This window comes from Schistocerca americana, chromosome 8 (assembly GCF_021461395.2).
Source record: "Schistocerca americana isolate TAMUIC-IGC-003095 chromosome 8, iqSchAmer2.1, whole genome shotgun sequence".
Classification (NCBI taxonomy): Eukaryota; Metazoa; Arthropoda; class Insecta; order Orthoptera; family Acrididae; genus Schistocerca; species Schistocerca americana.
The window spans coordinates 285,841,754-285,913,842 of NC_060126.1; the positions used below are offsets into that span (position 1 = coordinate 285,841,754).

Below are 72,089 nucleotides of genomic sequence, written 5' to 3' on the forward strand. Positions count from 1 at the left end.
CCTGTTAATTGGCATAATCTGGGTGTGTCTAAAGTAGAGTGATGAATAAATATACGAAAAAAGTTAATTAAGCCCAAAAAACTGCGTAATTGCTTCTTCGTCGTAGGAATAGTAATGTCACGTAGAGCTTGAAGTTTTTCCGGATCAGGTGCAATGCCTTCTGCTGAAATTACGTGTCCAAGAAATTTTATAGAAGTTTTGCCAAAGTGCGATTTACTAAGGTTAACTGTAAGTCCTTGTGCATGAAAAGTTTGCAACAGTTGTTCTAAAATCATATTGTGTTCAGACCAGTTAGCTTCTGCGATAAGAATGTCGTCTACATACGTCGTAATTCTGTCCTTAAGTTCTGTCGGAAGTATAGTGTTCAAACCGCGAATAAAAGCTGCAGAAGAAATAGTTAAGCCGAACGGTAATTTGCGAAATTGATAACAGTCGCCAAAACAGAGAAAAGCTGTATATTTTCTGCAATTCGGATGAAGTTGAATTTGCCAAAATCCCGATTTCAAATCTAATGTAGAATAAATAGCAGTACCATGAAATTTCTGTAGAAGTTCCTCTAATGTCTGTGGTCGATCAGTTTCATTAATAATAATGTCATTAATGTGACGTGAATCAAGTACAAGGCGAAGTGAGCCATCTTTTTTCTTAACAACATGTAGCGGGTTTATGTACGGACTAACTGCTGGTTCTGTAATTCCTTGGTCGAGCATATCCTGCAATTCTTTTTTAACTTGTTCTCTATGAATATACGGAATAGGATAATGCTTAGCTTTAAATGTATCGTGCTGTTTGACTTGAAATTCATACATAAATCCGGACATAGTACCAGGAATGTTGTCAAAAACTGGAGCTTGCTGTAAAAGAATCTTGTGTAATTGCGTTCGTTCGTCGTCTGTAGTTGCACTGCTCTCTTTAACCTTATCAGAAATCAATTGCATTACGTCGTAGTCAGTTTCGTCTGGAGTATTATAGTTGTGTACGTACGTATTCGTGAACAATGTGGGATTACAGTCTATGTCACGTGTTGCGGAAATGACCTTTGTGCGGTTAATTGTTTGCTCTTCCGAAGATAGTGAGTGCTGAAATTGTAAAGCAAGTTGTACATTTTCATCCTTTAACATTAAATAAGAATTCTGAAAATCAATGACTGCGTCTTGTTGTACCAGGAAATTCGTACCTAAAATAACGTCTGTTGTCAATAAAGGAACAATCCAAAAATTAGAGTGGAAAGTATGACCTCCAATACAAAATGATAAATGCGTCTGTAATTTAACGTCTACTCCTTTACTCGGTACTGCTCCTTTCACTTTCATTTTGCCTAAAGGTAATGTCGGATAAGTATCCTCTTTGTTGCACTCGTTGAAAGTCTCCTCATTTATTACTGATATGGGTGATCCGGAATCAATTACTGCTGAAAATTTCGATGAACCAATTTTAATTTCGATAACAGGATGTGAAGTAGTTTTCTGAACAAATGGTCTTTCCTGCAAGAGAGTGTCTCTGATATCGTCAAAAGTAATTACATTTTCGTGAACAACATTTTGCGTGTCTAAAGTAGTGCTTGTATTATTGGAAGATGCGATCTGTACATTATCTAGTCAGATTCTATCTGACGTGTTATTATTATTAGGAGGATTCTGTGACATTTCGACTATTTGAACTGTCCTATTACTTCTTCCAGACGTATTACGTTCTGGATGGTACCTGCTGTCGGGTTCATTCATGAGAATATGTTCTTGTTGATCACTTTGTCGCTGGTAAGACCGACTGTTATTATATGTACGCTGATAATTGTGCTCATCGTTTTTACGTCTGTCGTAATAGTCATTCCTATACGGTGTATTGCGATGGGAATTGAAATACTGTCTTCTTTGTACGTAGTTATTTCTTTGCTGCCATGCGTTACTATTTGTTGGAGCTGGGACTATACGTGCACGCGGCGAAACATTAAAGTTTGGTTGACCTTGTAGACTGCATTGTTGGTTAGGTATGCTAAGCGGTTGACTTTCATGCTGTTGCGGTGAAAAACGTCTATTGTTACAAAAAAATTCGTTTGCTGTTAATTTTACACATACTGATGATTACGATTTTATCTGTAATTAAAATTACGGCGGTTCTGGAGTGCCTAATGAAAATTGTCACATTCGGTAAAAATTTGTCACATCGGGTTTTCTTTGTCATTTTTTTAAATTCTAGGTAGAGCAATAGTTAAAGAGCAGTTTTGATAGATATAAAGGATAGTAGAAGAAAAGGCAGCAGTGCAGAAAACTAAAGATGAAACAGCACTACTACAGCTCGGGGCCCTATGCTCGCTACGGCACATATTCATTAAAGCGTAATGAATCCCCTGAGGTCATTTACGCACTGCAAATAATTTTTAGCTTTTGTGTTATAGGCAATGGCGGTAAAATTTCAAAAGTAAATCGCTGTATTCTTGCTAATTCCAGTTTCTGCATAATACGTAATGCTGATGAAAATACAATAGCAAATTGTCGCATTAGGTTCAAAGCTAGCTTCCGCATTACACGCAATAGCGGTGAAGGTACAAAAATAAATTGTCGTCTATAGCTCAAAGCGTGTACCTGTGTTCTGTCATTATTAAATTCTTTACATTTTCTTACAAATACAAATTGCTTATTATCAACGTTATCGTCACTGAATTTGAGAACACGTTCGGGTTTGTGTGAGAATTTGTTTGTCTGTGTCATTTCGTACTTCAAGTTACGTAGCTTTTCAGCTTTTAAGTCGCGTGGCTTTTCGGATTTTAAGTCGCGTAGTTGCTGTAAATTGCTCACATTATACACGCTGCGTGAGTCAGACAAATGTTCGCAAAGTGGCGGGTTCTGTGACGTATTGGTGACTGGAATAGTTTTCAACTCTGTTACTGTAACACTTTCGTCAATTTGGTTTATCTGTCGTGCAAATTTCTCGTCAACTTCCGTATTCGGAGTGTGTGAAACTTCCACTGACTCTAAATTAATCTCGTCGCGAATCTGTACTGCGTTTTTAAGGCATTGTTCAGTGACTGCATTAATTTCGTGTATCTGTGTTTCGTTCGCTGAACATTGTTCAGTGACTGCATTAATCTTGTCTTTATGTGATTCTGTTGTGCCTACACGTGTGCTACTTAATTCTTGTGCAACAGTGCCAACTTCTTCATTACTGTTATTAGCACAAGTCTTAGTATCGACACGTAATTGTCCTTTACTGTCCTGACATTGCACGGTAACAACTGTAATCTGCTCACTAACTTGTTTGTTCCGTTCTTTAAGGTCGTCTTGTTTTTCGTTTGTGAGCTCGAAACTTTTATCAATTGCTTCGCTAAGTTGTTTGGAATGGTTGTCGAAACTTTCATCAAGTTGTTGTTTGAGTTTTTCGTCATCTTGTTTGTTATCTACACTCTGTTGTTCGACCTGTTCATTAATTTGTCTGAAATTTTCATCAATTTTATTAAATTTTTTGTCCTGTTCACTAAGTTGTTGTTTGAGATCCGCATTATTATTGTCTTGTTTTTTATCTAGTTGTTTGATAATTGCACTAAGTTCGTTCTTAAACTGTAGCATTATTGCCCTAAATTGATCCAAACTTAAAGTAGCTGTTGCATTCACAGTACTCTGTGATGGAGTACATGCAATTGTCACGTTTTGTGTGACCATTTGGTCATTCTTTGGTTCACAAAAAGCTTTCCCTGTCAAATGTACACTCTCATTCACTATTTCGGAATTAAAGAACTCCGGCGTACTTTGTGCACCTTGTTCATTTTCATTAACAGAATTTGTCTGTACGTTACTTGAGTTTTCCGAATCGGGTGTGTTAAGCTGGGCACCGCTAATTACATTAGACCGCTCCGCGTCATCAATTGTCGTCAAATTAACAGACGAGACAATTGAGTTCGTTTGTTCATTATCAGGGTAAAAGTCATCACTAGTGGTTGGAATGCACTGATTGTTAGTGAACGCAGGATTGTCATCATTACACTGCGTGTCACATGTCCTATCGGTAAAGTTGTTTAAATCGGTAGTTTCGTTCGTAATACCTCGCGATACACTATTCACAGTCTCTCGCGGCATTTTTACAGTAGTCACAATTATTCAAAAACAAATAAGCACAAATGCAAAAGCAACACACAAATACAATAGAGCAAAGAATTGCCGTTGACCTGTAGAAAGAAAGTCACAAGTTAATAAAAGCGTTGCGCCAAACCCTAATTATATCTAAGCAAATAAGAGCAGATATCTGACTGTTGTTCAAAAGACTCTCATCGAAATACGATCCTGGACTGGGTGTCGCCAAGTGTAACCTCCCCACAAAAATTTTAAATGAAAAGACAATACTTAATAGAAATGGACATTGCGCTAAGTGTAACCTCTCCACTGAAATTTTAAAGACAGAAATAATAAATGAATAGGAGCCAAGAAGCAATATCGTCCCCACAGAAATATTTAAATAAAAAATATAATAATAAATGGGACCCAAGAATAACCTCCCTGCAATGAAATGTACTGACAAAGGCAACAAAAATGTGAAATTCGCAATCTGACTCTGGTGTAAGCTTCCACAAAATTAATGAAAAACAATTCAGTGATAATGAAACTTCAGTGACAATGAAAATTCAATTAAACCGAAATATCGGTCTTTGGCCCTGTGCAAAAATCAGAATTAAATTCTTACCTCATTGTAACTGCTAGTCAAATTTCTGCTCTTATTCTTGCGCACGGCTCGGAGGAACTGCATTGCAAATAATAATATTCTTTTTTTTTTTGTAATTTAACTGAAACTTTTGTTTAAGGGAAGTGGAACGAAATCGTTAGTTCAATTAAATAAATTTTTTTTTGTAAAATTGCTTTTGAAATCAAAATTATTATTGGGGCACTTGTTGGAAATTAATTACAATAAATGAACTTTACATTATCTGATGATTACCTTAATTAACAGTATACCTCATTCAGCATCTTGACCAGTGTTGCCGACAGACTACATCACACAACCGCATTGGGCTGCTACTACTGACCGACTGCTCTGCATGACGACTACTAGCGAACTCCACGACGACTACTACTGTACTGAGCTACTGCTCGCGACGACTACTGACAGAGTACAGCTCGTAACACTCGCGCGGTCAAGCGCATACTAACCACGATAATAGGCTCTCTGGTCAAAGATTTTAACGTGCCTCACCATCGCTGCTACGTTACATACGTGTTTCACACTATCAACTTTTCTATTCGAATAACAGCCACAGTCTCAAACCATGACATCATTTGACAAAACTGCATTTTGAGAATATATTATCAAGTTAGTGGCTGGTATCCGTTATAAAAGTCGTGTTACGTAGTCTCTCATTGAACACCGAAACATTTCAACGGAACCATTTTCTGCAAACCACAGCCTTAAGTTTTGGGGTCACCAAGAAAGCCAATTAGGAGAGCTTGATGCACTCGACAAACACGTAACGGTCAGTTTTCTTACAGGAGCTTGTATCGTCCACTGTAGTGCTCAAATATTAAAGAATGCTTTGTTTTATTTTCATTCTTCTTCGATTTCCGTGGGTTGATTACATGTCATCTAGATGTATGAAAGACTACAGACTGGCCAACTTATCTTTACTTGATTGTTGTTAATTTATTAGAGCCTCCCTACATTATGTGGTGCAAAAATTCTGAGTAACAGTAGAACATTCACTGTTTTGTATTAGTCATGAAGAAAAATTTTCTAATTACAATTTTATGGTAGGCCCTGGACTGCCATTCCCACCTACTATTTAGTAACGTACGTGTGGTGTACCCAGGTCACCAGCTGAAATCGCCGTCTTGCAGCAAGACGTTCTGTACGATTGTTTCAAAGAAGTAAATACGACTTTGCGTCTCCAAATACGAGACCCGTACCTACATCGGTATTCTGTAAGATAAATCAATAAAAGGCCTAGCAGTGCTTTTTTACAAGACACTGTTCTTAATTTTATAAAATGCAGGTATCTTCCGGAACTTTTGAGCTGTCCTCAAACAGCGTTCCTCTACTTCCTTTTTTGCAGTCATCGCCCGGATATGGTGACTCCTACGTAGATTTCCCGCATACTTTGTTACTCACTTCTCTAGCGGTAAACAGGCAGGCGATGTTAGTCAACAACGAAACAGATTGTACGTTCGCATTGAGTTTTGGGAGTTGCTATACTGGTTGTTTCTTCAGTAGAGACTTGTGCTGTCGGGTTTTTGTTACCATAATCGATCAATTCTTAGAATTAACTTCTGAAAGCAGTTTACTGTGTAGCGGAAGCTTCGTATAGTTAGCTATCCCAAACACAAGGGCAATAAAAAGTGAAGCCATTACAAACAAGTTTCCTGAACAGCGCCTTGGAGATGCCTAGAGCGGTCCATACGTGCATACTGGTGAGTGGGGAGGCGATGCCCTCCGAAGGACTTATATAATACGGCGCGTGTATCGAAGGGCACTAGTCCTCCAGAAGCATCCAGAGGAAATGGTCGTCACCAGGGTGAGTCACCGAGATACTGGCTGGTTCTCTTGTGGTGGCCTTCATTACGTTAAAGTCTGTTCGCTACTGTTACTGTCACAGGTGTCGTAGAGCAGGCCTGTCGTCTTGCATTTCAGTAGACTTGTAGATACTGAACACCATTTACGCGTTCACTTAGCAAATTATTACAAGTAAGTACATCATAGTAGGTCAACTTGGTTTTAAACTTCTTTTTTGTGACATATCCAAGACATTTTACTGAATGAATTGCACAATCTTGCTTGAAACGCTATTTCAGGTTCATTATGTAACTAGCAAATTGTTCACGCTTTAGTTAACGAAAAGAATAAAATGGTTTGTGCTACACACGTAGAAAAGGGACTCTCTTCTGATTGGAGACACACATTAAAGGATTTCCATGACTTTCAGTATTAAGTCTGCTATCGTACATAATATACGTAAAAACTCGTTTAACCCACTGATTAGATGTCTTTTATTTGTAATAGCATCGGTGGTTTCATCTGGAAGACACTGGTACTTCAAATTTAAAAAATTAATAATCATTAAATCTTGGTTTGAGATAGAAATCACTGGTATGATTATGACTTTTTTAAATTTGAAGTACCAGTGCTTTCCAGATGAAACCACCGATGCTATTACAAATCGAAGACTTCGAGTCATACACAGAGGCCCTTCTTCGAAAGTGGTACATCGTAGCCGTCATTAACAGCGTTAGAGCAACGGTCGGTTCTGACGTAATGCAACGCGATTGTAGGGGATTGTGACGTGCAGATTTTTTCAGTGGTGGTCATACTGAGGAGATCATTGACAGTGAAAGTAAATAAATTCAAAGTTGTTGTAACACAAATTTAAGTTTTTCACACCACTTTCAAGAGTAGTTTCGAAATTAAATCACTGGCGTAATGTGTATGTTTGATGTTGTTGTTGAGGTCTTCAGTCCTCAGACTGGTTCGATGAAGCTCTCCATGCGTATGTTTGATACAAATTTATTAAATTTTAGGCCCTTTTTGCTTGCTGTTTACGGCTATAATTTGGTTTAGGCGGTATGAGTTCAAGGCAGTTTCGAGATGTGGGACTGTCTAGGAGAAACACGAAATTGTTTTCAAATATATAACATGAAATGACGGGTGCTTAAACTATCTCCCAGTGGTTCCAAAATGAAACCACCTCCTTAAAACAACAGATTTACTTTTGTCAATTTCTTCTCTTACTTGTTGCATACTATGATGATAAAGTTTAATTCTGTTAAATATTTATATTTTTTTCCATTGTTCTGACTCAAAGGGTTAATACACAACAAGCTGCATTAATACATTTTGCAGGCGAATGTTATAATCAATACCAGAATACGAACATAAGCAGAAGAAACTATAAATAATATCTGCAAACGGTATGTTCACTGACATCCTGAACATTATTTGTCTGTTACTAAAAGTAGCAGCTTAGTCCTCACATTAGAGGCTACAGTACCAATGATATTTCATGGGTAACAGGTAATAACGACAAAACAGTATTTTGTTTCTAGGTTTTGGAGAGAATTATTCTAGTTTAAAAAAAAAAACATATTTGATAAATTCTTAAAAGTTTCTCTTATCTCTCCTTATTTTACGAATTTGGAAGTCGTGGACTGCAACACGTCTATTTACTCAATCCTTTGCTTTGTGTCATTAGAAGTTGAGGAGAGAAACTTACACCCCTCATTTTTGCGTTAGATAGTGTCCTATAGAATCGTATTTTCGGGTAACGTACTTTTCGTTGCAAGAAATTGCAGCGAGGGTAATATCCGATGATCACCCACGATCATGTTTCATAACAATGTTATTTAAGCAGCTCATTATAATAGATATATCCTCACTAGAATGTTGTTATAAACAATTCATTACAACTTAATTTAATATAGATATACGTGGATAATACTCTTGTAAAACCTTCGATGGCTTACCTGTTAATAAGCAAATTTTTTTACATCATAGCAGATTTTTTTTAAACTTATAGGATCGCTATTATTAATTAACACAGTACTGAATTAAAGATACTGGTTCAAGCAATATATTATCAGTATGTCGGAGTTAACCTGTAGGAGCGAGGTGGCGCAGTGGTTAGCACACTGGACTCGCATTCCGGAGGACGACGGTTCAATCCCGTCTCCGGCCATCCTGATTTAGGTTTTCCGTGCTTTTCCTAAAATCGTTTCAGGCAAATGCCGGGATGGTTCCATTGAAAGGGCATGGCCGATTTCCTTCCCACTCCTTCCCTAACCCGAGCTTGCGCTCCGTCTCTAATGACCTCGTTGTCGACGGGACGTTAAACACTAACCACCACCACCAGTTAACCTGTAGGTGTTCCCAACGACTGCCCTATGTAATGGCCAACAGAGAGAAGGATTCACTTTTAGTTCACTCAAGCTCTTCCAAGTTCATTTTGAAGTAACACCGAAGAACGCAATAAAAACCGGTATAACGTAGACATATACTTAACTTTTCACATAATATCTACGTCATCTGATTTATTCCCGTATTTACCTATCTTCTGAGTGCAGTCTCTTTGTACATTATGAGTCTGCCTACAGCAAGGTTCATGAAGAAGAATTATTGGTATCGGTATTCGTGTTACAACAGGACGTCGCTGGTGCGCAAATGTCTGTTGTGTTCACATCAATGGACAAGTAGTTTAACGTCATTGGACAAATGTCGCGGATTCAACTTTTGTCCATCACAGGAAATTTTCTGCTGCTTACCTTTGACAGTGATTTCTAATTGTGATGGACTTACCGTAGTTCGGAGTCCACGTTAAACTGTACGTTTCTCTGTAATTGGCCGACAGGTCGATCCAAAGGTTGGAAGAAGGCAAGGCCAGACCATCTCCAGTAGTACGATGCCTAGTACTCTGGTGCTCGAACAAACATCCTTAATTATGATCATTTTACTTTACTGTTCACTAAAGTATACACGTAGTTCTGCTTTGTAATTTGACTCAATTTTAATAACTGAGCAGTAGTGGCACGTAATTAAAACTCTTATTCATTGTGTGATCAAAAGTATGGAGATACCTATTAGTGGGTGTGTCCAGCCTTCGCCTTTTGACGCCTTCAACTCTACTGGGGACTCATTCTGTAAAATGTTGGAATGCCTGCAGAAGAATGGCAGTCCATTATTTTTCCTCGAGGACCAAACTAGAGAAGGTAGTGATGTCGGAAGCTGAGGTGTGAAGCGAATTAAACGTGTTATTTCCACAAAGGTTTTCCATTGGGTTCAGGTTGGGACTCCTGGCAGTCCACTCAGTTTCAGATATGTTACTGTCCACAGACCATTTCCTCACAGATTATGTCTCATGACAGGGTGCAGTGTCATGCTGAAACAAACAGTCAACGTCTCCGAACTGTGCCTGCATTGTATTCAGTACACGATACTGTGAAATGTGTTCATGTTCTTCTGCATTTAACGTTTTCTTAAGCGCAATAATGGGACCACGCGCTGACAACGAAAATGTCCTGCGGACGGCAGGAAAAAACTAACAGCCAGGTATGAACACACTATATTATAATTTGAAAAAATGCCTTCTTGGCAGGCACTAATTGTCAAAGCCAAGAAAATGAAAAGCCCACAACTCTTGTGGTGGCAAAACCAAATAAGGAAACTAGATAACGAAAGAAAATAATGACCAAAATCATCTCTACGAATTACAATGAACAGCGTGTTACTGAATGTTATGGCCAGTGTACACTATGCTAGATCCGTCGTAAGTACTGGCTAGAGCTGTCCCTAGAGGTAGGTAAACACTGCCAGTCTGACTATCCGGGTGTGCTTATAAGGCCGAGTCGGCGGAGTGCTCCGTGAGCCACGATTGTTGGAACACTGTCACATGTCTGGCGATGTAGTTCCATGTTTATTCGGAAAGCCTGTTGATGTTTATATCTACTGACGATGTTTCACTCTGCGCTCTTGAAAGGAGGTCGTCAGCCCATCTTGCTTATCGCTTGTGCGGGCCCTCTAACTGCTATGGGGCCGCAATTGCAGAAACACCCTAATACCATAACAAAACCTCCTCTGTACTTCACTGTTGGTATTATGGCAGTTAGTGACATCCAGGAATTTGCCAAATCCAAACCTTTCCGTTGGATTACCACAGCTACAGCGTGATTCATCATTCTAAATCACTCACTTGTAGTCATCGGTTGTTCTGTGACGTCGGTATTAGCTCCAGCTTATCCATCGCTTAGCCTTAACTACAGATATTGTGGCTTATAAGGAATTATTAAAGCTATCTATTATTTTCAACTGCTTACCCATACTCGTTGTGCTAGCTGGATTACTGGTAGCTCGTTGGAAATGATGACTGATTCATTCCGCTGATTTCTTGCAGTTCTTCACAGCCATAACTACCTTCTACATTGCTCTACGGTCCGTTTCCGCCATTACATGAGGTCTGGCTGCTGTCATTTTTTTGTGGTTGCTCCTTTGCGTTGCCCCTGCGTAATTAAATCACCAACATTCCACTTGGCAGCTTCAGAAAGAGTGAAATATCGCTGACAGGTATCTACTTAGGTTCATTCCAATCACTAGCCCACTTTGGAAGTCACTAAGCTTTCCAGACCAGACCCATTCTGCTATTACTGCTTCTCTACTGACCACACAATACCTGACCGCCTCCTCAAACATTGTTGGCTCTGCCTCTCGTGACACCTAGTGGTCGGTTACACAGTACGTTGGGATGTCAAGATGCTTTTGATCAGAACATCTATGACAGTTTTATTTCATGTGCACTCAAATTTTGTCACACTTTTTGGGTGGCTACTGATCTGTAGTTGATTGTCGTCCAGCTGCTATACAAGTACTGCAAATAGCGATTGAGTGTGTGTGCTGTGATGGGTATTCCCTGTGATGCATTGGGGGGGGGGGGGGGGGGGAGGAGAGACATTTATGTTCATGTCCACCATTGTCAGCTCGTATGTTGTCTCCCTCGACGAAAGATCCTGAGATCCTCTAAGGCGTCTTTAAGCAAATCCCTCCGTTTTAGTCGGTATGTATTTTTTGCTTACTACAAGGGTAACATGGGCCTCTCCAGAAAGCGGGAAACATTTTGTAGATTGCAATGGACAGCATTGGAATCTGTGATGTTCTTCCACCGTTGAAGCTGCAGCTCACCAAGCTTTTTCTGTCTGGGTTCTCCTTCTTTAGACAGTGTTTGTTCAGCCTAGGTACCTGATTTCCGTGGTGCTCTACAGTTCTGGAATACATCCGTACCTGCCTGTAAACGTAGCGCCCAATGAAGATCTAACAGCCTCACAAGCGATTATTATAATTGTAAATACTATTATTTTTATACAGTGCAAAAAATCATACAACTAACCACAATAAATATCAAAATTTTACTTATAGTGTGTGTACAGTATAGGTAAGAAGAACACGTGATTATAGCTGTAGGTGATATGGGGGTATATAGGCTGCAAAGTTTATTACGCAGCGTTATCACACCTATCAGCAGAAACGGGTCTAAACCGGTAGGCTATCGTGTCGAAATGAGATTTGATGACAAATACGGGTCCCCTCCATGCACCTCACCCATAGAGGATGATGACTGGGGATGTGGCAAATGCTCGACAACCCATGACCAGATGTTTCCAAAGGTTGAGAGATGTAGAGAACGTGACAACCAGATTAACAGTCTAACTCACTCTGTAGTGATGGGTCTGAACAACTTGAGCAACAAGTAATCTTGCATTGTCTTGTCGAAAGAAGTCTGCCGGCCTTAACAAGTTTGTAGTGTACTGCATGCCGTGAAAATCACCGGCTATGCAAACCAGAGATAATATACTCTCACGCCTAGGTTGTTGCTCCCGATGGCAATGATGGATGCAATCTGCCGTTGTCCTGAGCACTTATGTGATGCTGGACGCCGAACCGGAATGTCTGATAAGATTGCGTGATGCTATCCTTGTGTTCATTGTTTCACCACTGCCATCGTGCCTCTCCAAGCCGTCACGTCACGTGGAGCCGCAACAGTGATCGCCAAGCTAACAGTAGTGCTTCGTGGTCCAAACATCGTCGCACTCTCCAAGTGAATACTTCTTTAACCGGAGACAGTCCGTATCGTCACAAAAATTACGTGACTGGGCTGTGTGTACCTGACCTCTTATGTCCCAATCACGTGGGGCGTAGGAGATCTTGAGAGGCGTTGAGTGTGGTCCTCTTGAACTCAGCGAGTCCATACTCTTATGACAGTTGTGGGATCCAGCACAAAGTGAGCAGCTACATCAGGAAAACATAAACACAAACTTGTTAATTTTTTTTAATAAAAGAGTCTACATCGATTAATACATTTATAATGTCATTTTGGGTAGTGCTATCATCAGATCAAAACTTGGAACTCACAAAATAAAGTCTAAGTGTCAGTATCAATAACTCCTACACCTAATCGGGCCTTCAATTCACTAAATTCCAGCATGTGGTGCAGGTTTTGTTTTATACTGAAACTGATCTTGTTTTACAGGATCTAAGTTTTGATATGGTGATGACAGTAGCCGAAACGGCGTTATAAATAGAGACATTTATTTAGTGATCTAATCATTTACTTCACAAAAATATTCACCATGGTCGTTGAGTCTTACAGGAAATTTTTCCTTTATTAATAAGGTATATCAATAATCCATAAGCCTGCTGTCGTGTTCCGACATCTGTTAGGCGTTTGTCCTTCTTACATGAGCGTATCACAAACAAACAACGTACAAATGCGATTTCTAAGCTGCGTAAAATGTCCTTATACCCAAAATATAGTTGGCGTCCCTCTTAGTTCCTTTGTATAGTAGCGATGAAATAGTAGTAATTTGTGGACCCAGACATGAGCACATTTTAATTTAGAAAACATCACTAGAGATATCAGTTTAGAAATTAATTATAGCAGTCTACATACCAAGGCACCTTTATTGGACTGTGACCCGTTTAGATTATCACACAATCGTCTTCAGATCTCATATTGATGGACAATGACATTGCCTGGAGCATGAGACGACGAATGGTGATAGTCAACTGCATAAGGTTCAATGTAATAAGGCTTGACCTGGTTTCAATACCATTAGGTGTATCTTCTTGTGACACCTCCGATTTATGTATCTCGACCCGATCCAGATCTGAATAGCAGCCCAAATAAATATTAATTAATGTGACCGTGTACCTAATGGGGCTGGCAATCGGATTTGACTGCTACGGAGTTGTTGCATTCCATTTTGTCCTTCTCAAATGCTGTAATAATGAAATGTCCGGTGACAAGAAGAAACGCCAACACAGCTTCACTAATGAAGGACCTATATTCGTCTCAAAAATACAAAAGGAAGGAGACAGCCACTGCCTTCGTCATACATAATTAATTACGGCTAATCTCAGCACAGGCTTCCTCGCTATTCATTATTGTCACACGCAAATTCAATCACTGCAATCCAACACTGCAATCCAAATGATGCCGGCGCGGTAGACGCGAAACCAAAAATATCGGCACAGAAATATCACTGATCACTATCGTAATTATACTTCTTCACTTTCCCGTATTATTCTAACACAAAGGGGTTAAACCGCGGCGATGGCCACTCCCTTTGTCGGTAAACCCTTGCATTACAGCAACAGGCCTCCACACGGCTCGGCCCGCAACCTGGGAACTGACTCCAACTCACACTCGCTCTCGCAACACGACACACTATCGATTGTTTGCCCTATCGACCTGTGCCGAGTGCAAACTTATGGTAAGGGCCTACGGACCCCTTACATTCTCCAGAAAGAATAAAGTCATAGCTTCCATTACGTTAAAATTAAAAACACACATTATGAGATAAAATGGTACTTGAGCGTCTCCGCTCATAATGTATGCTTATGATTTTGATGTAATGTAAGTCAAGTGACTTCATTTCTTCGGAAGAAGATACCCCGAGTGGTCCAGAAACCCGGTTAAGGCTTATAAAATTAAAAATCATGTAACCATTCGGCAGTTTGTATCATTTATTGCAAGCCTCCGAATGATTTATGTGAAATCTTATAGCTTTATAAATAAAGCAATCACTATTAATATTCTCCACCTTTATTCTTCATATCCACATACACGCAACACCAAAAAGTAATATAGAGTAATGGAATTCCGGGAATACATTTGTCTAGATAACATATTTAACGGATTAACATTGCAACATCACAAGATAATGTAAACGTGTAATAAGCCATAGAAGATGTGAAATGCTTGTACATTAATAACTGGCGTAACCGCGTGAATGTTGAATGCAAACATGCAAACACGCATGCATTGTGTTCTTCTAGTAGTTGATTCCATAACTCTCTCTCAACCGTTAGGTGCTGTTAAGGTCTGTCGTTGTCGTAGTCGGCGTGTCACTGTGACTTAACACTGCGTGTTGATACTGCTCTAATACAAATATTCCTTTCTTCTCTCTCATCTGGATGGCTGAATTAAAGACAAAATCTGAGAGAAAAATACGTACTAGTGTTAAGAAAAGTGACAGTTGTTACGAAAAAAGCGCTGCTCCAAAACACATGCCACTGCGATACTTGTATCCACTGACTCTTTAAGCAGAGAACGACGCCTCTATCGAACGCCACGAGAACGCCATGTAGCGGTATAAATCAACATCGTTTATTAACATAGATGAGAAATTTTAAATGGGCCCAGAAGGTATCCGAAACTGAAGAATCACTTTCACGGCCGATGACGCGGGTGCAACGTGTGAACCTATAATGTGTCACAATGTCGTTAACTTTGTGCCATATTGAGCAACAGCATTGTTTCGTCCTTGCTCAGCAATATGGTTAGCGACTTGTTGCGCTGGTACCGCGAGAGGGAAACCCGCACACACCAGTAACGGAAGAGGTGTTGTGGCCATGGCGAAAGGAGCTGTAGAGCCAGTTGGTGGACATTCAAGAACAGGAGCCCTCCCTAAAGCTCGCAAACCAGTGAGCCGCACATGGCACCTCACGAATGGTCAGCACAGGGCCATTTTATGGACACAAAGAACCCAATATACTAAAATGTAAACTTTCACGGCCGGAAATATCATGTCCATTATAATTATCCGGGCTGTTATGCCGTGGTCGGTTGATGAATTCTGTGGTGATTCCCAACGTTTCGTCTCCGTCTCAGTAGCGAGCCAGTGTGTGTGTGTTGGACCTTCCATCAAGCTACGGGCCCCCTTGAAGATGTCTCCCGCAGTCGGAGACGAAACGTTGGGAATCACCTCAGAATTCATCAACCGACCACGGCATAACAGCCCGGATAATTATAAAGGACACAAAGAACCCATTGATGTAGTCGGTGTCTTTTCCTGGGCGAGAGGGTAGGATTTAGCTGGAGAAGCACACAAGGGTTCCATGTTAACTGTGTTTTAGTGCCAGACAACAGTAATTAGACCAGTCGAGTGATGGGACACAATGTAAAGTCAATTGTACAGCCTTTGCATTAAGTGTATCGGTGAACAGCAGTAATTAACCGACGAAGAGCAACAGGCTCCAGCCCACAAACTGTAGCCCTAAAGACATTCTTGACTGTCATAAAATCCCTACTTACAATTTCAAAGATAATACATGCCCCCGACCGTAACAGCGTGTATTTAATGTAAACCTGATTTGCATCCTTATAGTGCACTACTAGCGCCATTCTTATACGACTGGCGCAAAATTTCAATAGACATCATCTTTCGGATGTAGAAACACTTGTAGCCACTTTAGTTTATGTCGCACTTCCCCTTGGTGTCGCGCTTGCTTTCCGTTAGTGTATTTCAACTTTCCGCAGCTAGAGGCCTCCAAACTGTAGCGTGTAACGTGGCAGTGTATAACGTAATTGTGTCTATGAGTGAAGAACAACGTGCTGGAATCGAGGTTCGAATTCGTCCACATATGGAGCACACACGAGCGTTGCGACATCTGCAACAGTTCGATGCCTTGTGTTCGCTGTCATCGTTCATCCTCCATACAGTCATGACTTGGGCCGATTTCCATCTGTTTCGAAAACTTGAAGAAAACCTTCGAGTACTTCACTTTAATAGTGACGAAGCGGTGCAACGAGAGGTGACGTTATAAAACCGTCAGCAGACATTGTCAGTGACGATATCACCAAATTGGTCTCTCGTTGGGAGAAATGTATTCATCGCCTGGATGACTATGTAAATATGTAGACATAAAGAATTACGTTGTCGAATGTTACAAAACAACGGTTTTCGATTTAAAAAGATTTAGATGTTGCACTTTAAAAGGCCTTATTTTTCAGCATGTACTCTTAATAACAAGATCATCTTCTGTGCAATGGCACATACAAAATAGTCACCCTTAAAGGATGCAGACAAGAAAATCCATATCGTCGTCGCTTGTAAAGAAAACCATTGTATGCCCTACGGTACTGATGGTTCTTTCGTGTGAAATACTGCTGTTCACCAATACACTTAATTCAGAGCCTATACAATTCACTATACACTGTCTTCCCTCACTCGACTGGTCTACTTACTGCTGTCGGGTACTAAAACACACAGTTAATAGGGAACCCTTGTGTGCATCTCCAGTTGAATCCCGTCCTCTAGCCCACAGACACCGACTACATCAATGGGTTCTCTGTGTCCACGCAACGGCCCTGTGCTGACCATTAGTGAGGTCCCAAGGGCGGCTCTTTGGCGTGTGAGTTGTAGGGAGGTTCCTGTTCTTGGATATCCACCAGCTGGCTGTGCTTATCCACAGCCCCTTCCGCCATGGTCCCAACACCTCTCAGTCATGTGCGCGGAAAACACTTCGTCTTGCGGCACCAGCGCAACAAGTCGCTAAGCGTAATGCTGAGTGAGGACGGAAAACTGTGTTGCTGAACATGGCACAAACTTAACTAAACTGTGATATATTAAAGGTTCACAAGTTTTACTCGCGTCATGGGCCCTGGAAGTGATTCTTCAGTTTCGGATACCTTCTGGGCCTATTTAAAATATCTGATCTACATTACTAAAAGCTGTTGATTAATACTACTACGCGGTACTCTCATGCCGTCCGATTGAGGCGTCGTTCTCTGCTTAAAGAGTCAGTGGATATAAATACTGCTGTGACATATGTTTTGAGCACCGCTTTTTACGTAACTGTTGTCACTTTTCGTAACACGAGCACTTATTTTTCTCTCAGATTTTGTCTTTGTTTCAGCCATCTAGATGAGCGAGACGAAAGCAATATTTGTATTAGATGATTTTGAACACGCAATGTTGATTATTTTCATCATGGCAGCGACAACAGAAACTGTTACTAAACTGTCTCGAATGAAAAAGGGCCACAATTGCACTAAATTGTGTTTATTTTAAACCTTGACCATGGTTTCTGCTATAATAATATAGCCTTCTTGAGAAGTCTTACACACTGGTAAATGAGAAATGTCCTAGCCCAGTGGCTGCGTCAAGACCAATAAAATATCTTCAACAGACATAAACCTGTTTCGAACATAAGTAAAATTACATATGGAACCGTATGTGAGTATAACAGAGGTAGTGACGGAAGACATACGGTGCCATATGTAATTTTACTTATGTTCGAAACAGGCTTATGGCTGTTGAAGTTATTTTAATGGTCTTGACGCAGCCGCTGGGCTAAGACATTTTTCATTTATCAGTGTGTAAGACTTCTCAAGAAGGCTACATTATTATAGCAGAAACCATGGTCAAGGTTTAAAATAAACATAATTTAGTGCAACTGTGGGCTGTTTTTCATTCGAGACGCACTGTTGAGACACAGTGGCAAACCGACTACGACACAAACAGATCCTAATAGCACTTCCATGAACATCTGCAGGTGAGAGAGTAATGGTATCAACTACCTGTAAATGTCGGAAGATTACCTCTGCTTTAAAAGGATGATGAGGGAACAGAAGCACTTAACTTTGGTTTCATATAAGAAAACTCTCCATTACTCGGTACATCACTTCGTACAGTGAAATCGCGAATTGTTTTAGATCTTTCAAATTACGTAAAAGTAGATGCTCTGTTTTCTTGTAACATTTGGCTTAGATCAACATCTGATTTTGCCGTGGATAATTGTTTGCTCGCTACGGGAGGTGACGAGTTTCATACATCGTAAATGTCAGACCTAATGCTTCAAACCAACATATAGTCTAATCAGAAGCCAGATTTTCAGTGTCTTCAAACGAGGTTCCTTCTCAACGTCCCGCCGAACGAGGTAATTACAGAGTGAAAACTAGGTGTCGAGATGGATGATGGACGATACTGAGTCGTTTGAGGGCAACCACGAGAAGACTTCATTCACAATTTTACGTTGACCATCCTGAACGGGAATTTAGTGTGTCTTTCATCAGCTCACTCTAGAGTAGTAGAAGACTGAAGAAGAATGTTAAATTGCAATTCTGTCGACCTTTCAAGATCACACGAATGTTACATTATTCTTACTCCAAATCATGGATCACACAGCAGTATGATATGACCAATACGCGTATGAAGTTTCACACGCTAGGCTTTTCACAGTTCATATTACAGGATTCTAGAGGTTATGGAGGGCCTTCGTAGGTAAAGTTCTGATAAGCAACTCATTTCCGTAAGTGTCCAGTTTGGATTTAATAACGTTGAAGATTGCATCATTATCAAATTTCCCAGTTCACGGCACGCACAGAGGGGAGACAGTGAGATATATGATGTGTGTGCTCCAGAGGCACCCATGACATGGGCTGTGTTTCGAGTACTCGTTGCCGGGTTCTCTCATATGTGACGGAGGACGTCCTCTTCAAATTCGAGGGTGCGGCGTGTCACAGTTAGCCCCCCTAGTTGCGAAATTGCGTTTCTCGCAGACGTTGTGGTAGTGGAACGGAAGTGGTATGTCATCTCATAATTAATACAGGGGCTCAGTTCGTGTGCATAGCGCGAAGCGGGAGTTTTGAAAGAGATCCCATCTTAAAATTTTATTTTATGTCCAAACGGTGCATTTCAAGATATGGATTCCATATCAGAACTTTATCTACTAAGTCTTATCTGTAAGCCCTAGATGTCTGTAAAAGGAACTGTAAATCACCCAATACAGACGCGAACACGCAACCTGTTTTCCGATTCAAGAGGTATATGTGTTTCATATATGCTGGTAGGGCTATAAATGCCACTTATGGGTTGTACTTCTTTCATTTTACATACAAAACTTCACCTCTGTATTAGGTGCGACCCTGTCAACTATGACAATGCCGAATTTTTACTAAGAAAACTTTCAGCTCTCGTTCTTCCCACACAGCCGCATGGACTATGAAATACTGTAAGCTCAACATAATTTTCGGTCTGGTACAACATGATAACCCCAATGTAGGCGATATCAGGTTATCGGTGTTAATGAAACAGTTTACTTCAAATCAACTAAAAATACGCCTTCGTGCACAGTAGTTATAATTGAAGCGTACAATCCAGCTGAATTATGACAATGTCTTTTAGCAACTAGTTTGACCCTCAAAGACGAACAATGAAAAAACAAAAACCGAAAACATTGGTTCACTCTGAGTTATTACATTTCTTGTTACCGAAAACTGGTCTGCAATGTAGCAGTGTGACTGTGAGTCTATAATTTTTGTATGTACGTTCCCTCTCTCTCCCTCCATCCCCTCCCTCCCCCCCCCCCCCCGTCTCTCTCTCTCTCTCTCTCTCTCTCTCTCTCTCTGTGTGTGTGTGTGTGTGTGTGTGTCAGAGAGAGAGAGAGAGAGAGAGAGAGAGAGTTAGAAAATGGATTCAGAGAGGTTAAGTGTTTCTCGTGCTGGTAACGTTTGTGTTGTACATATTTTTCAGATTCTCCTGATTGCTGCTCTCCTTAATGCTATTCTAGCAGCGCCGCAGTTGAATCCAAGAGACGCTACAGTTGTGGTGCTGGAGAATGACTTCAATGGAGTCGATCCGTGGCATTGGAGGTATGTCACTAACGTCTTATACCCAAGACACACCGTATCGCACTTGACATCAATATACTTAAGTAAAATTTTTCCCACGACTACTGATTAAAAACGGAGACGTTCTCTCGGTACCGCTAGAGTAGACAAATGAAACTACTCAAGTATTTTCTTTTACAGACACATTGTTCCAAACATATAGACTATTGTCCTTCAAGAGGAGCTTCACAGATACAACTGTTACCAACTATAAATATATTGACTTAGGTTTCATCTACTAATCATTTTCAGTTTCCACACAGACAAAACGAAACCTCTAACTCCATCCAAATAGACCTCAGGAAGCCTAACGGTACAGGCCGATCAGTGTGTCACCGTCAGCCAATAGGCGTCACTGAATGTGGGTATGGACGGAATGTTCAGCACACCTCTGTGCCGGCCGTCATCAGTTTTCGTGACAGGAGGCGCCACTTCTCAGTCAAGTAGCTTCTTCACTGTCATCGCAAGGGTCGAGTGCACCCTGCTTACCAACAGCTCTCGGCAGGCCCGGACAGTCACATCTCCATGTGTTAGCCAACCCCAACAACTCTTCGATGATATGACGGGTGTCTGTGTCATCACTATGGCGAGGCCATTCGCCGAAGTATTTTGTTGCTTTTCAGGATTACTAAGTCCTGTTTTTGTTGCAGCCCTTCTTTTTGCTATTCCTTATGTAGTAATTCCTATGTGCCACGCCTAACGTTTAGTCATGTAAAACAGAAGGCTCTAAAGCGTTCTTTTGCAGAGTAACATGCTGAAGTTCGGTTCGGTAATGGTGTCACAGAAATAAATTTTAGGGAAATGACCAGTTCTGGAAAGAGGCCTAAGTTGTTTCTGATATACAAGCTTTTAGAGATAAAGTACATGATGTCAAAATCAAAGGCAGGACATTGGTGCTTTATTTGCACCAACATCTGGCCTCTCATTTCAAGTGACTTATAATGAAACATTTGTCCAGCGTTCCAGAGGTTGAAAGAATGAAGTGTGTTTTCACTCCGACATTACAGCGCTGTCGGTGATGGTGTGTAGACTCATTATTGACAAGTGAAGAAAAAGGAATCGGTCACGTCCTCCTTGAAGAAAACCACTGAAAATCTAATTGAAAATTTAGAAATGTGTCGTAAAGTTTTATGGGACCAAACTACTGAGGTCATCGGTCCCTAGGCTTACACACTACTTAATCTAACTTAAACTAACTTACGCTAAGGACGGCACACACACACCCGTACCCGAGGGAGGACTCGAACCTCCAACGAGGGGAGCCGCGCGGATCTGACAAGACGCCACAGACCGCGCGGCCGGAAAATACAATTGTAAACAGTTAGATAGAGGTGTGATCCTCGCACTTACAGAATGCGAACCCAAAGCCGTAAGCATTATGCAGTTTTCTTTGGTTCCATGGAATCAGCCACCTCTAGGTTTACTTACTCCATTGTGTCGTCGATCAACTGATTTATTAAGTTACCCTGGTTTTGTTCGTGTTTACCTTCCTTGTACGTATGCTGTCCAACTTCTGTGGTTTGTCTTGTTTGAGATCTTTAACAGAATTGAGTATTGAGATATTGTCTACAGCGTTAGGTAACTGCAAACAGTCAACAATACTTCCGCAGTGGAATATTCCACATTGATTCTCCCTGAATTTTCTCTTAAAGCTCAACTTAATTATTACTAAATTGTGATCCGTGTGAATCACAATCTTTGTACAGAAACATCAATGGGGCTATATGTGTGATGCTTTAAACTGTTCGCATTTCCAGAATTCAAAAAATTTTACATCTACATTACTAGTCCGTAGAACCATGGACCTTTGAAAGGTACTCACAAATGTTACTACATAACACAGATTGTCGATGTAAGTTCAACAAGACTAATACAGTTCTTATTTTAGAAGTTTTAGAAGAAGGATCTACATTTACCTCCTCAATAAGCCCAGTTACAGTAAAGCATTTGTGTTCAACAACAGAAAATAGTATAACTGGGGCAGCATTCGTTATGAATACGAAAGAAGGGCAGTCAGTGAGCTGCTGTGAACAGTTCAGTGGTACGGTTGTTTTCATCAGACAACAGTAAATCAACGTCGACAACAACAGTTCGTGTATACATACCGACGTCGCAACCAGAAATTGTAGAGATAGAGGAAGTGTATGAGGATATTGTGTGGGTAATTCTTTATGTTAAGAGAGATGAAAATAAAACTCGGTTCTAGGTGAAGGAATAGAAGAAAGTGCTGCAGGACAACATGGGCTTGGCTGTTGGAATGAGAGAGAAGAAGGACTAACTGCGTTCTGCAATGAATTTTGAGTGGTAATAGCGAATGCTCTGTTCAAAGAATCAGAAGATGAGGAGGTATACTTCGAAGAGACCCGAAAACACGAAGATTCCAATAGATTACTTCTGGTCAGACAGATTCCGACGTCGGATATTGGATTGTTAGTCATATTCAGGATCAGATATAGACTCAAATCACAATTTATTAGTGATGAGGAGTAAAGTGAAGTTTAAGAGAATCGTCAGGAAGGATCAGTGTGGAAGGAAGTGGGGTACCGAAGTTCTGAGAAAACATAAGACGCCTTTGACATTCGTTAAGGATGGTGATACTGCAATAAGGAATACCAGAGTTGGCAAGTCAGAGGACTGGACTTCTCTAGAAAGTGCAGTCAGAGATACTGGACAGTATAACACAGAAACAAGTAACGTAACTCAGAAGAAACCTTGAATGACGGAGGGAATATTTCAACTGATCGACGAAAGAAAGAAGCACAAAAATCTCAATAACTTATATTGGCAGAGAAGTGTCACAAAATAACCGCAGTTTTCCCCAACCGTGTCTACTTGTAAGTGACGAAGGGCTACCGTCTCCTTAGCCGAAATGCTCTTGTTTTTGTGGTGCTACTGCCGTCAAAATTCGGCAAGATAAGTTTCCTCTGTCGTATCTGCTGTAAGTGTACAAACGTCTTTCACTGCTGATAGCTTGTGATCAAAACTGAAATCTCTTCCCTGAACGTAGTCACGTCATCACAGATTTTGTTACGAAACTGATAACTGATCGTCGAGCAGAAACTTTTGCCACAGTTGTACCGCAACTTGTTTAAAATTTGCAGTCTGCCTCCTCCTATCCTTGCCGTGAGTCTTTCTCCCAGGCCCTCGTCACACCGATCACCTAGCAGCAAGACAGTGAAGACCATCTTCACGCACATGAAACATAGATGAGGCAAAACATTATGACCGCTGCCCACTGCAAGATCCCATGACATATTGTAGCGTTGCGCGCACGTGGCCCGGTAGGGTGTGTGTATCATTATGCAGGCTGTCCTACAGGGAATTGCCAGGGACGTGACAGGAACGATAATTCGAAGCAAAAAGTCTAATAAAGAAGGGCTATCAAAGGCATGCCTTAACAGCTATGAACTCTTGTTCAGTAGGAGACATGTGTTTCACATGTAGAGAACGTGAACAAGTGCTCGTAACTTTTGTTGTTGTTGTCTTCAGTCCTGAGACTGGTTTGATGCAGTTCTCCATGCTACTCTATCCTGTGCAAGCTCCTTCATCTCCCAGTACTTACTGCAACCTACATCCTTCTGAATCTGCTTAGCGTATTCATCTCTTGGTCTGCCTCTACGAGTTTTACCGTCCACGCTGCCCTCCAATGCTAAATTTGTGATCCCTTGATGCCTCAGAACATGTCCTACCAACCGGTCCCTTCTTCTTGTCAAGTTGTGCCACAAACTCCTCTTCTCCCCAATTCTATTCAATACCTCCTCATTAGTTATGTGATCTATCCATCTAATTATCAGCATTCTTCTGTAGCACCACATTTCGAAAGCTTCTATTCTCTTCTTGTCCAAACTATTTATCGTCCATGTTTCACTTCCATACATGGCTATACTCCATACAAATACTTTCAGAAACGACTTCCTGGCACTCAAATCTATACTCGATGTTAACAAATTTCTCTTCTTCACAAACGCTTTCATTGCCATTGCCAGTCTACATTTTATATCCTCTCTACTTCGACCATCATCAGTTATTTTGCTCCCCAAATAGCAAAACTCCTTTACTACTTTAAGTGTCTCATTTCCTAATCTAATTCCCTCAGCATCACCCGACTTAATTCGACTACATTCCATTATCCTCGTTTTGCTTTTGTTGATGTTCATTTTATATCCTCCTTTCAAGACACTGTCCATTCCGTTCAACTGCTCTTCCAAGTCCTTTGCTGTCTCTGACAGAATTACAATGTCATCGGCGAACTTCAACGTTTTTATTTCTTCTCCATGGACTTTAATACCTACTCCGAATTTTTCTTTTGCTTCCTTTACTGCTTGCTCAATATAGACATTGAATAACATCGGGGATAGGCTACAACCCCGTCTCACTCCCTTCCCAACCGCTGCTTCCCTTTCATGCCCCTCGACTCTTATAACTGCCATCTGGTTTCTGTACAAATTGTAAACAGCCTTTCGCTCCCTGTATTTTACCCCTGCCACCTTCAGAATTTGAAAGAGAGTATTCCAGTCAACATTGTCAAAAGCTTTCTCTAAGTCTACAAATGCTAGAAATGTAGGTTTGCCTTTCCTTAATCTATTTTCTAAGGTAAATCGTAGGGTCAGTATTGCCTCACGTGTTCCAACATTTCTACGGAATCCAAACTGATCTTCGCGGAGGTCGGCTTCTACCAGTTTTTCCATTCGTCTGTAAAGAATTCGCGTTAGTATTTTGCAGCTGTGACTTACTAAACTGATAGTTCGGTAATTTTCAGATCTGTCAACATGTGCTTTCTTTGGGATTGGAATTATTCGGTTCTTCTTGAAGTCTGAGGGTATTTCGCCTGTCTCATACATCTTGCTCACCAGATGGTAGTGTTTTGTCAGGACTGGCTCTCCCAAGGCCGTCAGTAGTTCCAATGGAATGTTGTCCACTCCCGGGGCCTAAGGTACCCATTTTAGCACACATTTATTCTAGAATTTTTTGCACCGAATGATCGTTCCTGTTATATCCCAGAATACTGACTATTTCTTCTGGGACCCCGTATACAATCGGAGCAGAGACGAATGCGAATTACTCTACTGACGATACGGGCCGGAAATGAGAAAAGCCACTGACACAAACGAATTCCATAAATAGCAGATGATTGTGGCTCGTCGCCATAGAACGAGGACCACCTACGTCGTTTCGTGCTTGATGTTTTCTTCGACGCCAATGATATTTTCCAGCAAGAACCTTGTTAGAGTGATTTAGGATGCATGATAGTGAGCTCATTTGACAACATAGGTACCAAATTTGCCTTATCTGAACGCCGATGGAGCATACTTAGGACTCTCTCGAGCGCCAGTTCGGCTCACAAACCGCTAGTCCGACACTTATGGGAACTACGTGTCCTGTGTCTATACATCTGTTGCTTTATATGATCGGCAAGCTACAATCTGTAATCCATTCTTTATTGCTGTCCAGAGGTGCACCAACACAATAATAATGATGTGGTCATAATGCAATGACTTACCAATGTAAAATTCACAGAAATATTCACACCGACCGAAACAAATCTTTCCTCTTACCATCGCCAACTCGTTTTACGTTTGATGTTATCAACGGCGGCTGTTTGAATAAAATGCCCAGTTTTACCAATCTCTAAAATAATGGCGTCCTTATCTCTGACATCTCGCTCTGCTTTCGCGGACTTAGATAATCTTCAGACACATTTCATCATTTCCTGGTCAAAGAGATGTTTTCTAAAATCGAACTATATACGTATCGGCTTCTTGAAGATTTTCTGTTGCCATTTCTTGCAAATTATACGGTACTTCTGTAATTTCAGTTTTTTCACTGTTATGTCTTTTGTACTTCTCTGTAGTCCTTTACGTATGCTTGGACTTCAGTTTAGATATTTCAATGTTTTACTAGTTTGTAAGCAGAACTCTGCCACCTGTGAAAAAGTCTCTTCTAAATTTGATGTGCACTTGTTTGTGTTCTTGCTTTTTGCGTGTTGTTTCTTGTTTCTTGCATTTAGTTTTTGACGTATATTTGCACTACGTTTCGAGACATCTGAAATCGATAGTACGTATCTTCTATAGTGTTTTCTATGAAGCATTTGTTTGTATATTGGATTCCTTGCCGTAACTGCTTCTCACACACTCTAATTTTTGTATTGGTTTGATGCGTAATTTCCAAACGTTTGTCAGTAAGTTTAATAAACACAACAGAGATGTACACCGCAGACTTAAGTCATTGAAAAAATATTCACGTTCGCTATTTACAACAGTCGCCATCCCTTGGATAGCTATTCGATTCAGTGGCTGTAGAAATCACGTAGTTTTGAGGTGAAGAAATCGCCGAGCCATGGTCGGAGCGCATTTTCATCCGGAAAGGAAATTCCTTAAAGATTGTACGACAGAGAATGGGAAAGGTGAAAATGAGAGCGTAATATTAGGCGCATAAAGTGGGTGCCAAATGGCTGCCCAAACAAATTCCTATATAGTGTTTGATGGCAGTCTAGCAGAACGCCGGCTGGCGTTATCATGGGGTAGCATCACTTAACGCAATCTTCCGGTCGTTGTTCTTGGACTGCGTCTGCAACACGTTTCAGTTTTTGACAATAAATGCTAGCAGTGATGATTAGAGCTCGAAAAACCTGTTCGTAGTACGCTTCACTGTCGCTGTTTCATCAGATGCGTAGCATTATCTTTGGTGGATGCCGCAGGTATTTGCTCCTTTTTGGGGCTCAACCACTTCTTTCTTTTCCTTGTGTTAGCATAAAGGCACCACTTCTCGTCACCAGTAACGACTCAGGGTATGAACAGTCGGTGTTGTTCAAGAGCTAGCTGATTATGAGCAAGCGGAGATGAGCATCTAGACATTTGCTCATTCCTGTGATTTCGGCTTAGAGCATACACCCGATTTTTAAACCTTCCCCATTGGAAGAAATGTTGCACGACTCTGGAATAATCACAGTTCATCATATTTGCCCGTTATCAAGTACACTGACGCGGGTCGATGTGGATTATTGCGTTTAAACGATCTTCATTAAACCCTGTAGGTCTTTCTGAACATGGAGACTCAATAACAGTAAAACAATCCTCCTTAATACGAGAAAACACTTTTCTTGGAGTGCTCTGTCCAATACCATTATCCCTACACACGACGCAAGTTTTCCTGACTGCCTCCGCTATTGTCGCCACTCTATTGAGCTCAAACAGAAGAATATGTGGGAAACGTTACGATTTCTCCGCTTAGCACTCCATTTTCTTGCGTCCACAGCTCCAATCAGTGCCTCCAAATGTCAAAGTGACAATGTATAAACTCAAATGCCAACATTGAATTGTAATCGCCGTTGTTGTTGTTGTCGTCTTCAGTCCGAATACTAGTTTGATGCAGCTTTACGTGCTACTCTATCCCGTACGACCTTTTTATTCTCCGAACAGCTACTGAACCTACATCCTTCTAAATCTGCCCCTCCCCCCCCCCCCCCACACAGTTCTGTCTAATACTACTACTAAAGGTGTGTTCCCTTGATGTCTCAGAATGTATTCTTTCAAGTAACCCCTTCTTTTGGTCAAGTTTTGCCACAAATTTCTAGTCTCCCAATTCCATTCAGTATCTCCTCAGTAGGTACATGATTGACCCACGTAATCTTCAAAATTCTTTAGCAGCACCACATTTCGAAAGCTTCTGTTCTCTTTTCGTCTAAGGTGTTCATCGCCCAAATTTCACTTCTAGACATGGCTGCATTCAGGACAGATACCTCCAGGAAAGACCTCCCAACACATAAATCTATATTCGATGATAACAAATTTCTCTTCTTCAGAAACGTTTTTCTCGCCATTGCCAGTCTACATTTTATATCCTCTCTACTTTGGCCATCATCACTGTCTTGCTACCCAAATAGCAAACCATTTTGTCTCGTTTCCTAATCTAATTCCCTTAGCATTATCGGGTTTAATTCGACTACATTCCATTAACCTTCTTTTGCGTTTGTTGATGTTCATCTTAAATCCCTCTTTGAAGACACTGTCCATCCCTTTCCACTGCTCTTCCTTTTTCTGCCTCTGACAGAATAACAGTGCCATCGAGAAACCTTAAGATTTTTATTTCTTTACCCTGAACTTTAATTCCTGTTGCTTGTTTAATGTACAGACAAAGTAACATCGGGGACAGGTTACAACCCTGTCTCACTCCCTTCTCAACCAGGACTTCCTTTCATGCCCTCGGCTGTTATAATTGCCTTCCGTTTCCTGTACAAGCTGTAAATAGTCTTTCGCTCCCTGCTACCTTCAGAATTTCAAGAGAGTATTCCAGTCAACATTGTCAAAAGCTTTCTGAAGGTGCTATTAACGTCGGTTTGCCTTTGCTCAACCTCTCTTCTGTGAGCAGTAGGAGGATCGGTTCTACCTCCGGTGTTCCTACATTTCTCTTCTCCGAAGTCGGTTTCTACCAGTTTTTCCATTCCTCTGTAAGGAATTTGTGTTAGTATTTTGCATCCATGATTTATTTAAACTGATAGTTCGATAATATGAACACGTTAAGCACCTGCTTTCTTTGCAAATGGAATTATTAAATTCTTATCTAAGTCCGAGGGTATACCACCTGTCTCATACAACTCGCACACCAGTTCGTGGCTGCCTCTCCCAAGGCTATCAGTAGTTCTGGCGAAGTATCGTCTAATCCTTGGCATAGTTTCGACTTAGACGTTTGAGAACGGCGTCATATTCTTCACGCAGAATCATATTCCCTATCTCATCTCGGTCTCCGTCCACTTTCCCTTTCTATACTATTGCCTACAAGTTAATCTCCATTGTATAGACCATCCATAAACTCCCTCCATCTTTCAGCTTTCTCTTTGCTTAGGACTGGTTTTCTATCTGAGCTCTTGATATCCATATAGCTGTTTCTCTTTTCCCCGAAGGCCATTAAATTTTTTTTTTTTTAACTACAAAGAGAAAATGACAATCGATAAACAAACACGTAGCACCCAGAATACGAACATGCAAAACGAGAACGCTACGCACTTACGCACCAACCTAATATATCTCCTGGCATTTCCGTAAAACTTCGTAATCTATACTAAACTTTGGAAGATCTTTACTGTCGCAGATAACATAAATTGCCTGCTCAGCGTTCCCAGTTACTTATTTATCCCAGTCGTCTATTAGATATAAAATGAAATGAAATCAGCTCCTAGCGCAAAAAAGACATTTATACGTTTTTAAAATTGTGTATTCTGGATATACTAAAAATGTGTAATCTTTTATAGATTCAACGTAATATTAATGTAAGGTAAAAGATTTTACGCAGAATTTTTTGTTTCTCTTCCAGGTGCTAGATTTAGTGCATTCTTTGCTGAGCCAATTCTAGAGCGAGTAAGATAGTTTCACGTTGGGATGTTTGAGGATCATAAATCTACTCCGCAGTAATTACATGTCTATCCCTGTGAAATTTTGGCCGCGATCGATCACGCAAATGTCCTGAAGTTGGTAGTGAGATCTGGTGGAATGAAGTTAGATGTCTGTCGTCTTCCACATTGTTTTTCGTAGGTTCAAATTCGTATTGAACGTACTGCAGCTATCTCAGAATTATGATTACCTGTCACAATCCCTGTCTCCACAAACAGAAGGGAGTATGTATTTTTTCTTCTGCTAAATTTTCTCTTCTGCGGAAATACCTTCATTTCGGAGTAATTCTTTCGGACGAAGTTAGCGTTTAGTTCCATTTACAAGAACCATAGCTGACCATGTGCCGTATCTATGTCATATAAAGCATCGCCAAGATAAAATACAAATTATCTTGGTGACCGTCTTGTCACATACATACACACAATGACGGAGCGTGGTAAGAGAGCCCAACTTAGCACTGTTTACATTGCAACAGCCAGTTCCTGCTTCCTTGTTTTCTCAATTGTAGCACATTTCGCTCTCTACTGAATTTTTCAAAGTCATCATTAAGACTCGTTCGTGTCATTGTTCTCAACCTATCAAGAGTTTTGGACCGGCTTTACATAAGAAAGTTATAACTGTGTTAAATAAAAAGAAAAAAGAGAGACTATTTGGTTCAACAACGGTTTAACAACGGTTAAGAGAATTCAAAATACGTAATTAGAAAATGGTTCAAATGGCTCTGAGCACTCAACATCTGAGGTCATCAGTCCCCCAACTTTTTAAACCTAACTAACCTAAGGACATCACACAAATCCATGCCACAGGCAGGATTCGAACCTGCGACCGTAGCGGTCGTCGGTTCCAGACTGAAGCGCCTAGAACTGCTCGGCCACGGCGGTCGGCCTCACTCACTGTGCCCGCATCTCGTGGTCGTGCGGTAGCGTTCTCGCTTCCCCCGCGTTCGATTCCCGGCGGGGCCAGGGATTTTCTCTGCCTCGTGATGGCTGGGTGTTGTGTGCTGTCCTTAGGTTAGTTAGGTTTAAGTAGTTCTAAGTTCTAGGGGACTGATGACCATAGATGTTAAGTCCCATAGTGCTCAGAGACATTTGAACCATCACTCACTGTATTTTACACCTGCCGCCTTCAGAATTTGAAAGAGAGTATTCCAGTCAACATTGCCAAAAGCTTTCTCTAAGTCTACAAACGCTAGAAACATAGGTACGTTCATATTATTGCTGAGATGCTCTTAGATTATTATTTTCCATCCATATTTTATAGGTGAAGCAAACGGACCATTTTGTAAAATTGTTTCTGCTTAGAATAACTTTGGTATTCCTTCTGTAAATTCCATCAGTATGGATTCAATATTTATGGTTCGATAGTATGTAGAAATCCACTCCATGACCGGATTGATCACATGTTGACGTGTATGAGTCGTAGTCGTAGACCGGTGGTAGTGTTGCTACGCGTACTTCCTGAATAAGGGCTACGTAGACGTCAGAGAACCGAAGCATGTCACATAGGAGCTGCAGGTTTGGTACAGTGCCGATCATGTTGATGTTCAGTGAGACGAACCGGTACGTTTGTTTCAGTGGTGGTGGACGCGCATCTACCATCATCAAGGGAAATATCAGGACGGCACCGTTAGGAAGTCCCGTCCCATCTGCTGCAGTGCCTCGCTTTTGATGTTAACAGGCAGCCTCGTCGGGGGAGGCAACTCATCCGGAGGAGGGGCGTACATTCCTCAACGTCGTCGGCCCATGCTCCTGTGCCGTGGGTCTGCCCAATGTCCATGGGAATTGCATCGTGGTGAGCTGTCGTCTCAACCTGCGCACCGATCGTTTCATTGTGCGTGACGACCTCCACGGTGGTCCCGTCGTGCGTAGCGTCTTGTTTATCGTGGAAGCTGTCCGCCGACCTCTGCGTGGGGTCGTCTTCGTCGTCTTGGGTGGAGACGCCCAAACAGCCCGTGGCGAGCGTTGTTGGCGCACGTGTTCCTCAGTGTCGGACGACGGCAAGAAGGAGAGTCGATCTGGTTCGAACGCGTCGGTGGGTACAATGAAATTGTCAAACAGGTGTTGTGAGGAAGTACAGGTCTCCTCAGCGTCCGGTGCGGGAACCTGTTCGGCGGCAACGTTGTCAGATGGGACGTCTGCACCGTGTGAAGGTGACTAGGACGGTGGAACGTGCCGATGCCGATCGGTGGTGGTGGTGGTGGGGGGGGGGGGGGGGGGGAGGGTGGAGGTGGGGCGACGGACTGGACGAAAATGTAGACGTGGCAAGATCCGCTGCGTCAGTGAGCGGTAAGGCGGTTATCATGGGTGTGACGGACCCTTCCGACAATGGGAACTGCGCGACACGTCGTTGAATGCATTCAGACCGTAGATGACCTTTCCCGCAACCGGAACAGGTGCAAGGTTGCCCGTCGTACATTATAATGGCACGGCAGCCTCCGATACGTAGATAGGAGGGCATGTGTTTCTGCAACTCGATGCGGACCTCTCTGACGCCGTTTAAAATGGGATGGATTTGAAATTGTACCCATCGTTCGGTGACATGTTCCTGAACGGACAGAGCGCCGCGATGACGACGTCTGCAGGTAGTTCGAACGGCAGTTAGAAGATCCTTATCATTCGTATGCCGAGACATTCGTGATCGACGGTAACGAGTCCGACGTTGCCGTCGGAATGACAGAAGCGCAGTCCACGTTTTGCCTCTTGAAGCACCTTGTCGCACACCGCAGCGTGGTATTTTAACTTCATCGCGAATAAATCGTTCTACCTCCAGGCCCTTGGATCGGGCGAAGTCGGAACAAAAGTTGTACACCATGGTAGACTAGAAGGGCCCGCATCTCGTGGTCGTGCGGTAGCGTTCTCGCTTCCCACGCCCGGGTTCCCGGGTTCGATTCCCGGCGGGGTCAGGGATTTTCTCTGCCTCGTGATGGCTGGGTGTTGTGTGCTGTCCTTAAGTTAGTTAGGTTTAAGTAGTTCTAAGTTCTAGGGGACTGATGACCATAGATGTTAAGTCCCATAGTGCTCAGAGCCAGCCAGACTAGAAGGAAAACGGCACTTACAGCGGCCGAAGTAAACACAAACACACGGTCACACGGTGAGCTCCTCGCCTGCAGCGCTCTGGCGTGTGACCGCCTCGCAGCACTGCCGGCGGCAGACTGTCAACTGAACTAACTAAGCACGCCTCATGACCCGTCCTCACAGCTTCACTTCCGGCAGTACCTGATCTCACTCCTGACAGAAAAGAAACTGCGGAGACATTGCTCTGCCGCGGCCTTTGGGATGTTTCCAGAATGAAATTTTCACTCTGAAGCGCAATGTGAGCTGATATGAAATTTCCTTGCAGATTAAAACTGTGTGCCAGACGGAGACTCGAACCTGGGCTCTTTGCTGTACCAACTTTTTTTTCCGCCCCAGGACAGGAAAGGGAAAATAAAAAAGGTCGACTTGCCACTGCCACTTGTGTCCTAACCAAAAAAGGAACTGCAACTCTTTAGGCGTTGGCGCCTACCTACTACTATCCCAAAACAACTAACATCGTACTGAAAAGGTGTAGGAAAGGAAGAATGCAGGAAAGTGTCAACAAGTTGAAGTTGGTCGATGATGACAGAGGGCCGCACACAGGTAATGTCGTGGAAATTGGTCAGTAGGCCCTTGTGTGATGCTGGAATCTCCACCGAGGACCATTTCATCCACGTTACCCTCAAAAAGCAGCGTTACCTCGCCAGCAAGAAGGGTGAATCATTTATGACGTCGACTGGAACCTGATGGCGCATATACATTGAGGATGCAGATGCCGAACAGCGTGAGGGCTATACCTCTAGCATTAGGTAGGTACACTACGTCTTCCGCAGGGAGTCCTGAGTGGAGGAGGGTGGCGGTTCCGCTACCATTGTGAGAGGCACGGGAGATGTGTGCCGTGTAACCATTGGGGGCGTAGAAATCAGTGACAGTTCTTGGAGGAGGGCAATGTTGACATCAGCAGCGTAAATGGTCTCTCAGAACATTGCCAATGGTGGCCAGGTTCACCGTCGCGATGCAGTGGTGCCGTGGACGTGCTCCCGCTATTGGCACAAAAGTCTGGCAGAGATGTCTGGCCAGCATGAAACATCCGGTGCAAACACTGTGGCAATCACTAGTTCGAAAGTGGGTCAGGCATCATTGTGGGGCACTGCCTGATAGGTAAGCCACTATCTTGATCTGCTGTATCGTCAGTCCAGGAGACTGGAAAAGGTGGCAGGCGACTGTCGTACTCATTGTGGGCTGGTTGTGGTGAGACAGCCGTGGCAGGATCCAGGGTACCTCTCTGCATGGGGTCCATCGTGGTCAGGTGGGATAACAGGCAGTGGAAAAGACATCAGGAGCGGCCACTCCTGTCGTCTGGGCGCTCGAAGGGAGATCACTGTCTCGTATCTGGTCCACTGCCCGTGATGCCACATGAAGAAGTTTATCGTCGGAGGGCGTTCGACTTTTCTTCCGTTTTCAGGGTGACCGCTGCTTTCAGAGACGCTGGTCTGTGTCAGAATGTGGACGTTCACTGTCGAAGGTCGTGCCTGTCTGAAGAAAAGCAGAGTTAGGCACTTCACTCTCATCGATGTCCATGGCAGCGGGTGAGCTGGTCATCAAGCCCTGGAGAATTGATGGTCGCGCAGTTGCCGGAGGAGATGGTGCCGGTGAGGCCTCGGCGGCACCGTAATTCCCACTGAGGAGTGCCGGTGAAGTGACGAAGTGACGAATCGGGTTGCGCACCGCTGTGGCTAGCTGTCTGGCAAAGAAGTGACGTCGCTTTTGGATCTGCGTCACTGGTCGGGATCTGTAGCAAACGGCAACGGAGACAATCAGACCGAACAAGGCCCTCTCGTCCACATCCAGCACACGCCCGCAGCTGGCCATCATACACAACGATGGCTCGCACGCCAACTATCAGCTGTTACGACAGATCGAACTTCACTTGACGGACTCCATTCAACACGGGGTATGAACGTCTGCCATTTTTACGCGATGTGGACCACAACACCGGTGTGTGGTCGATAGGCTTCGATGACCACGTCTTGAAGCACTTCGAAAGCGAGCTCAAAAAACTGAATTGTTCAAAGATCGAAACCATCTCCCCAATATGCCCGTCAGGATGCTTAAGCTTGAGTTCGTGTGTGTGTTGTGGAACTAAGGCAGCACATGCTTCCTCCGTTGTCATTTTAATATAGACGGTACTACCAGTGATAGAGAATACCTATCACTTATCGTGTCTAAGCTTAGCTCTTCGCGAGTGCATTGTGCGATTTCATAAGCGCATAGTCATGCATGTTCGGTTTGGAATGTTACTTTAAGTGTCGCTCGGCGGTAACAGTGCGCCATGAGGTACAATAATAATGCACGCTACACGCCACAAGTACCGCGACGCGGATGAAAACAAGTCCGGTGCGAGGAGCCGGTCCTCGACTGCTAACTAAGCTACCCATGCACGTCTTCACAGCTTCACTTCCGCCAGTACCTCGACTCCTACCTTCCAAATTTCACAGAAACTCTCCTGCGAAATTTGCAGAACTAGCACTCCCTGGGAGGTACCGAGTTCGAGACTCGGTCGGGCGGCTGCTTCTATGGCGTAAGCCAGAACAATGCGGCTTAAGCCTCTGTGAAGAATGGCCGCATGTTTTCCAATGAGGAAGCACACACAGGCAGCAGGGCAGCGACACTGACGGCAGCGGACACATACCTGCTGCTACCTGAATTGACCGAAATCTGCCTGCCTGCTAGTCTGTCAGAATGGAGGATCGCTCACGTCAGCTACCCTGCAGTCTTTGTCAAACGATATTACATGAACTATTCAGTGAAACGTTTAGGTTCTCTGTTACTTACAGCTTCATATGTCTTGAAGAACTCTCTGCCTTTTAGTTAAAGGTCATAGTTATTATGATATTAAGGGACTACGTAAATGACCTTACGAAATTCGAATAGTGTTCAATGAAAACTAGAAGTCTCTATGAATTTGCATTTGCTTCACGTTAGACCACACATTTGTTACAACCCATCGAGCTCAGGGGTCGTAACAAGTCACGACAGAGAGGTATGGTTTGGGAGGAAGGAAAACCTCGCGCCGAAGCGTGCAGAGAAACACAGGCTAGTGTGTAATTGACTTTATTAAATCGACGATACACAGCGGGCCTTTGGCTGAACTCGGCGATGGCGAATGCCAATGGCGGAACCTGCAGCGTCGGCGCCCAGTCCTCCAGAATTGCAGACGTAGTGCTCCTATTCACGCACGCCACAGGTAAGTAAGTGCATATTGCTCTTTTGGAGACTTAGCTAAAGTGTTGAATTCACCTTGAATGTTGAGAGGGGATCAGTATTGGCCTCCCATCTCGAGAAAATGGATTGTATTAGGCAGTGGTTGTTAAACTTATCTGCTTAAGTTCCAATATTGACGTTCTAGGGTAACACGTGGGGCCGCTTAAGAGAGGGTGACAAGGGGTGAGGCAGAGGGGGGGGGGTGGAGGGGGGGGGGTGGGGGGGGGAAGTGAGCATTCAAACAGATACTCAATTTTCAGCAAACTATGGTTATTAATAGAAGTTTACCACTTACACGCTTTGAAACTACAATTCTAGGGTATCACACCAACTATTTTTAAGTGAAAATGAAAATAATATATTCTGAAGTCCAAGGGCTACACGTTTGTTTTTCTGATTTTGGGCACTTTTACTAGGTATCGTCACACTCTAATACCTGAAAGGGTAACAAGCGGATGCAACAGACAGTTTACAATCGGAATTTTGTGTTAGTCCCAATATGATACAACCGATACGTTTTTTAATTCTGGAACTTAATCAATTCAAAATTGCTACAATGATAGCTCTGTACATAAACGGCTAATTTTAATATTTAATTGGAGATATGTAGGTACTACTGAATATTCATTACTGGTTACGCTTTTCTGAAGCTACTTGAAGATTAAACGGTGAGGTGAAAGTAAATTGCTCCTTTTATTGCGGTTTTAATGGTTTCTTGTAATCCAGTCTGTTCTCAATAATTAACTGATGGTACTGAATTTTACGATAGTATTATGTTTCTAAGGCTCAATGATTTGGGAAATACGAATAGAGCCGGCCGCGGTGGTCTAGCGGTTCTGGCGCTGCAGTCCGGAATCGCGGGACTGCTACGGTCGCAGGTTCGAATCCTGCCTCGGGCATGAGTGTGTGTGATGTCCTTAGGTTAGTTAGGTTTAAGTAGTTCTAAGTTCTAGGGGACTTATGACCTAAGATGTTGAGTCACATAGTGCTCAGAGCCATTTGAACCAATACGAATAGATACAACCCGAACAGTACACGATCTTTCAGATCCTGTGAGTTAACGGCTAAAGGCGCTCACCTCACATGCGTTTTACTTCATCAAAGATGCTGATAATGTATTTTTCCTTGACTAGTGATCAGTTTTGCAGATTGGCAGAGTGCACAACTTCATAGCTATGAAACATAATCTCTCAACAACGACTATTACTCTGGAGCCAAAAAAAAGGAACATAGGTTTATTGCTAGAACGCAGTAAATTCCTCTTGAAAACGAGCTGCAACTACTCATGAAGATGAAAATAGATTATATCATTAACACATCAAAGGATATTTGAGATGAAACAGTTCAGTAATCCATTTTGAATGAGGGTAGAAACAAAAAGGTGGTGCACTGTGTACTGTGAATTGTTTTCGTATTTCTCAGGTCATTGAAGTGCAAAATAAATTCCTTTGCAGATTCCTTTGGAAGTCTTTAATCCCCGCTGGTCACTATTAAAATTGCGTTAGATTACAGTACTTTACCGAAATCATAGTAGGAGTGATTTACGAGCGCCAGACTTCCTGCCTTTGTTCTTCTTCAGAAGACCGTCACCAGTGGCGCATTTTGGGTAACGCAAACATGTATCTTGTTGGCATCTTAAAATTTACTTATTTTGTAGCAACAAAGCGGAGTTTACATAATGTCACCTCACTAATATGCTAACGCAGTTGCAGTTACAGATGAATCATGAGACCGTTGTTCATTCAACAAGGAACTGCTGACAAATCAGATCAATAGCTTAATGAAAACAACTTTCTGAGTATATAAATAAACATGTAATTTATTCACTTGTCTTGTCGCAAAACGACAAACATATGAAGTAATGGTAGAAAATAATTGTCAGATTTCATTTATCCAGATCTGTGTAGTCAATATTTTACGAAAAAATCCATATCAATTGAAGCTAACTCTCCTTTCGACAGTTATCGATGACATTTAAAAAATTACATTATTCCACTGAAAAATTCCATAGTTACTTGTACCGTATATCATGTTAGATAATGTAAATCTGTATGTTAACCATATGCAAAAATATTCTCCTGTTGCCTCATGTCATTTACCAAACTCTCGTTTTAAGCTCTCGAACCGTTGAGGTGATGTGAAGGATATTATGAGTAATGTTCCAATGTGTGTGAAATCTTATGGGACTTAACTGCTAAGGTCATCAGTCCCTAAGCTTACACACTATTTAACCTAAATTATCCTAAGGACAAACACACACACCCATGCCCGAGGGAGGACTCGAACCTCTGCCGGGATCAGCCGCACAGTATTATGAGTATTTCATCATCTGGCGCACGATCGGAATTTTTAGGCATATACTGAATGCCTTGCAAGTTTAAAGAAAAATTCAGTACATTAACTATATGGCGTACACATCATGTGTTGTGTAACGTGTGCCAAAAGCAAATTCATAACGACCTGTATTTTTAATTGCGGCATCTTAGATTTTCATGCAGTGTGTAACTTATACGCAAAATATCACTAACTATGACGAATAACGAAATGATCAGCACTTTACCATGAAGGTAGCGTAAAAGTCCGTAATTAGCGTAGAAATCAAACATTTTTTAATGAATAGTTTCTTTGAAATCGTGGGAGAAATAGTGCAGAGCAGCAGGTGCGGGCGCGACGTGGCACTGTTGCCCCGTGACTAGCGGGATAACCAGTGTTCTGTATGTGTAGCCGTAGCTCGAGACCGCACTGGACAACACAGCTGATCGGCACGCAGATAAGGCCGCCATTGTTTCTGCTAAAAAAATGTTCAGATGTGTGTGAAATCTTATGGGACTTATCTGCTAAGGTCGTCAGTCCTTAAAGCCGTCGGCACATGGACTGTGCTGTCGAACGTTAACGTTGAGCGTGTCAAGTTCAACGTGGTGCAGAACGCTCAGGAACGATGCGACTTCCGCATACGGTACGTGGGCCCCAACGTGGTATACGCGATCGCAACGCACTCCAGCGGCAGTTGAGGGATGTTTCTAGTTCGTAAATCACGCTGTTTACTCAACGGGCGCGGGTAATATTCCCACATTAGCTCTTTTAAAACGTACATTTCCACAATCGTCCACGAAAAGGAAAGTACCATGTCCATTACAAACAGTGCGGTACAAATTCGGAATACTTCTCCGCATCAGATAAACATTTTTTCATCATTTCCACATTTTAGTAAAACCCCAAGGTCAGTGTTACTTGACCACTGTTCCTACGCAGTAGCAGAACCTTTGTAACATGTGAACTACGAAGCGTAAAAGAAAAAGGAGCAAAATATCTGTATACAAGTAGCGCAAGCTGTCCTGTAGATTAAGCCAACCGAACAAAGTCACCCCTCAAAAAAGGTTAACTTATATTTACATAACATCAAATATTATAGTATACAGGGTGAGTCACCTAACATTTAAGATGGATGTATTTCGTAAACCACATCAAATACTGACGAATCGATTCCACAGACCGAACGTGAGGAGATGGGCTAGTGTAATTGGTTAATACAAACCATAAAAAAATGCACGGAAGTATGTTTTTTAACACAAACCTACGTTTTTTTTTAAATGGAACCCCTTTAGTTTTGTTAGCACATCTGAACATATAAACAAATACGTAATCAGTGCCGTTTGTTGCATTGTAAAATGTTAATTACATCCGGAGATATTGTAACCTAAAGTTGACGCTTGAGTACCACTCCTGCGCTGTTCGATCGTGTGTTTCGGAGAGCACCGAATTACGTAGGGATCCAAAGGGAACTGTGATGGACCTTAGGTACAGAAGGGACTGGAACAGCACATTACGTCCACTTGCTAACACATTTTTATTGGTCTTTTTCACTGACGCACATGTACATTACCATGAGGTGTGAGGTACACGTACACACATGGTTTCCGTTTTCAATTACGGAGTGGAATAGAGTGTGTCCCGACGTGTCAGACCAATTGATGTTCAATGTGGTGGCCATCATTTGCTGCACACAATTGCAATCTCTGGCGTAATGAAAGTCGTACACGCCGCAGTACATCTGGTGTAATGTCGCCGCAGGCTGCCACAATCCGTTGTTTCATATCCTCTGGGGTTGTAGGCACATCACGGTACACATTCTCCTTTAACGTACCCCACAGAAAGAAGTCCAGATGTCTAAGATCAGGAGAACGGGCTGGCCAATTTATGCGTCCTCCACGTCCTATGAAACGCCCGTCGAACATCCTGTCAAGGGTCAGCCTAGTGTTAATTGCTGAATGTACAGGTGCACCATCATGCTGATACCACATACGTCGACGCGTTTCCAGTGGGACATTTTCGAGCAACGTTGGCAGATCATTCTGTAGAAACGCGATGTATGTTGCAGCGGTTTGGGCCCCTGCAATGAGGTGAGGACCAATGAGGTGGTCGCCAATGATTCCTCACCATACATTTACAGTCCACGGTCGCTGTCGCTCTACCTGTCTGAGCCAGCGAGGATTGTCCACGGACCAGTAATGTATGTTCCGTAGATTAACTGCCCCGTGGTTTGTGAAACCCGCTTCATCGGTAAACAGGTAGAACTGCAACACATTCTCTGTTAATGCCCATTGACAGAATTGCACTCGATGATTAAAGTCATCACCATGTAATTGCTGATGTAGCGACACATGAAACGGGTGAAAGCGGTGACGATGCAGTATGCGCATGACACTACTTTGACTCAGTCCACCGGCTCTCGCAACGTCCCGTGTACTCATGAGTGGGTTCATGGCAACAGCAGTTAACACACCAACTGCACCCGCTTCTCTTGTGAAGGGCCTGTTGCGGACCCGTTTGCGTGCTGCGACCATACACGGTCGTCATCGTAAACATGTCCCTGCAGATGCTGCTCGCCGACCGTGGCCCGTGTTTGTTACAAAAAAATGGTTCAAATGGCTCTGAGCGCTATGGGACTCAACACCTTAGGTCATAAGTCCCCTAGAACTTACAACTACTTAAACCTAACTAACCTACGGACATCACACACACCCATGCCCGAGGCAGGATTCGAACCTGCGACCGTAGCAGTCCCGCGGTTCCGGACTGCAGCGCCAGAACCGCACGGCCACCGCGGCCGGCTGTTTGTTACAACACGCAACTGAACGTCGGAGGTTTCAAGCGTCAACTTTAGCTTACAATATCTCCGGATGCAACAAACGGCACTGATTACGTATTTCTTTATATGTTCAGATGTGCTAACAAAACTAACGGGGTTCCATTTAGAAAAACATAGGTTTGTGTTAAAAAACATACTTCCGTGCATTTTTGTATGGTTTGTATTAAGCAATTACACTAGCCCCTCTCCTCGCGTTCGGTCTGTGGAATCGGTTCGTCAGTATTTCATGTGGTTTACGAAATATATCCAGCGGTGACGTTAGGTGACTCACCCTGTATGCCTATATTAAACTAATAATAACGTATCAGAACTTAATAAAAATGCAATTGACAAGAAAAAAAAATTGGAAGTGTCAAGACGCGAACCATCGCCCCGACGAAATGTCTACAAAACACTAATGCTACTCATTACGCTAAACCAACATCACATTGCTCTTGTCTATTGATATTACCTTATAGCTTGCTGAAAACCTTAGTCGTAGATATGCTACTAATTGAAATTTAATTATAACAAATTGTACCAAGAACAATGCGTTTTGGGTACATCTTCAGTGTGTCGCTTCCTTCAAATAGCCTACTCTCACAACACGGAAGTTACAATAATCTTTTGCCACGAATATGATGTTTCTCATTATTTTATTGGAACGAATCACACAGTTAACAAGGGGTTTTCCGGTGATTCTCAATTTGCTGGTGCTCAGAAACGGCATATATACATACAGGCTTGAAATGAATGCCAATATGGCGCCTCACAACTCTGTACTGAAGGGAGACGGCGTGCGTGTGACGTAGGTGGCGTTGTGCCATCTCATTGGTCAACGCTCAGACGCACGCTCAGAACATCTGACATGCCAGATCTTGCTCTGCACGTTCGGAAAGACTCCCGAACGTGCTATTCCACGCTACGACGTCAAAAACTCGGCACGCTAAACGCTTAACGTTCGGATGCACGGTCCGTGTGCCGACGGCTTAAGCTTCCACACTACTTAACCTAAATTATCCTGAGGACTAACACAGACACCCATGCCCGAGGGAGGACTCGAACCTCCGCCGGGACCAGCCGCACAGTCCATGACTGCAGCGCCTAAGACCGCTCGGCTAATCTCGCGCGGCCCTGTTTCTGTTCTTACACTAATGCCTGTGCAGGTACGAGACGAGCAACGGCATCCGGCAGGAGCAGTTCGGCTCTGAGGGTGACGGCACTAGCTTGAGGGGCAGCTTCTCGTGGCAGCCGTCGGACGCGGGCGGCGCAACCTACAGCGTCACCTACGAGGCCGACGAGAACGGCTACCGGCCCAAAGTCTCTTTCGGCACAGGTCCCGTCGCGGTGCGCCCCACATCTCCGCCGCCGTCGCCGCCGCCGAACGAATTCCCGGTCCCACATGTGGTGTTCCTTGGTAGCAACACCGCACTTTCTCTGATCGGCTGAGTGGCCCGTCACTTCCTGTCACAGCATCACTTAAGTGCCTAATATTTCAAAACTAATTTCTGAAGTGACGTCAAAATCGTCAAGAAAGTATGCAACATCTACCGCTGTCAGCTGGAGTGTAGCAGATAACAGCCAATGTCTTCGTGAGAAGTTCTTGGGGAGTGCTTTGGTATTTGAACAAACGCGATAGCCACAGAAAGAAAACTTATTAAAATTGTTGTAAAAATGAATTAATTTTATCTGTACACTATATTGAGGGGTATGTCTATTTTTTCTGTTTTAAAGTTTATGTTATTTACAATGACAAAATTTCTGTATACCTTACACATTATGGCACATGTGCAAAGACAATACTCAAATGTCTTATAAACATACTTTCCAATCGATAAATACGTAATCCCCCCAAAGAGCAAATATAATATCGAATTATTTAGATATACCTACATAAAAATTCTCTGTCAAGTCAGACCTGGCTCAGACAAAAGAAAAATCCTTAAACATTTCCAGATATTGATAACTAAAATATTGTTGTAGTTATATGTAAGAACTGAAGATGATGTCACTCAAAAATATTTTTGGTGTGAATTATCTCTAATTATCACATTAAAAATGTGACTGTCTATGTCTATTCATTTTTTCTTCGAATGGTGTCCTAAAAATAATGATACTATTAAGTACATGTTTTCTTCATCATGCATCTCCCGCGATTGTACGCTGCAGTCGCTTCGATATAAATGAAAATAAACAAAAAGTATTCCATATTATTCTAGAACACCACCAAACGCACTACGGTCGCAGGTTCGAATCCTGCCTCGGACATGGATGTATGTGATGTCCTTAGGTTAGTTAGGTTTAAGTAGTTCTAAGTTCTAGGGGACTTATGACCTCAGATGTTAAGTCCCATAGTGCTCAGAGCCATTTTTTGAATCACCAAACGCAAAAACAACTTGCGACTTCCGCATGTATTAAACTCGATATTAATGAATGTGTATAGGATTTGACTGCTTTAAATCACTTTAGAATAGAACTTTTAGCTGTAATATATGAGTAATATCCAGAGTAAAAGTTTACTGAAAGCTACAAAGATAGTAACTCATTTTGCAGGAAGTGAGATATGCAAACTGAGAATCTATGAGGAAAATGAACATACGACAGATAAAAATCAAGCAACGATTACAAAATCTTACAAAATCATGGCTATACTTTGACGAAAGGCGGACACCATTTTTTAGCATAAACATTTAGACAAATTCTGGCTAAGCACCAAATTCAGATGTACAGAGTTCACGTCTCAGTCTGTACTACGATTTGCTCTCTCATTTATTACTTCTTTTACCTCTGGCAGTGACTTATAGTTGAAAAAAAAAGGCAAGGTGCACAATGGTTCGCAAGTCACATTAAACATTATGTCCACCATAAATTGATAGGTAAGGCAGTGCAAAGCCACTCGATGCAACAGAATCAAGTGAAGCCAACAGTCGCAGTTTTGGAACTTTCAATACAGCTTTACTTTCACTTAGGCCGAAACGAAAATATGTGCAAGTCGTGAAAAATGTGGAAGAAAAGACGTCACAAATGGAAAAAGACTTATTTCAGAGAAGCCGAGAGTTTCGAGGAAACCATGAGGCATACAGGGGACATATTATGCTGAGCTGTTGAAAACTACAAGAAAAATAAGAAAACAAAACAGTGAGATTTTCGATTAATATTGTATGGTTATCGGTTATAAAGGGAGATGGCTCAGTAGCTTTGGAAAGTGGGGAAAATGAGCAAGAGATTCAATACATCCATAAATATTTGCGTGGTTGAGGGGATGAACCACAGTAGTTTCTAAAACAAATAATGAGCGTCTGACAGCAACGTCATGTGAGGTGTGTAAAAATAGGTGGAGGTATAAAGAACGGTGCGTGAATGCGATGGTTTTTAATTAGTGTTCAAATCTGGACTAAAGGTAATTCAACAGAAACTTGCTGAATTATTTACTGGATCACTTTTCAAAATGACTACACCGGTTATCAAATACTGTTCTGTCACTGGTTATAAAAAGGAACGCTATAGATCGAGTTTTTCTCTCTAAACTGCTATATTATGAATCATCTCTAAAATAAACAGGATGTTTACCAGGATATAAGACAGCCAGGCTTTAAAAGTCGATGCATCAAAAGGTACTTTTAGGAAGTCATCAATGACTAAACTGAATGGAGCAAAGAAAATTAATAAGCATGTTGTTTGGGATCCATAGATTTTGAGAAATGTTTTCACTGTTTTGTTTGCATATGTCATAAAGAGTCAGTGGATAACCCTGTCGAAGCCCTTTGCTAGTTACGAAATCATTTGGTAACACTGACCCATTTTCACTAAGTTGATGCATCCACTATATAAGGCTCCGACCATGAGAGGATAAAGCATTAAGACGATCTGACAACTTATTTAACGCCATTGTGACATATCATTTTTCTCGGTCTACGAATAATAAATAGACCACCTCCTTTCGATACGTTTGTTTGTTCTTTTATTATGACCAAGTGGTGCTTCTGTTTTTTAACATCCGTGCGCAGTGCCTTACCACCAAATAAATTACTAACAGTTACTATTAAATCAGTCTTGATCACATATTTATTTATTGTGGTAACCGGTTTCGACCAGCCCTGTGGTCATCTTCAGACCAAAATGTAGTATGAGCACGAGCCTCCTTCTGGTGGTAAATCACTGCTCAGTGATTTATCAGAATAAATAAATTTGTGATCAAGGCTGATTTTAATAGTAACTGTTAGTAATAACATTGATCACTGTCTGCTCCCATGATGCATTCAACAATAAAAAAAATTACACTTATACTGCCGGGAATGTTGATAGAACGCGATAAACCATACTCTCTCCTATTCACTAACGACCATTTGATAATTCGGAAGGCAGTGATGACCCTAGCTGTACGCTGAGAGATTTCTCTGAAGAATCAGTAAGTGCGGTTGACAAAAACAAACAAAAAGAATACTGGGTATACGGTAGCGGATGACGACTAACAGCATCATTTAGCCGTCGGATATTTTTATGTGTTCTTTGTCATTAAAAAATAAGACTTAACCAGGGAAACGCGCCATTGGACAGCCCCAATTAAACTTGACCATTTGGAGTAATGAGATCACGAAAACTATTTATTGTGTAGAAATCAACAATAGAAAACTTTCTCACTGGATTACGTAGCCACCAGCCGTTGCAGAAGACATGGGAACGTCTTGTGTTCTGAATAACTAATGTAATAATATTAAATACTGTTCTATTGCGTCTGACAACGCTCCAAGGTTCTTTGTCAGCATCCTGACAAAAGAGTAGGGATTCCCTGTCTGGCAATGGGTGACCCTTACACAGGGTTGACGGCGACAGTCCACTAAGCAGGTTGAGAAGAAAATAATGGTGTTAGCTGGTTAAGCACACAGAAAGGAAAAAGAAAACGTAACGGGATTAGAGGATAAGTGATGTTACGTCTATGATTATAAAATAAAGTTAGAAATAATTTTTCCACAATGAAGTCCCTTATCAGCATCTTCTCTGGCATGGCCTGGATGTATGTCATAATTCGGATGCAAAAGAAGTCGTAAGGCTACTATATCCTCTCCTATGGCACGCTGCCTCACAACTTTTGTAACTGGTCCTCGATATACTGGATACTGGCACCAAGACAGACGATCAACATCATCACTCAAACGTAATTTACGGGAGCTGATCACTGAAGTACTCTAAAATCACTCATACAGTTCACAGGCTCATGGGCCATAGCTGCACCAGCATTGTACTGTTAAAAAATGGCACCAGAATAATGTCGCATGGGAAGTGACAGATGACAACGCAGGATGTCCGTGACATGCCATTGTGACGTCAGCGTTCTCTCAATCTCTAACAGCTGTGACTGAAATAGCCTCCATCAATTACCCCAGAAGTACCGCCGCTGTACGTCTCGAAAACACTGGAACAATGCGAAATCTTCCCAGTCCACCACAGTAATCGCCGACAATGCTCATCCGAGGCAGTATAGAACCACGATTCATCGTGGAAAATTATAGGATGCCACTCATCAGTAGTCCATGGTTTCCGGGCATAGCACCACTACAAACACAGAACGCACCCATTAGTGCTGTCATGCTAACATCAGCCGACGCATGAGGGCGTATTTCTCTTGTCCAGCTGGTGCTGTTCTCTGATCAAAGCTATGGAATGAGACAGAATATTGTAGGTATCCCACTACCTGTTCTCCTAGGACAGGCACAGCACCACGTGTTTGGTGAACAATACGACGGTCCTTCCTTGTGGCTGCGTTTTGACCAAATTTACGTTCCCGTGGTTTCGGAGTGCAGCTGCATCAATATACAATATTATGTTCAAGAATAACCTATATCCGTCAAAGACACTAACAGCAATCTGCAAAATCTGATCTGGAAACCACATTCATGCAACTGATAATGAATGAAAATATGGAAAGGATAAAATCTGTATTGGTGCAGTATTGCAAATGTGTGAATGACTGATAATTTTGGGAACAACATCTCACAAACTGCCTAGGGTCTTTAAAAGGTACGCTAGAATTTTTATTCAAAACAGTTTACACGTAGCAATTTTTCCTTCATTCGCAGCTTCTCAAGACAGTCACATTGCAGTAACAAGTTTTCCAAATTCTTGTTATCGTTTGTCGCTGTCCATCGCGATTCCTTTCAGTGTTCAGCTTTCGGGCCATATTCAACGTTAACCAAAGAAATATGGCGTTCTTCATTATGTAACTGCAATTTTTAGACTATCTCGCAAGGGTAAAGACACGATAGTCCACATATAGTCACAATGACTGTTTCCAGCATTGGCCGTTATAAAGTCTCTCTGAAGAGCACTTATATTGAGTGAATGCTTCTCTCTATATGTTTTCCACGCCACCTTTGTCTTTATATGGAAGAGTGACCGTGTGTGCTATGTTGTGTTGAATACCTACACCGTTGGTTTGATACAGGGTGATGTGTGAAACTGCTTTCACACTACATGCTTCCGTTGATGTACCGATCTGCTCCAGCTGCTGCAGACGCTGTATTGAAGCTGAAAGTGTTAATCAAAGTTGCGGAGAAATATTGGCCTGGGCTCTGTTGCATAGCAATCAGATTTGCCTTCAGTTCTGAGAAATGTCCAACAATGGTGGATTTAAATGATCGTGAAATTACTCCTTTTCCGAAGAAAGCATTAAACTATTTAATTGTAACTGAACGCTTCCGCCGGAAATGTTCTCAAGCTGGTATTCATTAATAGATCATAAATGAAGTATAGGTCAGTTGTGGAATAAACACGTACCTTCTTCAAATGTACAATCTTTTATTGACTTTTGTGTCAATGAACTTCTTCTCGTTAACATGAAGTATTTGTTCACTGGCTTATATACAGGTATGTAATACAATTTCCATCAAAATCTTGCAATGGTGTCGATTTCTACTTCACAGCAATGAAAACTCCTAATTAATTACTTCTGAACAAGAACAAGTACTTCCTACACTAAGAATAATTATCTGAGCTCTAACCACCTCAGAGTAATAACGAATCTCTCTCTCTCTCTCTAGCACCGTCACGTCAAGTCACGCTGTTTTCTCTTGTATTGCATGATACATCATACCGTAACTTGTTCAACAAATTTATTCATTCAGCATAGAAGAGTCAACGACCTGACAGCGGTCTTACAGTTTTATTCAGAAACTACAATATCTCTGAGACCCTGAACACATTTTGTTAACAAACGCATCTCTGCAGGAGGGTTACAGTGTCAAAAATACGTCGTCTCATTAGAAAACATAATGGCCCTATTATCTCGTCAGCTAAAAGCATACACGAATTACCATTACAGAAAATTACTTCCTCCTTAGTGCACCACCATTTTCCGGTAATTTTATTCGATAGCGAGGGGCTGATAACAAAATATTTGTGGCTTTTGTGGCACATAATACATGGTGTATACATTTTTAAAAAATATCACTGTTTCATATTATAGTACGTGTTCCAGTCAGATTTACGTTCAGTGCCAGTAACAAAGGGATGTAACGTGGTAGCGTAGCGTTTCTCTGGAGTGGAGGTCGGATTTGGGTTGGTGCAGGTGTGGGCTCAAGTTTACAGAGAATTTATTAAACATAAAAACTCTTCTTGACAGAAGAAAAATGATGAGAAGCAGAATTTATATTACCGCCCGTTACAGTTCTTGAAGGCAGAGCACAACAAGAAAATAACAACACAAAACATCTTTAGCATAATGAAAACAAATTCAAAAACTTCGCTCCAGCAGACAGCATTGGGCCAACAACAATGATTACCAAAATTGTGCCCCTGGTCACAATCAGAAAAGGGACAATAAAATTAGCTTCTCCCGTTAACTGCAGGACAACTCTCGCACTTAATTAAAGCTACTCACATTAGCACACAACCGAAATGATCTTCAATCGCTGCCATCAACAAATAGTCACTGAAGGAAAATGACTGCCACCACCTACCCGAATTTCTCAATACAGTTCCCTGAACAGTATGACATAGTAAATTCTTCACTTTTACATGGTAAAATAGGAAAACAATTTTCTGTAAAATGGAATAAACGAAATCAGTTGTGCTCACAGCGTCTTTTAATTCTAAAATCCACTAGAGCTTAGGGTTGTCCCTGTAAAAGGTTGTTTTTGTTGAAAAGATGCCCTCTCCTTCTGCGTTTTGTAAACCTCCTCCAGGAGGTTTATTTTGTCTGTGAAAAATTTCTCTGAAAATGTTATAAACTATTTGACGACAGGTAAAAAATACGACACCATTGGTTTGGAACAACAAGACAGGACCCATAATAAGAAAGCAGTGTATGTATGCACCAAGTACGTCAGCGTGTTATGATGATCAATCAATAGGTAACGAAAAAACTGAGAAAATTGAGACACGTTATGAGGGCCACATTCAGATGTCAGAAATGATTTCGCCTGTTTACGTTAAGCTACAACTCCTAACTCGCCTCACGATAGTTCATGTCAGTCGAATACATCGTTTTAAGGGAACCAAAGAGGTGCTGCCTTAAACGTCGACAGCATCTTCGAATGAGACGAGGGGAGTGTCTGGGGAAAAGGGAAAGAAGCGAAAGGCTAAGCAAGAAATGCAACGTAGTTCTGTAGTTATCCCGACATATCACTATGCACTTAGGCCATGAGCCACAGTATTAAGCTAACAGGATTTCCTCTTCCCTTAGGGCACATGTTTCTACCCCCAGACGAGGAGGATGAGTTCCGGCAGAAAACATAGACTTCACAACGAAACGGAAAAGGAAGACGAGAAGACTCCTCATAATAAGTCTATTATGCTTTTCAGGGTAACAGAAGCCGTCAATGTACGTTCTCCAACAGTGTTATCACGTTTACACGACAAACGAAAGTGATAATGTGAAATCATGGGTGGACTCTAAGATTACGTTCCAATGTCTGGACACCAGAGAACAGAATTCGGAATTTGGAAAATACGTTCGGTAATTTGCAGCTCATAAGTAATCATACAAGGTTTTAACGATAGACAGGGAAAGTATCAGTTGCTGCGGTCGGCTTTTGCGTGACCGCAAGCACGTCTACGGCCGACTATGGAGTTAGTCCCAACGGGAGCAACTAAGAATAGGGTAGTTTGACGGAGGCGGCCGAATTTGGAAAACAGTTTTCGGAACAGATGATGCGGAGGACCTAGAAAATATTAATAACATGCTACAACACGTATAGACGGATATGAACGCCAATAAAGAAACAATGGACCTGAATATCACGCAGCTCGCAAAGACGTAGCAGACACTACCATGTAACTGCGCACTTTGCCGCAACGCATGTGTTCCACATTCAGGCAGCAACCGATACAACTAATCAAGACTTGGGCATACTGAAGCACCGTATGGATAACACAGATTCTCAGACTAACGACATCACACCAACAGTGAAGACTACGAGGATTTACAAATGGAAGAGGAAATCACTTACTCGTGAATGAATTCAAAAACACGCAGTTACTTAACTTTCGTCAGCTTTCTCCTAATTGAGCTGTAGTTTCCACTGACATATCCCTCAGCCCACGAGTGGGACAATGTGAAAAGAATAACGTTTCTTCTAAATGAGAAACCATTTTAATCACCGTAAACTGTCACTTTCTGTCTCTTACAATGCATACGAATAACTTTTGTGGCTAGTTTCGTCCTTGTTATTTTCCGATGCATGATACTGGTGATGTGTGTGAGTGAAATTTAAAAATTTGTTTCGTATAAAGTGGGGACAGGCACGAAACAAATTTTTAAATGTAACTCGTACATCACCAGTATCATTAATTTGGAATTGGCCTAAGGATGAAAATGTCCAGTAATGTAATTTATATGCGTGGTACATTAGAGGAACAAAACTGACAGCCTACAGAATTAAAACGCTTCCACCCTGTAGGCGATACATTAAGGCTGTAGGGTTGTACATGAATGAATTTTAGAGTAACGTTAATTTGTGTCGCGATGTTATTATACTTCTATCGACAGTCTGAAGAAGATAGAGAAACACAGGAAACCAAAGTACTCAGGAGGAACTCCATTCTTCATCCAAAACGTGTGGTAGTAAACCTATCGTCTGAGGAGCTGGATGAAGGAGCTGTCTGCTGGGCAAAGGTTTTAATTTCGCAATCACACCAAAGACAATAAAAAAGGCATCACTGTAGTTGAAGCGTCTTCGTTTTCTCTTCAAACGATTCAGATGTAAGACGCAAGGAAAGACGTATCGACCATTCTGCAGGAAGAGGAGTCACCCAAGTCAACAAATTATCGGAAGAAAGGCTTTTGTTAAATTCAAGAACATGAACACAGGGGATAAAGAAATGCCACTGTCATTTTGGACGCAGTGCAATACCATAGAAAAATGGAACACACACTGTTGCAGTGTACTGTATAATCAAATATCATCCGATGAACAAGATTGTAAGAAAACTGAAAATTGATCCTCTCTCCCGAAGAAGACCCAAGAATGGAGTGGGGCCACTTCCCACGTCCAGTACCAACGGCTCCCAGTGGGGACCTGGAGATTAGAGCTGAGCACGATCCAGCTCCAACGTCATGACGATGCTCCGTCACAACCATGGACGCCAGCTAACATCAAAATGGACCTGAAACCCCTAGCTGCTCTGCCCACCCACACCTCCCCGCTACAAGTACCGCGATCACTGTATTCTTCTCTCGATCCTAGGTAGGGATGCTATGTCTGTGTTCGATAGCGAGGTCGATAGTCTGCGATATATGTTGCCAAAGACTTCACCCTCGGGCGATAAGAGTACACACACGAACAGTGGCATGGGTCAGACCTTTCACGCCGTGAAAGAAATAAAACCAGTTACGTAGTCAACACGCACTCACATCACACCATGGCGGGCTACGAATACGAGCTGAGTTTTATTGGATCTCACTTCAACAGCTATTAAGATTACGAGAACACGCATGCAGGGTGATTGCCAGACCACAGATTGTTTGGGTTCTACTCTTACTATGAATCCACAACTTTATGAGGACTCGTCGCATACTGCTTTCCTGAGTTGTCGAGGAACAATTGTCCGTCCAACCTTACTGTGTTTGTTGCAATTTAACAGGTGTAAAATTGTGTTTCATGAGCTGAGTATCGTAATGACACTGGTTTAGGTCGATTCTCCGTGCAATAGTCGGTGTTGACAGCTTCCCTTGTAGTACAGTGACTTTCCGTTCGCACTGTGTTGTAGAATACTGCAAGGCTTGCCAACAAACAGATCAGTGAAAAAATGAGCTTTATCTCATTCACTGCAAGAAAAGTAGTACGCTCTGATGAGCTCTCTTGTGAACACAGGTTGACATTTACCAGCGCTACACTGATCGCTGCACATAGCTACTCACGATGTCAAAACAGTACAGAGAAAAGGATTTTCGAAAAGAAATACACCATTGCAGGCATGACAGTGGTAAAAGAATGTCTAGTAATCAAAATATCCACGGGTGTACTGCCGGTCTACAGTGTCCAACGGGCATACTGCAGTTTAATGATAATAACAAAATGGTCAGCCACGCAGAAGTTCATGTGAAATTTGCAGTTTAGATCTTAAGGAAACAGTTATAAAATAAATAAAATAAATAAAAAATGTTATTTTAAATGTGTTAATTATTCTATCTGTATGATGGTGATTGTGATTGCAATTGTAATTAATATTTTGCTTATCTGGAACGTGGACGTTTAATTATTCGGTATCAGACGCTTGACAATGGCTTTTTCGTAAAGGCAATGTTACTCGTAGTTGACCGTGAAATAAAACTGAAATAATCGGACTTCGTAATTAAATCGTTTCCAAAGACTGCTGCGGTAGGTGCGGACTCATAATCTAAATCTCAATATTACAATAATTTGCCAGCCATGCCAATACGTCGTACAGAGGTGATTGTCTACTAAACATAAAAAAGTTACACAGTTAGTTAAATCAGATATATTCAATGAATAAGCGTACGGTTCATAATCCTACTTACTTTTATAAATATAAATTCTTTACAGAATCGAGTGCCTAGTGTGGTTGCAACTCGCAGTATTCTTCTATAACATGAAATATGGCGGTGTGCCAGACAATAAAAAAAAATACGTGCTTCTCGCACCACTTCAACCAGAGCTCTCCCTTTTTTAATCAAACATAAGAGTAACGTAATTGTGCTTTTGTTTTATCAGCGACACAGCGCTGCAGTTGTGTGCCATAGGCTTTATTTATTTGTCACTGATTATTTATTTAATTAATATTTCGCGTTTCCGAGGAAACTCACGCTCGGCATGCAAATGTGCCTTTATACAGTTTAAAACAATATAACATGCTTTTAATAATATCAATAAGAAAAGAGTGGTTTTAATAATAATAATAATAATGAGAACAAAAGGAGCTACCTACTTAAAAGTTCAGGTGGAAATTGCAGTATAAATCTGAAGGTCACAGTTTAGAGCAGTATGACTACAAGGTTACTCTTTTCAACTACTGTAGTCAAACGAAGCAACACTTAGTACTCATCTTGTTTACGATGTCGGCGCTGCATGGATGCAAGAGGTGCCTTGTTAATTTTTTTAACAAACAGTCGGATGGCGTATCCGGCAGATCGGTCCAGGGTGAAGCAGACGAACCAGGCTGTGTGCAACGTGAAGCGGCAGTCCATACAACTCGATGAAATGCGGTGTCACTAACCGATTACCGGACGGTCACAAAGTTGTCCCTTTTCACAGCCGGAGGCCCGCACTAGGTGGCGGACGCGAGGAAGGCAGGCCCCACTAACCGACCAACACGCCTCACACACCACTCGTCCGAGAGCTTGTTCCCTGTGTTGGACAAATGCGGCTTTCGCTGACCAACTTGGCCCAAACAGCCCAACTCAGCTCTCACATAGGGACCTGATGTCACGAAACAACCCGACTCCAACAGTGCAACTCCGATGTCTCAGACCAACTTCCTTTCTCCTTCCACCCCCCCCCCCCCCCCCCACACACACACACACAGCCAGCACTTCATGTTCAATACGCCCCCGTTGAGATGCACTTCAGATGTCAATGCGGTATTCAAATTGTTCCCACATTGCACCGAACATGTCTTGAGTTACATCTTCCACAGTCGCTGTTATGCGATGTCTCAGTTCATTAATTGCCGTTGGTAACAGAGTCTTTGATAAATCCCACAAAAAATAATCACATATAGTCAGGTATGGCGACCTTGAAGATTAGTAATGTAAGGCGGAATCATTTGGTCTAGTACGACTGATCCTTTGTTCAGTAATCCTTTGATTTTAAAATTCCCGCACTTCCGATGCCAGTTTGACGGTGCCCCATCCTGTTTGTAAGTGAAGCCACTCGAATCAGTCTCCAACTGTGAGAAAAGAAAGTTCTCAAGCATATTGAGATATGCGCTTCCTGTAACAGCGTTCTTGCCAAGGAAAAATGGACCATACTCATTTTCCAATGAAACTGCACAAAACACATTAAATTTTGGAGAGTCCCTCTCATGTTGCACAACGTCATATGGTTGTTCCGTATCCCAGATTCTCACATTACGACGGTTCACCTTTCCATTTAAATGGAATGTTACCTCGTTACTAAACTCTAAGCTTGGAAGAAAAGTTTCATCCCCCATCTTGCCAAGAACTAAATTACAGAACTCCACACGTTGTTGTTTGTCACCTTCACGAAGAGCTCGCAATAGCAGAATTTCGTATGGTTTCACGTGCGAACGTCGACGCAACACACGCTAGACGGAACTACGGCGGGTGTGTTCGACGTCGCTGGCCGAAGTTGCTGAGCGGTTTTAGGCGATTAAGTCTGGAACCGCGTGACCGCTACAGTCGCAGGTTCGAATCCTGCCTCGGGCATGGATGTGTGTGATGTCCTTAGGTTAGTTAGGTTTAAGTAGTTCTAAGTTATAGGGGACTGATGACCTCAGAAGTTAAGTCCGGTAGTGCTCAGAGCTATTTGAACCATTTTGTTCGACGTCTGTGTCAGAAACTCGGGGTGGAGCGGCGGAATTGTTCATGCTATCGTCTAATGCTCTGTGCTGTCGGAGGACCCACCCTATACCTAGTACAAAAGTCACGGTAAACAGCTATTACTGACACGCACAGCGCGAAACGTAGGACACAAACGTCTTTCTGTTGTCCCGACACCATTTTTATTAGAACTGAAGTGGGCGCACACTGATGCTACCTAGCGGGAGCTATGAAAAACTCTAGAATTTCCTCTTTCCAACAGTATTTTGCTCACGCACATGTCTCAAATACCATAACAGCTATAATTTTTTAAAATTGGATAACTATTTTTGATATAAACTTGAAAAGCTGATGCTCTTGAGTTGGAAGCTGTGCAAAGAGAATATCTCTGTCAATATTTTTTGTTGTGTCTTTCTTCTTTCCCTTCTTACTTCCTGATTTATTCTCCCTCTAACTTCAGTCTGTACGGATGTACGCCGGCCGGAGTGGCCGTGCGGTTCTAGGCGCTACAGTCTAGAACCGAGTGACCACTACGGTCGCAGGTTCGGATCCTGCCTCGGGCATGGATGTGATGTCCTTAGGTTAGTTAGCTGTAATTAGTTCTAAGTTCTAGGCGACTGATGAGCTCAGAAGTTAAGTCGCATAGTGCTCAGAGCCATTTGAACCATATTTGTACGGACGTACCTAAATGAGTAAGTTATTTATGATAATAATAATTACCGTCAGAGAGACATATAGTATTGTACCTCTCATTTTTTTTCTGACACTAGTGGTTTCTGTATATTTTTAACAGCCCATCCTTTACAAGTCTCAATCAGCTTTGTTTCATGATCAGAATTTGCCTCTTTGGAAGTGATCTGTTTACCCGCTTTACGACTGTCCCACTGAGATAACTACTAATTGTAGCCATTACATAGAGCCTATTTGTTATATTATGCCAGTGCGCCACAGCGAAATTGATTCCACTTGAGATATTTAAAACCCACGGCCGCAGAAGAATTAACCAAGCCAGTTACTTGTAAATCGTAATATTTCGTGTTCCCAGTATCAGTTAACGCACGCCATAAAATGCGCGTTACAAGCAGCACCAGCGCAGTAAACCACACACAGATCTTCATACTCTACGGAGTGCTGTGGAAGATGGACTCCCAAACAATTGTGTGTCACTCATAAAGGTGCTCTGATGTGAGTTGCGTCACAGACTGCCGTAGACAATGTGGTATCAGCTATAGGATAGAATGACAAAGCACAAAATGAAGAAAGATGTAAGGATTGCAGGTGGACGTACTGGAAGACTAAATTATTAACACTGGAAAAGGTGCGCCGCTAGCGCCGCTCCGCGGCTTGTATGAAGTTTCTAGCGAGCTCTCGTCCACTCTTGCTCGGGACGTCAAGTAGAAAAGTAGCGTAGCCTTCAGCTGATGAGAAGCAATCTCTAACAAGGCGCGCTTAGTAACGTATGGCCTAAGTGAGGCCTCAATGGCTACCTGTTTATAATCACATGCATGCAGCCAAGAAGAATCCCGTACAACCAGTTAAGTACAATATATATTACTTTTTACCAACGACTTCTAATTATTTTAGTCGTTGCATATCCAGAATATGCACCCACCACCTTATCGACGTTACTGACAAACCTGCTGTGATTTATTTGTTTCTATTTAGCATTGGCCACCAGTCAACATTGGCGACGACTTGTTAGTCGTCATCATAACAGCAACATCTCATCACACTAGTGCCGCCCAAAAACGTCCATCATTTGCTCTTACCGAGCGAGGTGGCGCAGTGGTTAGCACACTGGACTCTCATTCGGAAGGACAACGGTTCAAACCCGCGTCCGGCCATCGTGATTTAGGTTTACCGTGATGTCCCTAAATCGCTTCAGGCAAATGCTCTTCCTGTGAAAGGGCACGGCCGATTTCCTTCCCCATCCTTCCCTAATCCGAGCTTGTCCTCCGTCTCTAATGACCTCGTTGTCGACGGGACGCTAAACACCAGTCTCCTCCTCCTCCTCATTTGCGCTTGACAAACGTTGGACTGCTTGATACAGCGTCCTGCGAAGTGCAAGGGTGTGAATGCCTGATCCACTAAACGAGGTCTAGCCAAGAAGTAGAGCTAAGGGTGCTCACAGACACGCGGCCAGTACAAGAGGAAACTACAGCCTAGCATTCCGACGGCCTCATCCCTGGGATCCCACATTCTCGCACTAATATAGATTAATTGCTCTAGTGTTTCGCAGTCGACACTGTGATCGACATCCTTCACAAACAAGAGACAAGTTTGGCTCACATGGTTCTGAGCACTATGGGACTTAACATCTGTGGTCATCAGTCCCCTAGAACCTACAACTACTTAAACCTAACTAACCTAAGGACATCACACACATCCAAGCCCGAGGCAAGATTCGAACCTGCGACCGTAGCGGGCACGCAGTTCCAGACTGAAGCGCCTAGAACCGCAAGGTCACACCGGCCGGCAAGAGACAAGTTTGAGAAGAAACGAAAATGTGTTTGTCATTAAGTGGTCGCCTTTCACTTTTACCAGTGTGATTTAGTGGTGTTGCAGCATGTATAACTGTTGCTGTATTTTTGACATACACCACAAGGCCAAGGGAACATACAAGGTGTGGCAATATTCGTTTCCTTAACAATAAAATTCATTCAACATGCTTTGACATAGTTGTTAGAAGATATTCCAGCAGTAGTGAAGCTGATAATGTATTTGCAGGTAGGGACGCGTCCAGCTTGTTGGTGGCCAGGGTAACCTTGAAATAAATTGTTGAGGTTCGATGAGTTGGCGCATAAGTGCCAGTTACTTTCTTTCCTGGAGTGAAACGGGAGTGGTCGCTGTCACGATACCGTTGGTAAACACCGCACCCAGCTGACTGTCAGCATGTCTCGTTGAGTCCATGAAGTTTTTCCCTCAGTAATTTCATAGAGAAACCACGGTAATAATGGCTACTCACTGGATCTCTCATGACATCATTGATCGATACAGGCATCTTGTGGCAAAACTAGAACATGTTCTAGGCGGATGGAGCTGTACCTGAAAGAAACAGAATGAAAAGTTGAGGTCGAATTCATTGGTCTTATTTGCAGTAACAGTCAATGTAGTTTTTGAGTTTTCCCTTCATAAAAAACCAAAATTCATGGTTATGTTTATTAGTTTCAAAAATATAGATGTGTCAAATCGGATGACTCTTTTGGTACACCCTGTGTTATGTGAGTCCGCCCATATCGTAAAATGTTCGAGCAAAACCATTACACTTGTGTACGTAGAAATTCGCAAAACAATTATTCTGTCTCTTTGAGAGTGTCGGTTAACATTTCATTGAATGTGGTTACTTGTAAGTGAACACCTGCAGACTGAAAATGTGTTTCTGTGCCACATGAATTATGCTTCCTAGTATCATTACATCGATGGTCATTTTAGAATAGATTGGTTTCCAAGCATAGTTCTAAGTACACATGTCAATAACTACGCTGCCTGTATGTATCATTTTTCATCAGGCCAATGGTCGCCATCAGAAGACTGAAAGTGAGTTAGACCTACAATGTCTCGAGGGGCAGAACGGAGAAATCGGAATGCTAACCAGACCCTGATATTTGCCGCTTATCCAACATACTGGATACATCTAGGGCAATACAACACGGGTTTCACGGACGATTGTTACTTCTCTTATACGTTCTATCCTCAGACATTCGATGCCTAAAGTTACCACCATACGTTTCGGCAGTTGTCAGTGTTTCATCTTCAAAGACGCATTACACAAGACGGGGTCAGAACGCTGTTAAGAAATTTTACGCATTAACAATGGCCACTAAAATGTCTTAACACGAGTACATGTGGTATTTAACCGATAGTCAGCCGACATTTCACACGTCAGACTTCGTAAGTTCATAATCCGTAGTAACATTATGAAGTGTCCTAAGATGATATCACATCCATGATCAGTGTTATTTAGTTGATCATGATTACCTACTAGCGCAGGCATGCTTATCAATAAATGACTGCATCTTTCAGTGTGATAACAACTACATGTACAATATCCAGATGTGACTTAATGATGATAGTAATCGGACCTCACAAACACTCGAAAAAGTGTAATTGTCGGTGTACACAATTGACCCTCTCAGTTATTCAAGCGATACATAAAGCTAATGTCTTAGTATTGCAGTGAACTAGAGAGAATTAGAAGACCAAAAGATAGGAGCGGCTGAATGTAATATGTATCTAGAAGACAAAGCATCGGCACCGAAAACTGAATTAACCAGTCATGCAAGACACATAGCAGCGACTTCAGTTGAACAAGAGTACCATACCTAAATGCTGCATTACGTTATTGCCACACACAGAATTTCTTGTACGCTTACGTGGAATCTTTTAGTGTCATTTCACAGAGAATATATTAAATGTCATAATTTTCATTCATCAGTTTCTCAGTTACTAACACATCATGATGTTTTGAGGGTGTTGCAAACAGAGCCTACAAATATGGCAATGGATAATAAATGTCTCTACAACAATAATTTATCTCACGTCAACAATGTCATTACTCATAGTATTGTTATTTTCAAATATATTCCATATTTTGGTGTACATCTCCACCTATCCCGTCAAAATTGTCGATTAATCATGCAATTCCGTTTCTTAATGCATTGCATGTAAAGAAGTACCAAATTGTACATTTCACTAACTCTGAAAATGTCTGAATGTATGATACAATTTTAATGAATCTTGATTATGGTCAGCAATGTCAATCACGTATCTGGGTCTAGCTATGTAGTGCGAAATGAGCTGTTAATAAATTTTTCGTAAATAACCAAAACAGCAACCTTGATTTGCAATAAAATGTGCATTCTTGGTCGCATTTCATTTGAATACGTAACCGGTTTTGGCTTTACACCCACCACTGGGGCTTACAAAAGCTGCTACGCCGAGGACGCAGAGTCGTAAACTGTCTCCTTTGTAAGTAAACTCTTCCGGGCTAAGTTGCCGTGGTCGATCTGTAGAACTTCTTCTCCCTGACGTTTCGTTCTCAACTGCGGAGAACATCTTCCGAGGTGAGTCGACTCACCTCGGAAGATGTTCTCCGCAGTTGAGAACGAAACGTCAGGGAGAAGAAGTTCTACAGATCGACCACGGCAACTTAGCCCGGAAGAGTTTACTGATAAAGACGCCGGCCGTGAAAGCCTACATGGAATGATGTCTCCTTTGTGTCTGTGCTTTTTCATAAATGACGTCATTAAAGCCGAAACCGGTTATGTCTGCAAGTAAATTGAATATAATAACGACTGTGTATATCTGTATATGAAGGTCACCTGCCTCTAAAGGTCAGAGCGATTTCATTCCATGAAGCTGTGATTCATTGGTAAAATAAAAGGGAGCTACAATGTCTATAGGACAGAGATTGTACGGACTATACTAAAAACGAAAATTCTCGTTTAACGTCCCATCCTCCAAGAAGCCAGTAGAGATGGAGCACAAGCTCAAAATGAGGTAAGGAAATCGGTTACGTCCTTTTCATGGGAACCATTCTAGTATTTGCCTTCAATAAGAATCTCACAGTTCCCAAATACAGATGGGCTGACGAAGAATTTAGATATTTGAATTGCGTCTGAACATCATCTCAAGATGAAACACAGTGATAAAACTGGTAATAAAATTGATGTGTTTTACACTGAGAGGAAAGCTTTAAAAATACACAACAATGATCTTTAATTCGTAATATGGATGAAATTTATGGCGTATTTGATACAACTGGTATTTAAGCTTCCACTTCCAGTTCAGACTTTTTCAGATGTCAGGTAGCGCTCGTGGGTTTGTTCTCGTTCAGATTTTTGAATATCTTCTTTTAACGCATGTTCTGGTGACTGAAATACAAATATCGTCAGTGCATCGGGTTCTCTTGCTGGGAGAGTAACTTCAACAATGAAAATGGTTCAAATGGCTCTGAGCACTATGGGACTTAACATCAGAGGTCATCAGTCACCTAGAGTCAGAGCTACTTAAACTTAACTAACCTAAGAACATCACGCACATCCATGCCCGAGGCAGGATTCGAACCTGCGACCGTAGCGGTCGCGCGGTTCCAGACTGAAGCTCCTAGAACCGCTCGGCCACACCGGCCGGCTTCAACAATCACTGTGGAAGTATGCAACAAGTATCAAATACTCTCCTCAGGGTCGACAACCAGTCCTTCTCGATCCAGTTTATTCAAATATATTTTGAACAATTGACATCTGTAGTTGATCTACATTTTGTGTTAGTAATATACATGAAAAGTACAAATGAATGTTATAATTGCCCTACATCCTACCGGTTGGGTACTTGCTAGGTTGCAGATACGTTGATGATTGGCATCATTGTTGCTAAGAGTAAAGTTCAAAATTCCGCCACCAATAACTGATAGCCCATGAAGGATGACTTATGCACCTACAAAGCTCTTGGTCTCAATAACAGTATTGTCTATTGCTTCATACACTGTAGGGCAGGTACGCCTTCTCCTCCTATAATAACGTGGAATCTTCTGTGTGAGCGGTCCAATGCTGATAAAATGGTTCAAATGGCTCTGAGCACTATGGGACTTAACATCTGAGGTCATCAGTCCCCTAGAACTTAGAACTACTTAAACCTAACTAACCTAAGGACATCACACACATCCATGCCCGAGGCAGGATTCGAACCTGCGTCTGTAGCGGTCGCGCGGTTCCAGACTGATGCGCCTAGAACCGCTCGGCCACATCGGCCGCCCCAATTCTGTTGCTCGAGCGGCTGCACGAAGACTGACGCCTTCTTAACAAAATCATTACTTATATAGACAAAACTGTTGCATCGTCAAGAATTTCGTAAATCCACTGTCTGTTATCCCGAATGCGTGCTGTAGTCTTTTTAGCAGCACGTGTCCCCGCTGGTTTGTTTATATACTGTCCAGAGAGCGGTAAGTGGTTACGCGGAGGCCTGACCTTTGCCTTACGTAACGGCTTATCGCTGTCTGCGTCAAAGGAAAGGAAATAATTTATTCAATTTCTATAATAGTGAGTGAGATTACCAACGACTATTTTTTTTTTTACAATTGTCAACACCTTTGACTCACACTGACACAGATTCAGATTCATTTACTCTACAATGATTCCTGGTGCTGAGAAAAGGCAGCCTGTGGCCTGGTGTGAACAATGTTGCTTCTTCGCTGTCATGCGGCAGTCGCAGAGTAAACCTTTCTCTTGAGTCATCAGGACAAAGACGACAAAGATAATATTCGGAAGATTGTTACATCAAAATTCGTTAGTCGTCCCGTAGGGTGAACGTTACTTTATTCTGTAAATCATATTGCGATGCAGTGAATGCCTACGACTCGAATATGTCCTCGCCTTACACGACACTGTCGTAGACGTAACGTCGTCAGAGCTCTTGCTGCTCTAACGACGCTTGAGAAACAGGAAGGGTTGATTCCTGGCAATTCTTCACGTCATATAACTTTGTTCCTATTTAAACAACGAATCTGCGATCCTCTTTCGTTCTACTGTACACTTGGTGCTAGGAAGGACGCTCGTCGCTACTTATACTGCAACCTTCGATTAACACGGCTTCAGCACAACCAAAGTCTTTGGGGTCAGAGAGATTTTTTATAGTGTGTGGTGCGATACAAATGTATTCGGGTCCGTGTGCTACGTGATTAACTGTACAACACAATATCATGTGCTGTAGAGATCACCAGCTGTGTGGTTGACCAGCAACCACGATCAGCATGTCGTCTTCTCAGCCGGCATTCCGTTAGAGAGTCCTCTTCAACCCAGTCATACCGGTGACGTCAATTGCACTGGAAAGAGTGCTATGGATGGGAAATCTCTCACTGTAAGAGGATTGTCCATTCACTTCACGCCCTCCATACGACAGCAAAAATCATCCAACGACAGCACAGCTTCATATTGACTTTCTGCGGAAATGATGGGCTGACCGCTACATGAGTGGAGTCCCAGGGAGAAAATAATCCGAGGATATCCCACCATCTCTTCATCGATGGCTGGTGCTCTTCAATGTATTTACTGCGAACCTCATTCATCGATTTATTCTGCTGTACACTTTCCCTTGTGACAAGAAAAGCTCTTTGTACCGCCGAATTTCAGTACAGAGGACTTACGGGTCCTAAACAGCGGGTGTGATTGGAATTGACACTGTTAGGTTTACAGCTGAGTAATAACAGTTTTCTGTTTGTGTTGTGGAAATGCGAAGTATAGTTATTGATATACATTTTATTTATTTGTTTCTCCCAATTACACTAACTTGTGAGTGCACAACGATATGATGGTAGATGGTAGACGCTTGAGTCAAATATTACAGCCTGTAAAGAATCGCACTCATCTTCTGAAGTGGTTATTATATTACTCAAAGAACAGCTGCTGCCAGTCTACTGACAGTGTTAGCGTTTAATGTAATTGATATCGCATCTACTACTGAAGTGCTTCTACCGTGAAAGATGAACTGGAACTATTTAAATCTGTCTCACCAGATCATATGATTTATCCGTGAAATTGTAAACAGGCACTGATAAATGTCATAATGAAGAAAACCAGGCTGAACTAACTGAAATTGAATGAGACTGTTGTTTGATGTTAATAAGTTTATCTACGCTGATTTTAAGTAACCTTTTTTGTGTTGTGAGCTTTAGATATTTGTAAGTGCCGTTATTACAGCATTTTCAGGTACTGTAGGGAGTTTTCTCTCATGAATATCATCCCAAGCCACAGGAATTAATGCAATAATCGCAAAATGTTAATTTTTCAAGTAATGTATCAATGAACTCCTTGATACCGTGTGTATATTTCATCTTGTGAATGTTGGAGGATAGTAAAAAGTGTATATCATAAACATGGCATTGTGTTATTTGTGAAAATCTTTAAACGATTGCTTTTCTTTTTCTTTAGGCCTAAAATATGGGGTGTAGCAAGTTATTGTCCTAATGGTTTCAAATAGTGCAAGACGTCAACTATAACAGTACTGCAGATGAAAAATTTTTAAATTAACTGGCGAATTACAACGCTGAATTTCGTTATCACTCTCCTTTGGTATACTCAGAGAGTGCGATGCAACGAACATGATAAAACACTGCATGTTTATATTTTCAGACCATTATGTTCTACACTGCCATCAAGCCTGCTGATTTAAGTAATATTGTTTTTACTAAAACCATTGCGGAATAAACAAATGGTAACATTATTAATTTCTCGTAAACAGCGTAATCCAGAGAACTGCATCAGATAAGACTAGAGAATAAACATGACCAAAAACTAAGCAAAGTTTTCGTCTCTTTAATTACTGAGTCTTTTAAAAAAGGTAATAATCACAGTTACGTAGCACTGTCTAAGCGGCACTATATGGAATGATTGAGGTACCAGAGCAGAACATATCCTTTTAGCGGGTAAATGAAAGTCAGTTAATGAATGAATCACACGGCCGTTATCTGTTTCTTCACTGCAAATGACGTAGAAAGAGTTCATTATTTTTCTCTAGTTATTGTTGTATGCCCCTATGCTCTCAAATGAATCACACACAAGATAATAAAGAGAAGAGCTCGGTACTATTATCATGTTGTCTCAGTGTACTGCTTGTGTAAGAACTTCGGCCAGAAATCTAGTACATTTAAACCGCCCTGTCCATTTTTTGATTTCTTCGTTATGTAGTCGTTCGTGTGCCTGTGAGAGAAGGTGTCAGACAGTGATGCCCTGACGTTGCTGTAAATGACGAGCTCTATGTATGGTGTATTACAGAGGTTGATCGAATTAGTGGAATATTTTTGTGTTGTTGTATTACTCCATATATACGTATGACTTCACGCCTTGATCAGCACAGTGACTTTGATGAATGCAGACGCAGTTCCATTCCAGTGTATGCAATTGCGGTCTAATAAGTGACAGATACACATTTACTAGCTATTTCTATAATTTATCATATATATATTCTCTCACTGAATTGTTTGTATACTTGTAACAACACTTTCCATTCTAGTGGCAGATGTAATATGTATGACGTTAAACACTAACAGTGTTATCAGCTGATGGGTGCTCGCTTTAAATAGTCGAAGGATGAGTCCAGCAGATGACGACAATGCAACTGCCAATTTGTGCATGTCATCGATGTGTGTGTGTGGTTGGATGTAAGCGAGGCTTTATTACTTGCAGGTTTCATCATCTTGATAACTCTTCAGAGGCTGAGTCGTGCAAAAAGTACTGTACGTGCGTTCGGCATTTTTTTCCTGGTACCGAGCAGTAAGCGGTCGGGATTTGCGCAACAGAGACTGCAGCGTTCGCGATATCAACACCTGCACGAGGCTGCGTTTCACAGTACAGAAGCAGCCAGCCCCACAGCCGGCACGTATAAGAGCGATTCGTCTTGAAAGTAGCCGTCCACCTGCACATATTTTCATTAGCATTCACTCGACAGGCCAACTTTCAGCTGTAGTGCTGTTCGTCAGAGTGAAAAATAATTATATCACCTGTTTCCACGAAAAGTGTAAAAACTACATACGATCAAAAGTATCCAGACATTCATGTAAGTCCAAACTGGAAACGACTTAGATGCAAGATACGAAACTTCAATACAGTCATTAGTTATAGTAATGTTAAGCAGGACAGCCCCTCCCCCTATACACACAGTTCGGCCACAATAACACGAAACTCGCCTAGAGAAATGGGTGACTAACACTGTCAAGTGCTAACAGTTTACATGTGTTGACGAACAGTAGGATTCTGGTGTCACTTAAATGACGCTAGGAGCGCAGTGGTACTGTTTTATACGCGCCACTATACTGTATGTCCGTCTGCAACAAGACATGACAAACGGGGGATTGAACAGAATTGTCTGTGTGCTGGGACAGACTGATACTTAGGAAAAAATAGGTACTGATTTCTGATTGCTGCCACTTGATCGACATATTATGTCGAAAATACACTCCAACATATGAGGTTGCTAATGCGTATGCAAAGAACCTGACTAATTAATGTACTTAGAGCGGATATTTGTGGAGAGCTTGAAACAAATACTTTTCAAATACGTGAAACATGTTCGTTTGAAATATGACTGATATTACCTAACTGACAGTAGTCTGAAACACAACAGATAGAACGGAATAGCATGTAAACATGTGTTTTATCTCGTCGCTTATGCGCTTTGCCCTGTACTGGTCTTTTCTGGCTGAGAGAATGTAAATTTAATTTAGTGGCGATAATGTTAACTGTCAATAAATTTGAACCAAACCAACACTGCATGATCTTACATAACACTGAATCTGATTTGAAATTTTCCCTGCTTATAAAGGAAAACTTGGTCAATTTGAAAATAATAGTCCCTGTGCTTAATGAATGCTGTCCCGGATGTAATAAAATTTCTTACCTTTACCTGCGCAATGGTAACGCTGTTCGCACTGCTCTCTGTTAGTACTCTAAATTGTGCATTTATAAAACAGCCATTGTGCAAGCTGTTGCTTAGCATACATTTCAATTAAATCGAATATGACTTCTTGAGAAAAATAGTTAAACAAAAATGACATGGATCTGCGAACTAGTATCGACTTGGGGTAAGTAAGTGTATGGCACTAACTGTAAAACTTGTATATTGAGTCTTTGAACATAAATCATTCTCACAATTAACACATTCTAACTGATTGTACTTTAACAATTAGCTTCACAAAATCATTGGATGTGTGTTTATACTTTGTCTCAGTCATCACTTATGAATAGGCGCATTACATTAGTAACAAAACAACTATCTTTACCTTAATTATATCCAACTTCTGTTCATATTCCTCTTATAGTTAGCAAACATCATAGTATCTTGCAAATAAAAAAAATCACTACTGCCCATAGCGGGTCGGTATACTATATCCAGAACACAACAGGTACAACACGTCTTTTCACTTAAGAGTCCTCCGTACATCACTCGATCTGAAGTTACTGTAACACATTACCCATAACACCTTGAATCTGCCATCGCTGTTGAGCAGCGACGGTTATACACAGTCGATACTAAATTTGACTGTCTCTGGTTCCATATAATATTTTCCTAAAAAATATGAGTTAATTTACCCTGTGTATATACCTTTCAAGCTTACAAAAAATATCCAATATTTTGCTGCTAATTGAGTTACTTAAAATACAAAAACTATTAACTGAGGTAGTATTGCCTAGCATCCTTAGGTTAGGTAGCCCCTAGCCGCACACAATTCGCCTAGATGACTCACTCTTTTGTCGTATTCGTACACACCCTAACATTAAAGTATCAGTTTTCAACTCTGCTTGTCACTACAGCGCTTCTTCCTCTCAATAGAGCACAGGCGTCGAATGGAGAGAAATAGCGCTTGACTGATAAATAGTTCAGAGACTTTTGAGCACTAAACTAATTACGAGCCTCAGCAGCACAGGATGACGTCGATATAACGTGACGTTGACATAATGCCAGTGACGCGTCGGTGACGTCTAAAGTCGTTATTAATACATGGCCACGAGTTAGGAGCTGTGTAGTTAAGTGTATGAGTGGCAACAACCTGTGATACAGCTACTGAATCTATTACCACCAGCAGGTAACAGTTGCGGACAAGACACAAAGCTCACCAACATGAAGTTTGTATTTCAACATTAACGAAAAGCGTTTTAACACGATCTCGTCATTAGGTAGTAACGATCTGCACGGCTAGCATGCAGGTAAACGCATGATAAATAAAGCGCGAACGTGTCGTTCTGTTTTCTGTCTTTCACGTGTTTGTAGAGAGCGGCAGGAATCGTTTGCTATCGAGGCCAGGTGCAAAAATTATAAACGAGAGAACATTGCTTACCACAGACACTTTTTTTAAAGCAGTTCTACTATAAGATTGGCTTCGAACCAATGCTGTGCCTGAAAGTGTACAAAGGCTCACAACGTAGCAACTGTCTCTGTGTTTATCCTAAAGAGGAGGGAAGATTTGCTTCCACCAAATAATATTTCAATAGATGGTTCAAAATTGGAAATTTTGGAAATTTGTAGTAAGGTCTTAGGGGACCAGACTGCTGAGTTCATCTATCCCTAGGCTTACACACTACATAATCTAACTTAAACTAACTTACGCTAAGGACAACACACACACCCATTCCCGAGGGAGGATTCGAACCTCCGACGGGAGGAGCGGACGGTGACAAGACGCCCCTAGACTAAGTGGCTACCCCGCACAAGGGGTGTTCAGAGCACTTGTCATCTATGTAAATATGTCATAGATTTGTGCATAAACAAAATTTTCCGCCATAACTCGTCTCACTCCCCGCGAATAAGTAAAAATACACATTTCCTCTGCATCACATTCGAAGAAGAACAGGAAGCATTTAAGCAATATCGTTCCTTCGTCTTCTGGCATTGGCTATATCGACAATTGGAAATACGCTCTAGGACAAAAATACCCTAAGCACCACGACGGCATCAGTAGATTATAATATACATATAGAGGCAAACAAACGATTACAGTTTCTGAATAACTGGATGATTAATTCAAGAGAAAGTGCTCCACAAATTCAACAAGTCAGTAACGCACTGGCCCACATCTGATCCCTTTGCAAGCGGCTTGACACTGATAAAGTTTCTTGATGCCCTCCAGACGGATATCGGACAAATTCTGTACAAGTGGTGCGTTAGAGCATCAAAATACTGGGAATGTTGGAGGGTCCTCCCACAATCGCAGACGACAGTGAGCTTGGTATCGAAGCGCTGTCCAGGGCTTCTCCAGACACGTCTTCAATGTTTGAAGCAGTACTCATCACTGGAGACAGTTCTACGCCAGTCAGTGGGATTCTACGCCAAATACGCCCCAGACGGCGGTGGGATACCAAGATGTCTGTCGGCCAACATACTGTCCAACAACCACGAGTGATGGTCTGGCATGCCATTTCTTTTCATTGCAGGAATCCTTTGGTAGTCATCAACAGCGGTACGCCGAAGATACTCTACACCCAGTTTTGTTGCAGTTCATGGCAGGCCAACGTGGGTTTCCATTTCAGCAAGCTGATGGCGACCCGCTCACGGTGAGAGTTTCTACTGCTTGTCTCCGTGCTTGCAAAACCCTGCCTTAGCCAGTGAGGACGCCAGATCTGTCTCCACTTGAGAACGTTTGGACCATTATGGGCAGGGAAGTTCAGCCATCTCGGGATTTTGACGATATAGCGCACCAGTTGCACAGAATTTGGCAGGGTATCCCACAGAAAGACAACTCTATCCATCAATGGCAAGCCCAATGATTGCCTGCATATGCGCCAGAGTTGGAACAGCGCGTTAAGGACTTGCTCAATTTGTGAATCACTTTCCCTTCAATAAATCATCCAATTTTCTGAAATTTTAATCATTTATTTGTCTATATATGTACATCACATCCACTGATTTCCATTCCTGTTGGATACTTACTTCGTGGTTCGTCGTTGTTTTGTCTTAGATTGTATACAGTATATGCAAGTACTATATTTGGTTTCTCGTACAAAAGGTTAATGCAGTAAACTCGACAAATAAGAAGCTGGTTGTTTTCTACGTACCTGCGCTAAGGTACTAAAATATCTAATAAAGACTGTAAGCCAATTAATGTCTCCTTAATATACATGGAGCAAACACTGTAGTTGTATATCGAAGCTTAACATTATAAATTATTGAAACATATGCTGCAGGACGTGATACCACCTGCTGTTCGACACAGTCTCCATATACTTGTTAAATAATTTTAAAAAAATCATACTCCGAGACAATAGTTTGGACTAGATATTGTGGTTCTTTTCTTCAGATCTACGAAATAACAACGCTTATAAGACTCAGTCATAACTAGGAAATATCCTAATTTGTCGGTATTGTGTTTAAAAAGTGTTTCTCCGGCACACTTAATAAAACGTTTGCGCAGTAGCAAAGGCGCTGGTTTATACATGGTATTGACGGAGTGTCCATCAACTACAAGTGCTAAGCAGCTGTGTCCTGAAAAGGTACTTAGTCAATACTTTTAGCAGTCATTCAGTCACTAGAAATGCATGTTTGTGGAGATATGCTGAGACTTCCAAAAGTGCTCGCTGCCCAATCGACATGTACGTCGCACAAGTGCTTTACAAAATACTGTAACGTATGGACGCCAGTAATTTAGTCTATCTGTAGAAGAAATCAGGTATGCATAGCCCTCGAATATTTAACGTAGAAACGTATCTACAAGAGAGGACGCATTTACACATCCGCATAGTGTGTTCAGTTCTTTTGCTGATATATCTGCATTTTGGCCTATACTACGAAATTACGAATTTGACGTCGTATCAGTTTAACATTGTGACATCCAATTTGCTTATTGCATTGTATGATAGTCTATCAAATTTCCACTTGCATAGCCAGTTAGCTGATATCTCGATTTGACCTCCTTCCAATTTGTTATTTGCACGGCCAGTACTACTAATTTCAGGATTTGGCGTCCTACTAATTTGCCAACGGTTAAGCCACTACTACCAGTTTGGTTTGGTACCAATCAGTTAACATTTTGCAGCCTACGTTATGATGCTTTTATTTTATGCTGTCAAAGTATCTTACCTCGCCTTTTTTAACTCTGCTTCTCAGAACAGCGACGAGTGATTGAAATAATAATTAATCGGTGAAGAAATAAACCTATGGAGAGCACTGACAAGAACAAGGGGCAGAATTATAGAGTACGTGTTAAGACATGGAATAACTTTCATGGTACTAGACGTAGCTGTAGAGGGTAAAAACCACAGAGAAAGACATGGACTGGAATACATCCACCAAATAATCGAGGCCTTTATTGCAAGTGCTACTCTGAGATGAAGAGGTAGGCGCAGGAGTGGAATTCGTGGCGGGCCGCATAAAAACAATCAGAAGAGTAATGACCGTAAAAAAATGTACTTGTCCCGATTTTCGTCCCGTTTGAATAATTTTTCGCTGTGTGTCTTTTTTTTGCCTTAGAATGTACGCTCGTGTCCCAAAAGATTAATTCTGTAAGTAGGCTGTTTAGGTTTTATGATGGTAACGCCACGTAGTGCTCTGTATGAAAATCGCTGACTGCTCTGTGTGGCACCTGTGGCTAGTTGAGGTCATTGTTGAAATATTCGCCAGTGTCGTGTTGGGAGTTGGATGTGAACAGCGCGTAGCGTTGGGCAGTTGGAGGTGAGCCGCCAGCAGCAGTTAGTGCCTTCAGTAGTTAGAATCTTTTATTCGGCTGGCAGTATTGGTGCTCGCTGTATTGTAGTAGTTCGAGTAACGAGGATTTTTGTGAGGAAACTGATTCATGAAAGGTATAGGTTATTGTTGGTCAAGGCTATTATTTTGTAGGGATTATTGAAAGTCAGATTGCGTTGTGCTAAAAAATATTGTATGTCTGTTTAGTGGTGATCAGAATAAGTAAAGAGAAAACTGTTTGAGTACGTTGAGTTTTGCTCAGCTGTTTGAAAATAAAATAACGTAGAAGTTTTCCAGCACTGTCATTCTTAATTTTTCTAAGGGGACGTTTCAATTCTAGCATTATCTCAGGATCCATATCTACATTTATATGTGTACCTACTACATAACTTTGTTCCAAGAATGTGAATGTCGATCGGAGTATGTTATGCATCATACCCGACTGTCATCTTCGTGTCGATATGGCTCATCATACTGCACATGTACTTCCACTTGAACCATTAGTATTTGACATCACCTATCGAACGTTTTTTCGCTTCTATTATCACATGAAAGTCACACCCTAGTGATTAGCCCAAATTTAGATCCACTTGCCATCATGTTATAAGAGTTAGCCAAAACCAGTATCCTTGAGGGGACTGCCTGGAGCTTGGTTAGTTGTGGTAGTTCTGGAGAGGACTGCTGCTGATGCAGCAGGTCTGATAGGTAAGGAAGACATCTTGTGGACGTTGACCGCTGCTGAGGTACTAGCACACGGTGGAATATCTGTGAA

The 72,089-nt window shown here is 41.9% G+C and overlaps 1 protein-coding gene and 1 non-coding gene across 2 annotated transcripts; both read left to right on the plus strand.

The window, feature by feature from the left end:
* The first annotated feature begins 6,462 nt into the window (after positions 1-6,462).
* On the plus strand, positions 6,463-43,144 carry LOC124545095 (endocuticle structural glycoprotein SgAbd-5-like). The gene is made up of 3 exons (XM_047123908.1): positions 6,463-6,490; positions 20,268-20,386; positions 42,363-43,144. Exons 1-3 carry the CDS (start codon positions 6,476-6,478, stop codon positions 42,643-42,645), a joined length of 417 nt encoding a protein of 138 aa, XP_046979864.1. The 5' UTR covers positions 6,463-6,475; the 3' UTR covers positions 42,646-43,144.
* Positions 8,572-8,644, plus strand: Trnaa-cgc. Its single transcript has one exon. It is a non-coding gene; the product is annotated as a tRNA-Ala (tRNA).
* Positions 43,145-72,089: the final 28,945 nt, after the last annotated feature.

Bases quoted from the DNA above. Each gene is read 5' to 3' on its own strand.
- LOC124545095 (XM_047123908.1), top strand. The intron at 20,387-42,362 runs GTATGTCACTAA...ATGCCTGTGCAG, and splicing joins GTCGATCCGTGGCATTGGAG to GTACGAGACGAGCAACGGCA.